The 71536-nt window shown below is 41.4% G+C and overlaps 2 protein-coding genes across 3 annotated transcripts; one reads left to right on the plus strand and one right to left on the minus strand.

Annotated features, from left to right (window-relative positions):
- The first annotated feature begins 6578 nt into the window (after positions 1-6578).
- RAB2A (RAB2A, member RAS oncogene family) lies at positions 6579-48700 on the plus strand. Of its 2 annotated transcripts, none has more exons than XM_062489219.1 (8): positions 6579-6894; positions 19112-19183; positions 22487-22554; positions 32089-32171; positions 33473-33565; positions 37100-37211; positions 44808-44876; positions 47077-48700. In XM_062489219.1, exons 1-8 carry the CDS (start codon positions 6849-6851, stop codon positions 47170-47172), a joined length of 639 nt encoding a protein of 212 aa, XP_062345203.1. In that variant the 5' UTR covers positions 6579-6848; the 3' UTR covers positions 47173-48700. The 2 variants fall into 2 exon arrangements, with proteins under 2 accessions (XP_062345203.1, XP_062345211.1); XM_062489227.1 differs by lacking the exon at positions 6579-6894 and adding an exon at positions 17074-17125.
- A 6073-nt stretch (positions 48701-54773) lies between these two features.
- On the minus strand, positions 54774-55871 carry LOC134057332 (basic proline-rich protein-like). The gene is made up of 2 exons (XM_062514358.1): positions 55440-55871; positions 54774-55346 (listed from the first exon to the last, which is right to left on the minus strand). Exons 1-2 carry the CDS (start codon positions 55869-55871, stop codon positions 54774-54776), a joined length of 1005 nt encoding a protein of 334 aa, XP_062370342.1.
- Between the last annotated feature and the right edge of the window lie 15665 nt (positions 55872-71536).

Raw genomic sequence — 71536 nt, forward strand, 5'->3', positions numbered from 1 at the left:
TTATATCTCATGACCACAGCAACAAGGTGTTCTCAATAAACATGTAGGAATTAACACCTACACCCAGTTAACAATTGAAATTAATGGAAGGTGATGGCTGGGGGATGGTGGGGTATGCTCCATTGTAATTCATTCTCTTGGGGTTTTTTCCATTCTAGGAGGTACTATTTACTTTTCTCAAACAGTGTATTAATGGATAGAGGCATCTGAATTTAGAGAAAAAAAAACTAATACTTGCTCACCTTCTGATCTGTGGATTTAAAGACTCTCTAGCCTATGACGGAAGGCTACAATGATTTAGCTCATGTGGGCAATAACAGCTTTGGTGTGACCTTCACAGCCTGAAGATAAGTGAGGGACATTGTGCTGAAATAACCTTAAGATGGCTGGAGTTTTAAAATGCACTCAATCAAATGAAGGAAAATACATGCAGAAGCACATGCTGCCCTCTACATCAACAATGGCTGAATATCAAAGGAGCTTACACATGTATTTTTAAAGTAAAACATCTTCTGATTAAAAATATTTATGATGAAGCTTATTCAGTGGAATGTACAATGAAGAAGTACTTAAAAGAAAAATAAACCTCCAGTTTCATGCTACTTTGTTTTGTTATGACCAAGCTTGCCTACTCCTACTCCTTTTCAAACAAACTAGTTTCCTTAAGGCTGTCTCACTTCCTGCTGTGAGTAGACAGGAAGTCTTCACACTTATTTTCACTTCTGTGAGCCTGTGTGGTAACTTTAGCTTCCACTTTCTCTTTCTGAAAGTATTGCAAAAACAACTTTTAAAAGACATTTAGGAAAAAATAAGAAAAAAACATGTCTCTAAAGTAAAAAAAAAAAAAATTACCTTGATGTCAGTTTAAGTAGGCTTCTGCATGGATCACTGACATTGTTTAGCACTACTATTTCATGCTTTTGTAAATCTTGTTACACAGGCACATATTTTCAAATGCTCCTGAGAATATTTTTTTTTAAAAAATCAACATATTCTCAGTTAGTTTTATAGGCATTTCAAGGATTTTTCAAGCATCTTATTGTTTTCCCTGTTTTTTATGGGAGAACTGTATTAAAATTTATCACATGCTGTCTTAACAAAGTGTTTATTATTACATCAAGGCAGTGAAAAACAAGGTTATGTGCAAGGAAAAACAGGTGAAATGATAACAGTGGCAAAGGCCATTAGTAAATAAACAGGGATAAAGCAGAAATCATGCAAATATTTTCAGAGGAGCAAGAACCTAAAATATGAATACAGCTGGAAACTCTAGAACTATACTTTTTGTTGCACTGCCTTAAAAACATAGTCTGAAGATTATATTTTGAAAACAAAAAAAAATGCTATTAGAACTTAATTTTTCACTTCTATAAATTACTTATCAATGTAATTGTACTGTAATAAAACATTCTATAATTACAGTGATTGGAGAAATGTGGTGTTTTATTTTTAATGTTTAGTCGAGAGCATTTAATTTAAGCTATTAGTTAAATGATGCTCTATTGCAAATTAATTTTTTTTAAAAGAAACTAATTCCCAAACTTCTTTTTTCAGCAGATCAAAAGTAATGATGTAAACTGTACACACATACCCAGCTGTTAGCTGAAATCTCAGCCAAAGCTCCCTGATCTAGGAAGTACAAAGCCCAAGCCACACATCACTCATAGACATGGATTTCTACCTGTTTGACTCAAAAGTTGTCTCCAGTTCACCTTTATAGACTTAACATGTGTTTCGAAATTCTCTTCACAAAGGCAGATCTTCATTGAGATTTAGATATATTTGACGGTCTTCTTGCAGGATCTGCTCTCTATATTTATTTCCATGTGAAATGAGGTCTCATTCTCAACATTTATAATAAATAAAAAGTATTAGCTGTATATTGCTTTGTTTCTTTAGTATAATACAAATCTGATGTTAAAATTCACAAATAAGAAAAATTATAGCATACACTTAATGTTCCTAGCAGAAGCATGTGCAGATGAATTAAATGACAGACACCAGAAAATAACATTTCCTACTCAGCATCTGTATAGAAAATTTAACCGTACAACTGATTTAAAAATTTTAAACTAGACTGAAGTGTGGGTAGAGATTTACTTCCAACAGTTAAATGATACTACTGTGCAAAATATAATTAAAGTGGTTGTATTCAAAATGTCATGCCAGAGTTCTGCTTTTGTGTTTTTGAAAAAAAACAGTCTAATGCTTTGCTCCGGAGAGTATGTCAAGCTTTGGATGACTCCAAGCCTCTTCCCAAAATAGTATTTTTAGTGGTAAGGATCCTGCAAAGCCTAAGGCTTTTCTATAAACCCCAAGTGAGTTTGCTAAGTGGAAAATTCACGAAAAAACTAAGTGACACAGAAAAAACAGCAAGTTATAGTTTTCCAAAGTGTATCCAGAAACTTTCACAAATTTGCCAAAATATAATCCAAACACAGTCATCATAGTGAAATATTTCATCATGCGATGTAAAATCAGTAACAGATGAGTAGTCACAATAACATAAACAAAAAAAAAAAAAAAAAAATAATCCTCTGCAATTCTTCAATACTGAATTACCAATGCTTCTTTTATATCAACTGGTTGATTTTTATTTTTTTTAATAAGTGAGTCTGACTACATGATAGCCTTCTGTCACAGTATTAATGCTTATCAAAATATATTAATTTCTCTGGAAAAGGCAAATTTAGCAGGTGAGAATTAAAAATGAAAAGGATTACAGTAGCTATTTGCATGCCTCTTATTAGTACTTAACATGCTATATGGTACAGATAACTCGGAGGAAAATCAATTTTGCATTAATGTCTAGCTGGAGGCATCTCAGATTTGTAGAACAGCTGATAACATTCAATAAGTTAGGAACAGTCTCTTATCCAGCAGAAAATTAGCTTGTACTTACCATGGGTTAGCATAAACAACAAGTTCTTGCATATTATGTTTGCAAGCTTCTACCAAACACTGATTCAATAACTATCCCTAACCAATATAAATGACTGAAATGACACAAATGACTCTGTTCCACAGAGCAGCCTGGCTGCCTGGCTAACCAGCGGAGGCCTGGTTATCTGTGCATGGTGGAGCTGTTGGCCCAAGCTGAGCACCCACTGAAGTCAGCGGGGCACTGCCCTGCCATGTGAGTCACCTGTGAGCTGGTTACCTGCCTGGCTCATCAGGCTGCCAAAGCACAAACAGGTAGGGTTGCATTCCCTCTGAACTGTCAGACCCACCTGCCAGCTGTCAGACAGCTCAGCTGTGATGTTAAAGGCACCTTCCATTTCACTGGGGATCCTGCACTGTCTGTAATTTCTCCCCATCAGCAAATCTCACTTCTACAAAACAGAATTCTCTTTTCTTACCAGATTTCATTCAGTCACATAAGGCCAACTTGGCTTGTCTGGAAGTTTTAAAGATCACATAATTTTGGAACTAAGAGATCAAATCCTATCAGTGATGTAAACAGAATCATAGAATCATGCAGGCATCTGATCATAAAATACTTTGAGTTGGAAAGATTTAAAGGCCATTGAGTTCAAACCCCCTGCAACAAGCAGGGACATCTTCAACTTGATTGGGTTGCTCCGAGCCCTGTCCAACCTGATGTTCAATGTTTCCAGGGATGGGACATCTACCACCTCTCTGGGCAACTTTTTTCAGTGCTTCACCAATCTCACACTAAAAAAACTCTTCCACATATCTAGTTTAAATCTCCTTTCTTTTAGTTTAAAACCATTAACCCTTATCCTATAGTTACAGTCCCTATTAGATATCTGTCACCATCAAACACAATTGAAACTTATCACCCTGAGATAGTAGATTGTCAAGACTTGACCAACCCTCAGAGTAATACCCTTCATGGCTCAATCATGTAGGAATCCCTAACAGTACTAACAGAGACTTGGAGCATGTAATGAACAACAGGGCTCTGGAGGAAAGGTGGACAAGAAAGCCCCTACAGCTCTCCTTCATCCTGCCAGTCAAAGGAGAAGCAGCTAAAGGAAAGACCTCATGCTGAATTGTTATCTGTCTGCATGGCAGAACACATAGAGCAGGGTTTAGCCTTCAAAGCCACAGGACCCTTTGGGAGCAGTGAGGATGGCTGGACAGAGGTAAGATCCAACTGATGAGCTTATTTAATTTGTTGGTGTGCCTGTGGGACCCAGGACAATTTTGCCTGAAAATTAATATCAAAAAATGAAAGCTTAGCCACTTCTGTTCAGCAGATGACTCTGACAGTGCCAGAACAAGGGAGGGTCCACAAGCAGATTAGGAGAAGCAGAGCTGCTCCATCCCTAGCCCAGCAACCTTTACTTATACTGGATGAGATCTTATCTGCTTACAGCCTGATCTCCTACAGCTTTGTCTCCAGTGGTTGAGGTCACACAAACCCATGCCAACAGCATGAATGCCAGCTGAAGGGCTTAGCTGCTGAGGAGCACTTGAGAAGACTTGTTTTAGTGTGAATTCTTGATTGGGTTTGACAGCTGACCCCAACTGCAGCCATTCCTTCAGCTGAGGTACCCTGCTCCATCCAGATGCCAGATTTCATGATCATTATTGGGGCAGGAGACAGAGACACGCGGGGATGTGTGAAAACAGAAGATTAACTTTCATAGGAAGCATGGCAAAAGCCTGCTCCTCTGAGAAAGCTCATTCTGGCTAGGAATTGTTTATTAACAAAAATGTATATCAAAACTACTTGCAAATAAAATAATAGAGAAATGGCTCTTTTCAGTATGGAAAGGGTTTTTAAACAACAAGAAAATTTCACGTGCCACTTTTCAATGTTCTGTCCTGTCCATGCAAGACTTATTCAATACTGTCATGAACAGTCTGGGTAACAAAATGGCAGAGATATGAAAAGAGAAAAAATCAAATATTTTTGCTAAACTGAGGGACCATGATCAAAATTATTGAAATTTAGCAAGGGGAACAACAGTGCTAATAAGGAGACACCAAATGTATAGATACATTTGAATAGTAACTGTCTAGAATAGGGATCTAGTATCAAAAATTAAATTCAGATGGTGTTGATTTAGAAAAAACCATGTTCAGAGAGGGGCAAGACTAGAGATACTCATTTGCTAGGTTTGAGGTGATGAGGCTGGTTAGAGACACGTGAGGACTGCTGTTTTGGGCTCTATACTTAATAGTGTTGAGAAATTAGAAGTACAGAGGAAAAAAGAAAAAAGGAGGCAAACATCTGACAAATGGTCATTGAAAATGTGAATTTTTCATGTGGAAAAGGTAGATATGCTTATAATATATAAAGGAGCTCCTTCCAATTTATGGTGTTGTTGGGAGGGTTTTTTTTGCACATCCACAGTAGACCGGATTTTTTTTTTTTTTAAAGCTACATTTTGGGTTTCAGGTCATGAAATATGACAACAGGATTTGGCACAATCAGCTTTATTGAAGGTTTTTACAAGTAAGTTGGATGTACATCTGTTAGAAGCCTTGTAGGTCAATGTTGTCCAAGCTGTTGACCACAAATAAAAACCTCTATAAAGTTAAAAAACAGACACCTTTTACTCCCATTCTACCAGACAGGCAGAATGGGAGTAAAATGTGAGTTTATATGAAGAATGTGCCGATGGTTCTTGAACAGTCTCCCACAGCCCACAATCAACAAACAGCTGAGCTGAAGGGAATCCCAAAGCATCATCAGGATGATCTGACTGGAGTGTCACATTTACCGTTGCCAGGCATCTGATGTAGCCTCAGTGTGGATGTGATATGTGAGCCGTCTGCCTTTGACTGCTCCATGCCCAAAGGTCAGAGTACACCGGCCTCATGAAGCAGCTTGTACTGTGTGGAAGACCTTGAAGCCTCTTCCAGCTCACCACTCCCATGTGAACTCCAAGTAAAAGTCCTAAACACCAGCTGTGAATTTAGGTTACTCTCCCGGCTCACTGCTTTCAGTTCAGTGATTAAAGACAGAAACAGAAAGGGAAAAAACCCTTCCAGGCCAGAACTCATGTGATAAACTTGTACCAAACAGCTCATTGCTGGCTATTCTCAGAGGGTTTATGCTTTCGGCCCCTCAATTTAGGAAGGACATTGAGGTGCTGGTGCTGGCCCAAGAAAGGGCATGAGTCGGGAGTACCAACCCGGTGAGGAGCGGCTGAGGGAGCCGGGGTTTAGCCTGGACAAAGAGAGGCGAGAGACGGGAGATTTAGGCTGGAGAATACAAAAAACGCTTTCCTATTAAGGGGGCTTAGACGTGAGGATGGGCTGCCAAGGGAGGCGGTGGAGCCACCGTTCCCAGTAAGGAAAGGTTGGACGTGGCACTCAGTGCCCCGGTCCAGTTGACATGGTGGTGTTTGGCCATAGGTGGGACTCGACGACCCCAGAGATCTTTCCCAGCTTGATCGACTGTGGATTAAGGGACGGCAGCTCCCGGAAACCCCTGAGCACCCACCGCCGCCCTCAGTCCCGCGGGGCGGGGGCCGAGGCTCCGCCCGCGCGCGGCGGGAGGCGGCCTCTCGCCTCAGCATTTCCGGGTCGGAGGCGGGGCGGCGTGAGGGGGCGGGCGCTGACGTCGCCGGAGGCTCCGGGGGTCCGCTCGGCGCCTGTTTATTGTTCTCGCCGCTGCCGCCGAGTTCTGCGTTTCCCGGCGCCTGCGGAGCCGCGGCGGGAAGGAGGGCGGACAGCAAGGCCGACCGACCAGAGCCCCTCCGCCAGCGGCGGCGCGGGGGCGGAGGTAGGAGGGAGCGAGCGGGCGGAGGCGCCGCCCGGGGGCCGTTAACCCGTTTCCGCCTCTCCGCAGCGCGAGCCCGGGTGGCGAGCGCGCGCGTCACGCCGGAGCGAAAGCGGGACAGCCCGGGAGCGGCAGCCCGGGAGCGGCCATGGCCTACGCGTACCTCTTCAAGTACATCATCATCGGAGACACAGGTGGGTGAGCCCGGCCCGGGCCGGAGCGGGGCGGGAGGCGGAGAGGAAGGCCCGGCGCCCCGCGCCCATTTCCGCAGTGTTGGCAGTGCCGCCGACGTGGTGGCTCCGCGCGAGGAAGAGGCGGTGTCTCCCCCCCGCCTCTGCGCCGGGCCCCGCCCGCGGCCTCGGCCTTGTCTCCCGACGGCCTTGGGCCCCTGGCTGCCGCCTCCGGGCCTGGCTGGCGGGCCGTGGGGCAGCTCGGGCTGGCTCGTAGCTCTGGCTGCGGTGGCTCAGTGGAGAGGGAGAAGGCGCTGTCACAACGAAACTTATACATGGGTAGTGCCCGTGGTTTGCAGCCTTGTGGCAGCGAGGCTACACTCCACCCCGCAGTTTTGTAATGAGTTTCTGTCTCGTTCCTGTGAGGTACCTTCGGCTCAGGCCGTAAAGATGCTCTTTTCAGTCTCGGCTGGAGCTGCTGTAGCAAACTGTGTAGAGACACGCTGTCAAAAGAAAATTAAAAGCCCTGGCTCTTCCAGTCTAATTTAAAGGGACCTCTTTTTATGAGTATGTATGTGCATGCACCACTGCTTTTCCAGATGTTTCTTGTCACTTTTTAAAACCATATTGAATTATAGAATGTCAAGGGGTTGGCCTGAGGCTTAAAGACGATCTAGTCACAACCCCCCCTCCCCGCCCCCAGCTATGGGCAGAGACACTTCCCACTAGACCACATTGCTCAAGGCCCCATCCAACCTAGCCTTGAACATTTCTTAAAGACTTACTCTAATTTTTAACTGAGGAATAGTAATGCTTGCATACAGTTGTTGGCTTAGCTGTATGCTGATAGGAATTGCTGCTTGAAACGCCTTTGCCAATACATTTTGTCCTTTCTCAGCCTACTATGGATGGGAGTAGCATACTTTGGTCAAACTGTTGTCAGGACAAGGGAGCTAACTTAGTTAACCATTGTGCCTGTGTATTGTGCATTTTCCTTGTTTTCCTCATACCTGTCTAAATGCCTTTAATAAGTTTGATGACACTATTATTTTAGATGCTGTTCTGAGGGTACCTTCATAATTGTTACTTCATGCCTATGAACCAAATTATCTGTTGGTGGGTTGTAATTATACATTACAGTTGCATTACACATGGGGTTGTTAAATATACTGGATGCAAAAGTCACTGGTGTGACTTTTATCTGCTTTTTAAACATACATTTAAACTCTGAAACCTCTTCTAGGCTTCTGCAGTAGCAGCTGTAGTGCAAGTGAATCTTTAGAAATATGTCACAGTTATAACGACAGTGTTGGAAGCATTAGGCTGTAGATGATAACTGAAAATTCTGATTTTTGTTGAGTGTTTGCTTGAGTGACATCAGCCAGGACAGGAGGATAGGAATTACCTGTGCAAATTCAGGAGAAGTAAGAAGAGGTTTGTCAAGCTGGGGTGATGCAAGATGGTAGCGTACGGTTCAGAATGACAGTGCGTCAGAACAGGTGGCCAATTCTTGTGCGTTTCTAAAAACTGTAGTCATTAAAGTGGTAGACAGCAGCTTACAGTTGCTTTGGTACATTGATTGTATACTGATAAAATTTTTACAAAGAAATATGCTCAGTGTAATGGTCTGTGCTGCACTCCTGCATTTGAGTTGCTTGAAATGTGAAATACAGAGTGTGGAAATGTGTCTTTTCTGAAGTTGTTGCAGCTTCTTAAGAGCCAAATATCAGAAGAGTAAGAGAAAGGAAACACAGAGAGGAAAACGGATCACAAATTTGCTGTTGGCTTTTTGATTAGTTTTTTTAATTCTTGTGACTTGTGTTCTTGAGTTGCTACAGGAAGCTAATTAAAGCTACTGCAGTGATTATTCTTGAAGTAAATTGAATATGTCAATAGTGGTAAGTTGGTTTTGCTTTTATTTAGATCTTCTGTGAGCCTTTTAAGTATTCTAATAGAGGTAGTACGAGTCATAGTACTGAAGAGCCAGTTTAAGTTGTGCACAGTTGCCAAGATGATGATGATAGTCTAGGTATTGCTATTTTTCCTCAGATGAAGGCAATTGAACTCAAAGTTCTGATGGTGGAAATTAAGAGTGGATGGTGACTGTCCTCTTCGGTTCCCATGGTGGTTTCCCACAGGGTTCTAGCCAGTGAAGATATGCCACTGGCCTCACAGACCATATAGATTTCATAAGGATCATGAAATTCGTTCCTGGTATTTGATTTAGTCTTTGGAAATGCCTCAGCTGCCTGGTGACTCAGCAATTAGTTGTAAACAAACTGTAGGACAGAAGTAAGAGACTCAGCTGAGGACAGATGTTAACATTTAGCTCCTCTTTCAGCACTGAAAAACAAAGTCGGTTGTGTGATCCATAAGCAAACCAATGAAAACCCCCTGGAATTATACAAGACACCTGTATGTGCCTTCTCTGAATTGTGATTCCACATGCTTTCATCTGCTTAAACACAGGAATTCAGGATGATCTCAGTCTGTTAAAATGACTGCCACAGAGGCTGACTATGCAAGACTGCCTTGTGCTCAACAGTTCTTGTGCCTTTGCATTCCCTGTTTTATTGGTCATTGGCATTCACTGACTTTTTTTCTTTTTCTGGTACTTCAGGCATGGTTGCTTTATGAACATGGGATTGCTTCTAATCTGGTTCTTAACTGTGTTTTTTAATATATAAAAGTAGTTTTCTGTATAATTGGAACTGGTTTAGGATCTAGTTAATTTTCTGTTATGGGAGAGACCTGAAATGGCATGGCTGTATTTCAGGTACTCGGACAACATTGCCGTAAATCTGTGTGTTTTTTACATTGTAGCAGTGAGACAGTAGCTATGAGAGTTTTAAAATACAAGTGCTGTGGAATAGTGACTACTGTGAGAGTTTACCAGGAAAAGTCCTTTGATCTTGCTATTTCCAAAACATTATTGGAGTTTGCAGATGCATTTAGAAGCATGTGTGGTGCATGCTGCATAGGGCTGTACCTGTGAGACTTTTGCCTTTATAGTTGGTGATGTCTTTGATTTTAGTTGCCAGTAGGAGTTAGTGTCTTCATCCACTCTTCCCTCTGCATCTGTCTTTGGCCATGAGTTGAAGTTGAGATGGACTTTGAGCTGAGCTAGGCTGAATATTCTTGGCATAAGAGAATTATCTGTGCAGTTGGTGACTGAAAGTCTGTCATTTTTTTCTTTTAGGTCTTTTTCTGTATGATAGTAAAAATCTTCTTTACTTAAATGCTTGTTACTGGCGATGTACCATGTGGAAATAAACTGGGGATGATAGAAGATTTCAGTGAAGATGAGAGCTGGAATGTTTTTATCAAAATAATACACATTAACCAGAATTTTCTTATATTAGAGTATGTTGCCTAGATTCCACCAGAGAATGCTCCTGAACTTCAGGATGCCTCAAGTACCAGTTTTGCTATGGTCAGATTTCTTGCCACCAACATAACTTGTATCAGCTGTAGCCTATCTCAGTGTCTTTTTAGGATTAGTGTTGCTGCATTTTCCATGAGCAGGTTCACCTGCTTTTCTTAAGTGTTACTGCAGCAACTCTCTGAGCTTTTTGCATAATGGACTTTTACTTGTCTTTCAATTTCAGCAGATAGTTGCTGCTCCTAGACTAAGAGTATCTCTAAGTTACTCTTATTAGAAGGTGATGATGAAAGAAAATATAGTTGCTTGGTGATCTAGTTCTCACTCTCTAGAGTAAAGTAAGCTGTCTAGTCAGCCATTTCATTTGTCTAGGAGACTTACAAATGTAGAAATTAAGCAATTAAATTTACTTTTTTTCAGTTCTCTTTGTGAAATTTCTAGTGTCTTTGCACTTTGCTCTGGAACAGCAGCTGTTATTAACTAGTAATGTTTATGACCAGAGTCTTTTGCCCATATTTTCTCTAAGTTTGTAATAGTATTTCTTGGCTAAACTGGTTTTCAGCTCACCAGAGCTGGTGTTAATACCCTGTGATAGTTTGAGAACTTGTTCGTGCTGAAAACCAGAGTACTGGTGTGAACTACTTACATCTTGCTTTGAGACACTTTCAATGATGCTTTAATCCCAAAAGAGCAGATATTAGGTGTCATATAAAAACAGCCTCTTAGAAGTTGTTAACTGGAATTAACAAACTGTATGCCCATAGATGAGACTTCATGAAACTGTTAATGTGCACACTTGTACTAATTCAGTTCTAACACTTTGTTTAAAAGAAACCCCAAACACCTTGCCACTCAAAAGAAATCTTACCCAACCCCATGCCTAGTTTCATCTAAAACCATGTTATTGTGAATGGCTGGCAGTTTCTAAGTTGTTTGTGACCCTGCAGGACCTGAAGTTTTTTTACAGGCTCAAATGTAGCTTTATTTTATTTGGAACTAATTTTTACTTACTTAAACCTACAGTGAGCAGTGGAGCAGTGCCATACAAACTGAACAGCTGAAAAAAAGCTAAACAGCTCCTTTAACTTTATAGGCCTATGCTAATTGTTATGTAGAAAGGAAAATTTTACATCATTGGCTGCAAATATGCTGTTGAAAATGTTGAAGCGTTGAAGCTTAATCAGCTTTAAAAGAGCCATTTTTATTATTTTTCCCAAAATTACATAGGCATCCTGAAGGATTTTGGAGGTTGTTTTTCTTCTGTTCTTGTTCATGCCTATGTTTGTGTGTGAACTCCCTTTGCTCTGTTTGTGACAATTTGGAATTTTTTAGTTTGTCCTTCCTATAAATTTAAGTAAAGCTTTCCTATTTGATGGTAGTTCTAAGACATAACTCACTGAGAAGAGGTTAAAAAAAATCTTTGCTTTAGGTTCATGTCTTGGTACATGCTTAGGCCTGTGAAAAGGTAATACTGCACTTTCCAGAGTTGCATAAAGCTGCTGTGTTTGGAAAGGGAGGAGAGAGGGAGTGAACTGCAGCCTGTGATAAGAAAAGGGCTTATGAAGCATCTGGAATCTCTGCAGACTACTGGAAAGAACTAAAAGTATCTCATAAACCAGGTTAGAGGTATATATCTTGTGACATTACTAATGTGTTAACCTGGTTAAAATCAAAGTTAGTTTTAAAATCTGGGTTCTTATATGTATTATCTAGATAATAATCTATTTTAATATAACTATAATATGTATATATACAATAATCATATCTATAATCTTGCCCATTATTTGAAACTGTTACCCTAATTATAAGATTTATTTTTGTTTGTTTTTCTAAAGGAAGGTGAGAAAGCAGGAAGCTTTTTTCAGCTCACTTGGTATTGTGGCACTGGTTTCAAGGACATCCAAGCTGACATAGTTGGTTACATGTGAAAGGAGTTCTTGCTCCCTGTTCCTTGTGGTGACTTTGATAGTCTGCCATGATCTGGATCCACTCACTTATGCAGTAGAAAAGTACCTTCTTTTTAGGTTAACTTTTTACTTAGTGGCTGAATCAGGTGATTTGGCCTTGTGGCTATGCATTCCATAGTCTAGAGTACTTTCAAGGAAGGAAGCTGGATCTAGGAAGATTAGTGAGAGCAAAATACCAAAGGGAAGTAGGTCTTCATCTCTGTGTGTGGTGGACTGATTGATCACCATCAAGTACAAAAAAAAAAAGTAGTTCTGTGAGACTGTTGAATTAATCCAGGGTTTTTCTGCTGCCAAAACGAGTAGACCTTGTTACCACTTCTTGTCTCAATTGCGAGCTCCGCTGCTTCTTGGCTGTCGGCATCATTGCTTGTGTGATCCTTCAGAGAGCCAGCTCAGCTCACAAAGATGATTTGAAGAAAACTAAACAAATAGTAGGTATGCCTAGAAGAGTGCGAGAGTCCTTTTGAGTAAGCAAATGGAGCTCTGTGGGAAGGAGTGAGTCTACTCACCAGAGACAGCAGGCAAAATAACAGGAGATTTTTCTTTAGCATTCAGGTTTTATTCTGTTTGGAAAGACCACTGCTATAGTTCTTTTCCCCGGCATCTTTCCTGGGCTATACTTAGGTGAGCAAGTAAGGAAATTCTTAATCTCCCCCTACCCTCTTTTTTGACCCATGTTTAGTTTTGAGCCAGGTCAGCTTTTCAAGGCAAACATCAGTGGAAGGAACACTGAGTTTTTTCTAGAGGTAATAGAAGCCTGGAAGTTTTCCTCATATTCAGTAGTACACACCTGACTTTACAGCCATTAACTGAACTTTCCTTGCTCTATTCAAGGGAGTCAAGAATGGGAGAAGGAAGCAAGTCAGCTCTCTTAGCCAATGACTGGCTCAGCTATGCAGTTGTGTCATCACCTATGCTGTGGTTCCAGAGCTGCTTGTTTTCTTGTTGTTGTTGTTTTTTTTTTTTTTAAGTGCTACGAGTGCAGGCTGTTACTGAAAAGAATAACCATTTCCTTTGCTATGTCTTCCACAGCCCTAGTCTCATGCACGTACTGATGTTTTGTATGAGTTTAGTGCTGGATTTGTTCCTTGGTGTAGCTTGTTGCATATGAGGGACAAGGGTAGCTTTACTGTTGAGCCCTGAAATAAACACAAGTATATGAGGAAGGGCCATGTTGAAGCTGGGCCAAAGTGGGCAACAGCAAAGTTCTGGCAATGCTTTGTATAAGGAAACTGACTGCAGAATTGCACCCAGAGTTAGAGGAAGCTGTTAAGGGAGGCAGAGGAATTTTGGAGAATCAACTCAGTCCGCTGGTTTGGAATTTAGCGCTGGAAAGTAAAATTACTATAGCACAACTTCTACTTCCCATCATTGTCGGAGTACTAAGAAGTGATGAAGGAATCCTAAAACAGGCATTTGCAAAGAAGCAAGCTGCCTTCCCTGTGAACACATAATGCATTGTTTTCATTTGTTCTTAAGCAAGAGCTTTTGTTTACTGTGGTTGAAGTGTATCCAAGCTCTCTCATATGAAAATACTAGAATGTTTTTTTTTTTTTCTGGGGTGGTTTATCTGAAGCTATGTTAAAATAATTGTGGCAGTAAAATGAGAATGAGGTAATAAATAACTGAATCTCTCCCTTTTGCATTCTGCAATTGACTGTTGTCAAGATTTGCTTAACTGCTTTTCACAGTGTCTGCCTCATTTCAGGGGTAAGATTTACATTGCTATGTGAACAAGATACCTGGTAAGCTGCTGCTCTGTTCTTAGAGTTAACTGGTGTAGTTACTTTAAACCACCTGCATGCCATAGAATTAGCTGCCTGCAGTTGTTAACTGATCTTTGCAGTAACTGTTGGTTGCAAGGCGGTAAATTGCTCAGGCATTCATATACAGCTCCTGACTGTGATACATGTTCCTGTTTATGATAAGGGAGTTTGCTCAAGCCCTGGAAGTGATTTGGGCTACAAACTATTTCGTTAAGAACTTCTGTGATACAAATATGTAATATCTTAAAACTATAAAATTGAAACCTCTGTTTCAGTCAACAGCAGTACAAAACTTAGGGACTTTTGAGATGGTGTTTGTTTGTTGGGAGGCTCTGAGGTAGCAGGAATGGCACTAAAGAGAAACTAGGTGGTACTTCTGTTTCTCTGCGGGAACCCATCAGTCTGCTCCTAAAAGGCCTGCTATGGAGGAGTGGCTAGAGGTGCCGTCATCTTGTGCCAGTCTGAGACAGGGCTTGCATCAAAGGGGCTATGCTTGTCTGTCATCTTCACTCTGCTGAGGGTGGTGTTTGTATATTGAATTCAACCTGCTTGGTCACCAGTCTTACAAGGAAAAGAAATATCAGATTGCCACTTGAGAACTAGTGCTGGAATACCTAATAAAATGTAATTTTGTTGATTAGGTTTTGAAATACTGTTCCAACATTTGTAAGATTTGTGCAGGAATATTGGACTGGTTTAAGGTTTTGATTTATCCATTGATACTGAAATCACTTTGCAAGGTTAATGGCAAAAGCTATTTCTGGTGTGACTTAGAGATTTTTTGCAAGTGAGGTGGTGATTGTTATCTGATGGGGCAGTTTTATTTCGTTGGTGATATAAAACTTACCTGTGTGTATTAACACTGCTCACAGAATCACAGAATGAACTAAGTTGGAAAAGGCCTTTGAGATCATCAAGTCCAGCCTATGGCCTAACCTAACACCTCATCAACTAAACCATGGCACTGAGTGCCACGTCCAGCCTTTTTTTTTAAACATCCAGGGATGGTGACTCCACCTCCCCGGGACAGACAATTCCATTGCCCAATCACCCAGTGAAGAATTTTTTTCAGACATCTAACCTAAACTTCCCCTGATACAACTTAAGACTGTGTCCTCTCATTCTGTCAGTGGTTTCCTGGGAGAAGAGATACCCTCCACCTTTCAGGGAGTTTTAGAGAGTGATAAGGTCACCCCTGAGTCTCCTTTTCTCCAGGCTGAACAACCCCAGCTCCCTCAGCTGTTCCTCATAGGGTTTATGTTCCAAGCCCCTCACCAGCCTTGTTCCCCTCTTCTGGACATGCTCAAGAGTCTCAATGTCCTTCCTAAACTGAGGGGCCAGAACTGGACACAGCACTCAAGGTGTGACCTCAGGGGAAGTACAGGGGAAGAATGACCTCCCTGCTCCTGCTGGCCACACCATTCCTGATAGAGCCCATGGTGCTGTTGGCCCTCTTGGCCACCAGGGCACACTGCTGGCTCACGTTCAGTCAGCTGTGGAGCAGCACCCCCAGGTCCCTTCCTGCCTGGGCACTGTCCAGCCACTCTGTCCCCAGCCTGTAGCAGTGCAGGGGGTTGTTGTGGCCCAAGTGTAGGACTCAGCACTTTGACTTGTTAAATTTCATCTTACTAGACTTGGCCCATGTATCCAGCCTGTCCAGGTCTCTTTGTAGAGCCCTCCTACCCTCCAGCAGATTGACACATGCTCCCATCTTTGTGTTGTCTAGAAATTTACTGATGGTGGACTCACCCCCTCATCCAGATGGTCAATGAAGATATTAAACAGGACTGGCTCCAGCACTGATCTCTGGGGGACACCACTTAAGACTAGACACAGCACTGTTCACCACCACTCTGTAGGCCCAGCCATCCAGCCAGTGGTTAACCCAGTGAAAAGAGCACCTGACAAAGCTGTTGTCTACCAGCTTTTCCAGGAGTGTGCTGTGGGAGACAGTGTCAAAGGCCTTGCTGAAGTCCAGTTAGACAGCATCCACAGCCTTTCCCACATCCACCGGGCCGGTGACGTGGTCATAAAAGGAGATCAGGTTGGTCAAGCATGACCTGCCCCTCCTAAGCTCGTGCTGGCTGGGTCAGTTGGCCATCTTGTAGGTGCTGTGTGTCATTCAGGATGATCTGTTCCATAATCTTGCTGGGCACTGAGGTCAAGCTGACTCGTCTGTAGTTTCCTAAATATTCTTTCTGACCCTTCCTGTGGATGGGTGTCACAATGGCCAGCTTCCAGTCATCTGGGACCTCCCAGCTGAGCCAGGACTGATGGTAAATGATGGTGAACAGCATTGCAAGCTCACCTGCCAGCTCCCTCATCACCCTAGGATGGATCCCATCTGGTCCCACTGATTTGTGGGCATCTTAGTGGCTCAGCAGATCTTTGACTGCCTCCTCTTGGATAACAGGGGGACCATTCTGCTCCCTGACACCATCTGCTGGCCCAGGAGGACAGCAAAAAAGTCTGTCTTGAGAACAGCCTGTCTATCTGTTGAAAACTGAGTTAAGTACCTCTGCCCTTTCCCCATCTTTAGTTACTCAATTCCCTCTTGTATCTAATAGAGAATGGAGGTTGTCTTTGCCCTTCATTTTGCCATTAATGTATTTATAAAAGTATTTTTTATTGTCCTTTACAGAAGTGGCCAGATTGTGTTCTCATTGGGCTTTTGCCTCTCAATTTTTTCCTACATGACCAAGCAGTTCCCTTAAATATTTCTGGAGATATCTGATGCTCCTTCCAAAGGTGTTGCACCCACTTTTTATTTCCTTAATTTTTTTTAAGATCTCCTTGCTCATCCAGGCTGATCATGTTCCTTGTTGGCTCATTTTTCGGCACATAGGGACAGTCTGTTCCTGTGCCTTCAGGATCTCTGTTTTGAAGCAGGCCCATCCTTCCTGGACTCTTTTGTTTTACAGGTATGCTTCCCAAGGAACTCTTCAAATAAGTCTCTTGAACAGGCCAAAGTCTGCCCTCTGGAAGTCCAGTGTGGAAGTTTTATTGGTACTCCTCTTTCACCAGATATTGGCAATTCTATAGTTTTATGATCACTGTGCCCCAGACAGCATCCAGCCACCACATCTCCCGCCAGCCCATCTCTGTTTGCAAACAGCGGGTCCAGCGTAGTTCCTCCTCTGGTAGGCTCACTCACCAGCTGTGATAAGAGCTGTTCTCAGAGTAGAATAATTATTATTTTAAAATTCCGTGAAGTTTTGTGGTCTTTTCCGTCTTTTCCGTCTTTTCCGTCTTTTCCGTCTTTTCCGTCTTTTCCGTCTTTTCCGTCTTTTCCGTCTTTTCCGTCTTTTCCGTCTTTTCCGTCTTTTCCGTCTTTTCCGTCTTTTCCGTCTTTTCCGTCTTTTCCGTCTTTTCCGTCGCTAATTGTTTAGGAACATAATCTGTACCTGCTTCCAAGCTGTTTGTGTTCTGCCAGCCTGCCATCATAAGCCAGACAGCTAAAGAAAAGAGATCTCGTAAGGCATATGCTGCAAATTTTCCCTTGGACTACAGTTCCATGCCACACTCTTATTGATCTGCTGGCTGCTGTATTTCTTTTCCCCTCATCTCAACTAACTCTTATACTTGTCTGACCCTGCATTAAGCCATTTCTGTTTGCTTTGTCAGTCTTCTTGTCAGATTAACATGCGAACTCGGCAGACAGCTGAAACTGCTTCAGAACTCATCTAAGCTGTGTGGAGAAATGAACAGGAGCATACTGTAGGGAAGAGAGTAGAGACAGTAGCAGTAGCAACTGGCTTAGGCTGTTGGAATTGCTGCATTGTTTGGGATATTAATCTGAGTGTAATTAGTTGGCCACAACTCATTTTGTGACAAAACTAAATGTATGTTTCCTATTTCTGTTAGATTTGGCTGAAACTGGCTACTGGTCTTAGAATTAAAGTCCAAAATAAGGTGAAAGTGATAAAAGTGATGGGTGATGAAAGTCCAAAATAAAATAGGGTATATTTCTGTAGGCTTTGTTTCCTCATTAAACCATACTAAAAAAACTTTGCTGAATTTGGTATCAGCAAGACCAGTGTCACTATGTGCAAGCCTCTGGTGTGCATATCTTTTGTCGATAGTGTGGCTCTTTTCCTTATCTCCTTGTTGGCTATCTTTTATTACTAGATATGTCTCTTAGGATGAGCTCTTGCTGACCTCTAGTATGTGGCTCAAATAGCTTTATCTTTCTGGACAGATAAAGTACAGCAGGAACTTGGGTGGTACAGCGTAGCATGTTTTGTGATAATAACTCAGTTTAAACCAAATATATCGCCATCAAATTTTTAAGCCTGAGAAGATGAAGTTTCACTGCACAGAGCAGGAAGAATAACCCCTCCAAGTTAAAGAAGGAGGAAAAATTAACTAAAAATAGTATGTTTAAAAAGCTAAGTAGTTTGAATACTCCTGCTAACTGCATTAACTTCTACTTTTCTGTGCTTTCACATACAGAAGAAATTACCCATTTGCTGACCAGTGTCCATGTAATGGAAAGTAGCCACACTGATTTTGGACATGAGTTGGTTATCTAAGGGGGACAATGTTTGTGTTACCTGTCTGACTAATATAAACTCAGCTGCTGCCAGTTCTTCTTAGACTGCTTTTTGGCCTGTGAGGGACCAGTGGGCAGCAGCATATAGTGTTTGTAAGCAACCACAGACCTGCTGTGGTTGCCTCAGGGGATAAATAAGGAGATAGATGGGAAACTGTTGATATTGAGGATCTAGTTAGCTTGAAAGAAAGCTGAACATACTGAAAGATAAGCAGATAAAGGGTTGTGAGGAGTGGCAAACGCTGTAGTTAGTATGGAGAGAGGCTGTAAAATGGCACTTTGAAGGTCTGTTAGAAAACTTTGCTCCCACTTCATTTTAAAGGCAGAACTACTTTTTCAAAAGAATAATTCATTTTTGTTCATTTTTTGAAAATAACTGCTTTGATTATAACGTTTCTAGAACTTCAAAAGCTGTAATTAAAAAGTTTCATGCACTTCTAAGTATTTGATATCTAATACCTTCAGTTCTAGTAATGAATTTTAAGCAAACTATAATGTTTCCTTAAATTAATTTCTCTTGGTCCTTTACAGACTTTTTTGAAAATTTAACACTTATTTATTTTATTTCTTTCAGGTGTTGGGAAATCATGTTTATTGTTACAGTTCACAGACAAGCGGTTTCAACCAGTCCACGATCTCACTATTGGTAGGTCTTTTTTGTGCTGCCTGCTGTTGGTAGCTAAGTGGTTAGGGTATCTCAGCATGCATTTATGAGTGTGTCATGTTGGAGAAGTAGTCAGGATTTGTGCAGTATTAAGGTGACACTGAATCTCTAGCTAATGAATATTTGTTAGCTCATAAAGTCAGTTGGGGGTCTTTTATTGGGAGGGTACAATCTGAAACAATAAAAAAAAGTTCATAGCTACAGTATCTAAACTGTTTCTTCAGAAAAGCTGAAAACTGGGTGCAGAAGAAGAATTGTCCAAGCTTGAAATGCACTGATGGTGATGAAAGTGGCATTTTTTTTCCCTAGGGAACACAATATTAGCTGAGCCATAAAACCTTGAAGACAAGTCACAGATAAACTATAGCAAATTTTAAAGATGAATAAAAAAAATATATTTGAGGAGACTAACTTTTGAATAGAGGACTGAAGTGTGAATGCATTTGCTTTTGGAAGGGACAGGGATTTTCTTTCCCAACTCTTCAACTGGATGTTGGACCATTTGTGTTAGGTATGATTTGATACTGGGGGAATGAATGCATGTTGACACACTGCCTCTGATCTAACTGTAGTAAATAATGCAAACTTTTATTTATCTTTCCACACAAAATAAGAAGAGTGTGGTACTGAAGTCTTCTGAGGGCAGGTCTGTGGATCAGTTTTACTGTTAAGCATAACAGATGCTAGTCTCAGAGGAAGTTGCAGAACCTTTCAAGGAACCTATCAGCTTTAATCATGACCCTTGTGCAAAGTGTATCCTAGTCTCTATTTTTAGTTTGTGCCCTCTAGTAGGTAGGCTTTCTATGTTTGGGAGTACTGAAATAGCTGCTTGAAATATAAACAGATTTTCTTCATGTAACAGAATGTATCAGGTGGTTTGATTATGAGTTCCCTTTTTCTTGACGGTCCTTCCACATTTTATGTGCCTGTCATATAGTTCAAATTCTTTGGCTAACATCAGTTTTCAGATATTTTTGAGGTCTTGGCAGCAGATAGGCTGGCTGAATAAAGAGCATGAGTACTTTAGGGAAGCATGAGTTATCATCTTTTCTCCTTTAGGCCTGCCAAATATGTGGCACCTTATATATCTCACATACATTTGGCAGCCCTGTCACCTCAGATTGATAGGTTTTGGGAAGCAGGGTGGTTGTAGTGCCAATTCTTTGTTTGGCATACAGCTAGCTGAAATCTGGGAGCAGAGCAGAAATTGAAGCTAGTAATATGAGGAGATGAACCTAGAAGCAACATAATGAGGGATATAGTAATGGAGCCTGGGAAACTGCTTGAAAAGGAGGGAAGAATGATTTTAGCTTTTATATTTTTAATATATTTATAATCCTGCAATTCTTTAGTGTAGAACTCTGAACTCAATATAGTGTTAGTACTGTTTTCCCATTTTGATCCAACAAAACAGTTCCACTCTAGATCTGGGAATCAAGGATACCTTATTGTCTCAGCTCCCAAAAAATCTAAACAGAAGTGATTTGGTGGGGGAGGGAGGTAGCACGAACTTGGGGTAAATTATTTCATTACCTGAAGCTGTAATTTGCAGTTTAACCCCCAATATGCAAATGGCCCATACTTAGGGAAGTGTGAAAACCTGTGACCCATCATCCATTTTTGGGTGTAGCCCCTGAGCGGAACTTCATCTGCCTGAAATGTACCTGAAGGCCTTTCAATAAATATAACTATGTTTTATTCCCCTTGATTTTGTATGGCTGCTGTTTTTAGCTAGTCCCTAAAGGTATCAGAAGAGGCTGGAAATGCCTCCTTAACCATGAGGGCATGTATGTGTTTTGGTCGGGTTCTCCCAATTACCCAAATAGATTTGGAAAGACAGATAAATAAAGAACATGGTGAATGCCGCTGTGGGGTGAGAATGGGGTGGGTTGAAATTTAACTAATAAATGCCTTGATGGTTGTATTAAAAATCCAGAAAACGTATAGATTAAATAAACCATTGTAAACATTCTAGCTGTTTTGCCTACTGCCCATAGGGCATGTCCTTATTGTAAACCTGATCAGCTTCTATTCCTTCTTTGAGAACAAGCTTGTTATCAAATTGTGTTTTTTCAAATTCAGTATTTTTTTCTGGGATGTATTTTGATGGAATAGGACAAATGCCCTTTTAATTTTTTATGGGGTTGTGTGCAGAAACTAAACATTTAAGGTGATTGTTGGATTTAAATTAGCAGCTCTATAGCCACATTTCGAGGTAAGGTAAAACCTTCAGTGTTTACATGTGTAGTACTCCAAGGGCCTTCCCCTGGCTTTGCAGTCAACTTCAGGAAGAGCAGTGTCATTCACCTGCTTCCTCCTTGCTGCATTCCCGCCTCCATTCTTTCAATTTCTTTGCATACAGTTGACAGTTGCTGCAAATTATTTGGATGCTAGGGAGCACAGTGGTCTGTGTCCAGCAGCTTTTATTTGGCTCCAATATCCTGTTAGGGAACTTTCCCCACAAGTCATTCCAGAGGAAGCAGCACTGCACCCTCAAATATTCTAAGCAAGCTTTTGGAGAGACATTTGGAATATTTCAACTCAGGTTATAATTGAAAGCCTTAAGTCCATGTCTAGACAATGACCAATTTTAGCAAAACTTCAGCTAGCAGGTGAGTATTTTTTTTTAAATAATGATCTCTAGCCATTTGTTTGACCTTAACTAATGCAGTAATAGCCTCAATTTGTACTTGATTTGCTGTTAATGGTCTCAAAATTGCTTTTAAAATGGTATAAAAGGCTGAATTTTTCCACTGAAGAAGTTACTTTTGCTTATTTGGAGCACACATTTTTGCCCCCTCAGTTTCAGAACTTGATCTTTAGCTAGAATTTTGTAAGTAGTTTTTTTCCATAAAGACAGGTGGATTTTAATACAGTAATAATTTTTTTCGTGTTGAAGGTGACTCTTTGCATGCTCACTTAATAGATTATTTTATTGATTGTAGGTTTAATTTCTTCTAAACTGGCCCCAGCAATCTGTCATTGGTAGAGTGTTAAAATAACTGTGACTCTTTTAATTTCCTGCTTACATTTGAAGGGGTGTGTTTCTCCCTCTAATCTAGAGCTACTGAGTGTTTTGGAAAACTTTGTTGGGAATAGTAACAGTTACCTTTCTTCTAGAAAGCTCTTTCAAGCAGCAGGAAAATTGGCTAAAAGCAGGTTGTGAAAGAGATTATTTTCCTGCAGCATTGACTGAATTTAAGCTTATGTTCTTGCTTTCACAGTGCTTGACATTGTTCTTTCTGATATGTGTTAATAATATAATCTTCTGTGAAATCTGTTCAGGTGTAGAATTTGGGGCCCGAATGATAACTATTGATGGAAAACAGATAAAGCTTCAGATCTGGGATACGGTAAGTAATGAATCATATTGTTTGAACATATTGCTCCACTAGCTTTTCCTTTATGCTGGCTAAGCTCTCTATCATCAACATCCAGCATACATAGTGTATGTTGTCTTGCAGCTTTCTTTGGTTTCTGTGAAGTTAAAAATTTGCTAATGTTTCCTTTTTTTGGTGTGATGTATTCTTTGGCATTTGCGCTGTAACTTCCTCAGCACTTAGTCAGATTTATAAGACTGGAATTCCTGCTGCCTCACTGTTTGGTGAAAGTCTTCTTTATTACCAAAGACTTAGGTTTTTTTAAATAATCTTTCTTTGAGTGTTCATGCAAGTTTTGGTGGATACAGAATTCTGTGGTGAAATTGTGATGTCTGCTGCCTTTCATCAGGAGTTCTCTAGATGAAATGTTTGCATTTCCAAGGTAGAAGAAAACACATGGCTTACTTTCCATAGAAGACCTAAGAAAACAAGTTCAAGACAGTAAATATTTCAATCAAGAGGTACTGGTAAATGCTTTAAGTTTCAAAATGCCTTACAAAATTCAGACTTTGACTTTTGAGGGAGCTCAGGTTAAGAACATATATTGGCTATTCTTGTGTTATCTGTCATTTTACTATAAAGCAGTCAGCGTTGCTGTCTACACTTCTGATAAAGCAGGTTTAATGTGTTCATACTGGTAGCTATATCTTTTAAATGTGTTTGACCATTCCCCAAGTCAGAGTTGCCTCTTTCCTTTTCTAAAAGCATTTTCAGATACCTTTAGAAACTGACAGGTACGTGATCCCTAGCCTCATGTGTCTGCTCTTTTTGGTACAGCAAATCAGTGAAGGGACATATATTCATATATGCATGCCTACATATGGGCATGTGTATAAAAAAATGTAAGTAAGTACAATAATTTAGTGAACTTCATTGGTAAGACCTTATCTATTTTACAAGTTCTTACTTGACATGGCACCTAACACTTGAGCCTCCTTGGAAGTTCTAAGAAAACAGCACAGAACAATATGGTCAGCTTACTTTATGGTTTTTCTGCCCTGGGCATTTTTACTGTTATAATCGTGGATTGCAGACTACCAAAATTACTGAGAATTTTTAAGTTCAGTAAACAAGCAAATCTCTGCATGAAAAGTAGCTTTGCAATCAATCCCTTAGTACATAGTGTGACTGTGTGACTACATACCAATATTGGTCCTTGTTTTCTAAAGTTGGGGCAGAATGTCTGCAGGCAAAAGTACTAATTTTACTACTGTCTTTCACTGGCTTTGGAACTGATTCTTTTAATCTCCTTAGCTACGAATGAACTTAAGCTGTGTTTCTGTAGATCATGGTTTTCCTGGTGCCTCTGACTCAGTGGCTCTTTGCAGTCTGGTTGTCTTGAATGCATGCAACTTGTCCAGTCAAAATGGCAACCCAAGTGCTTTTGGCTATAATTTATAAACTATTCAAGCAGAGTTTTTTTGTTCTGGCTAGCTTATTAAGTATATCATACATAAATTAAAAATATTAATTGAACACTTTTGTACACTGAGTAGATTGTATGCTGGTGTTGTACTTAATAATTTATAAATTGTATGCAGCGAATGACTGTATACTGGCCATAGTTAAAGGTTTAACTGTATGTACTCTGATTTTTAAACACAGGATATTTCTGTTCTAATCCGGTCTTGGCTTGTCAGCATGTGTGAATTCCACTGTATAATTTCTGATCTTGGGTACAAAGGTGTTGAAGGTATAGCAAAAAATAAGAAACATGATGAGGTAATTCTCAAGAGTTATTATACTTATGAGTGTTAAGGTACACAAATGTCCATAGTGACCTAGGTTACTGTGTTCTGTCTACATTGAGCATTTTTTTGTTTTCTGTTACCCAAAAGCAGTAGCTGTTATTTGTGCTATCTCTATGTTTATTAAGCTGTAACAACTTCTGTTTGATGAGAGAAGGTTCATTTTACACCTGTTACTAAGGAAACACATGAACTATTTATGTTTTCGGTTGGTGCTTACTGAGTCACGGCACTAGCCCTTCTCTTATTTGGTGCTAGCCTTATACACCTGCTTTTAATCTGTCACTGAACAGGATGCATCCTGAGCAGAGGCATAAGAAGTGGAGAACTTGATAAAATTTGTTTGGATCGCTGAACAGTGAATTAGCTTGCTTAAGAGAATCAAACATGTAAAGTCAGGTTTTTCTGGCCAGATACTTCTGTGCAGCAGTGCTCATTTTGTGTTGTCTTCAGCAGATCACTGTAGCCCCGAGGAAAGGCATGTCATAGTAATGGGAACATATGGAAGCTGCAGCATACCTCACTGCAGGAGTGTGTTGCACCTTACAGGGACAGCTGAAGCTAACATTGTTGCATGTCTGTGAGATCTATTTGTGTGTCCTCCTTGTATAATAATTCAAAAATACTTTATTTTTTGTTATCATCATAGTTTGGATTAGGAGCGCATTACAGAATTTAATTCTGTTTACTGTAGCCTGTTTTCCATGTGGGAGTACACAGACTGAATTCCTTTTCAATGAGGCCAAACTGGAAGATGTGCTTAAAGAATGCATGTATGCCCTATGAGAAATTGTAGTCCAGTATTTGGTCCTGTGAGCTGGCAGTCTAGTAAAACTAGTCTGATGCTAAAACACACCAGCCCCCTGCCCCCAAAAAACCCCACAAACAAAAATCTACATTCCATGAAAGATACTGTGTGGCCTTTGCATTCTTAATGTTATGTATTGCAGTCTCAGCTCTGCTGCTGTTCATGTCTGCACAAGCAGTGTCCTGTTGTTCTCTCCCATCTGCAGGCTGTTCTGGATCTCCCCACTGCTGGGCTCTGCAAGCTTGCTGCTGTGTGTGCTGTGGCACGCCCAGGTGTTTAGCTCTGTGGGTCTTTGGGTTTCACTGTTACTTTTTGGTGGTTTTTAGGTCTGTAAAGAGGAGGTATTGGACCAAATTGTTTGTGTGTCTTTAGTATCTAGATTATTTCTTTTCTTGCATCTTTAGTAATGGCTTCCAATAGTTGGATGGACTGAGAAATACTTTATCCAAACAGCTCAGTTGGTAATTGCTTATTATGATAAGTTAAGCAGCTCTTTTGTAGAACTGTGGTATTTGAACTAGTGTCAGCTGCACACATAACTTTTAGGGAACTAGAAATGGTTTTACAGCAGCTAGTAAGGATTAAAATGACTGTTCTGGAAGCTGTTAAGCTTTCTGGGTTTAAATAAACTGTGTAGATAAGGTTGGATCTCTCGTGGCAGCAGTGTAACAGTAAGAATATTAAAATTGCTTCTACTCAGAAAAAGTTCATTGTTGTCGAGAGATAACTGGGCTTGTTACCAGGCTGAGTCAGTGGCCTTGGTTTTGTTGTCAAGGGGAATGTTCTGTATTGCATTGACTGTTACTAACAAGTCATTGTTGATGAGAAAAAATAAGCAGTAATTGAAAAAGGATATTTCTGTCAGACATTGCAGTAGGAGAGATCTGTGATGACACTAAGTAATGCTGATCTCTAAATTGCTATGATAATGAACTTTTCCTGTGTACTTGAAACACTATATTTTTAGTATCTGTTTCAGCTTTATTTTATGCAAATCCATGATTTAAAAATGTTCATTCATTATTATGTTTATATAGAGCACCTTCGTCTTGCTCAGGCAGACTAAATCTCCGAAATAATTGTTTTTTATAAACTAGTTTCAAGTAATTTCTTGGTTTCCATACAAGTGTATTTTCTAATTGAATTGATAATGTTTTCTAGTAGCTGAGAGCTTGTATGAAAAAGCATGTTTATGGAAGATTGGAAGCATAATTGTTAAAGGCATATTTCACTTTCAGATATTTTGGATATACTGATTCTTCTTGGAAATTAAGATATTTTTGTTTTCAATTGGTTTGATCTATTAGAACCAAAAAGTTCTCTTCTTTCAATAAATGAATATTCATCTCAGTGACTTTGACAATTGCTAAGATGTAGGGTTCACCCCGAAGAGCTGTTTATTGATTATTTTGTGATGTTTTCTGCTTGCTTTGGTAGTCAGAGCATACTCATATGTTTGTGGGCAGTTGGCATATTCTTTTACTGCGTTTTTTACTGATTTGACTCTTTAACCATGGTACATGCATGTGTACCTGCGTGCGTATTGCTGCATTTCATGGTCCTCTGTTACACTGCTGTGAAGTTACAGAACTTACAGAGGAGCTACTTTAGTTTCTGAAACTAGTCTGATCATCAGTCACAGACTGTGTTTGCTGCCACGTGGGAGGATTAACTTATTTCTGGATCCATGGATTGAAGGGTGAGGCAGGGAGATTTGTCTGTTTAATAGTTACTCCTGTTGCTGTTTGTTTAATACGACCATCATCTGAACTTCAGTGCCAGTAGCTTAAGTTATTGTTCACACCCATGATGTCACTTTAGGAAGCTAAGGCAACTTGATATAGCTTCTAGCTTAATGTTCATAAACCTTTGTCATGCTTAAATGTATTTGGTTATTGAAATACTATAGTTTGGCATGTTCTTTTCTGAATTGTTTTTTGATTTCATGGTGGTTTATCCATGCTTTCCAAGATTTCTGCAAGAGCAAGCTCTTGCTTAGGATAAGGCCTTAAATGGGACGAGTATGAATCATGTTTTTGCACAGTAGAACTCCTATTTTAGTGGGGGTTGCTACTTAAAACCTAAAGGTTTTTCAGTACAGTTTTTTTTCGAGTTGCAAATATAAGTGAATTTCTGATATAGGCAGGCTAAAGCTTTGTTTCTGTGATGTGTTGGGAATTGCTTTGGATATCTAAGTGGTATTTATTCAACACTAGCAGAAGAAAAGGCAAATGTACAAATTATCTGTATTTAGACATATGTACAGTTTCATCCTTGAGGATCTTTAGTCCTCTTGAAATAACAGTTCTTACTGCATGCTAACAGGGTTATTTTCAAACAATATGTAACTTGGCTAAATCCATCATAAATTTTGACACTTTCATGTATTGTGATAGATTCTTCTTCATAAGCATTTTTAGTTCTATTTTTGTTTCAGGATGTCTTTGCTGGAAACAGCAGGGGCGTTTTTTGTTTGCTTCTGTGCCTGTTTGTCCTACATGTTAGTAAACCACCCTAAAATTCTTTTTTTTTTTTTTTTTTTTTTTTTTTTTTTTGTCCTGGATTGGAGACATGATTGCAAGATTAATGCGTTTGTATAAACAAGTTGACATGTGATTAAGAGACTGTTAATGTATTTATAACTTTCAAAACTATATATAAAGGTATGTATTGCTCCTCTTTCTTTCTGGAACATTTTATTCCAGGGATCAACTTCGTGGAGTAGTTCCCAGCTGACAGCTGTCACAGGTGGTGTGACACTTGCAAGTTGGTTATTTCTTAGATCTCTTTTTAGTCTTCTTTGTAACTTACGAAAGTGTAAACAGGTAAATAATAATTCCCAATATGAATGAGATGTTCTGATGCCAGTTTTGAACATACCACACATGTATGCCTCTTTTCAGGGAATTGTACAGGCTATCTAGAGCTACTAACTAGGTGTATTGGAGTTCTCATATTGCATGTAGATGTGTGCTATAACATTCCCTTCTAATAAAAAATATTGGTCAGCTTGTATGCTGAGGGCCCACTGGGATAGTCTCAGTTAACCTGGTCCTTAAAGAAATTCTATGAAGCCTTCAGCATTGAGCATAGAGAATTCAGCAGAATTAATTGTTTTCTAGGGAGATGCACTGTTATGAGTGCTGTTTAACTACTTTCTTGTCCTGCATTATGGCTATTTTCATGTTTTCCCTTATTTTATAGATTCAAAAACATGCAGTTAAGGGACTTGCAAGTATCTCTTTGTAAACAAGGACTTGCCTGTGTATTTTGCATCTGATGCAACTACACCACATACTTGGAAACGACATCAAGATTTCCTGTGGGAGTAGCAACACTTGGAGTATTTTTTAAAATATGCCAGAGATTCTGTGTCCATGATAAGTTGCATAGCTTAAATGTTCCTGAAAACTCTAGTGCATGTCCTAAATCTCCATGTATCTTAGTGCCCTGTGTCTAGTGAGGTGATTGATAATGCTTTCTGTTTTGCTTACATTGTTATTTTCAAATTCTGTTTTGGTTTCTGTACTGAAGTGTGCTTTGAAAAATACATGGGGATATATGTCTGTGCAGTTGAAGCAGTAATGAAGGTTTTTGTACTTTGTTGAAGGCCTGTGACTTCTAGAACTGTCTATATAGACAAGTCTCTCCTATCAGAAAGTTTGTTTGTTTCTGTGAACCATAATAGTGTGAATTGCAAAAGCTTACAGAGTAGAAAACAGCCAAAAAAGAATGTTACTTAGCACTTAAAACATTGCTTGTTTAACAGAGGCTCACATATTTCTTGATTAGTGAACTACTCATGTCGGACCTAGCACCTGTTTTTCTGCAGAGAGAGGAGGCATGTTCAGGCCTGTTCACTGTGCAGTTACAGGTTCCTGCATGCAGCCATGTCTGAGCTGGAGTTCATGTGTGAAGTAGCTGTCAGGTCTGGCTGTTACCAGAAATATCCTCCATCTTCCATTTCCACTGCAGTGTAACTGTGACAGTGGGTATAACTTGGGATTGTCTTGGAGCAAAAGCTCGCATCACCTGTACTGGATGTAATATGGCCTTGGCAAACACCCTGTTTAACATTTGTCTCCTGACTATTGCCCCTACTATTCCTGATACCACAGCCCCCTACCTCCTGCACCATCTGGATGTGGAGCTCAGCAATCTGCTTTGGATGGCCCTGCTCGAGCCAGGGAGGTTGGAACAGGGGACTTCCAGGGGTCCCTTTCCCACCTCAACTGTTCTGTGGAAAAAAGGTTTTTAATATGAAAGAGCAATAACCAAGTAAGTGCCAGATTTTGCAGCAACATGAAAGGGATGGTAATAACAAAATTATACTAAGGGTCTTTCTCTGGTATTGAAGCTGGTTTTATTTTGTACTGCACTTCTATACTGCTGCTTTTACCTGTTGCTCCTTGTAGCAAGCAGCTGAACTTGGGTAGGTCTTATTTTGTAAGATGGATAAAGTACAATTGTAGCACACACTATTTATGGGTTTTTTAAGTCAGTTTTGGCTAATAGCCTACACTTTCTTTCAGTTTTGACTTCTTTTGACTTTTGAAATAGCTTGTCCCCCTTGAAAAAGAGGGAAGTGGGAAGAGAGAAAATTGTCAGGTGAAGTAAAGCTTTAAAAAAAAAAAGCTGTGGAACATATTCTACAGGCCTAACCTATGTTTGACCTTCTGTAGTGACCCTATATTGACCTTCTAGACCTCATTCAGAATGATACTGTTAAAGTAGCCAGTAATATTTATATATAAGGTGTTTCTATTATATAATACATTTTTATGTTATAGACAGAATAAACATTAGTATCATGGAGCTTCTTTACAGAAACTCAGTTTTCTTTTGCTTAGAATGAAAGGGAATAGAGTTTGTGTTGTCCATTGGTATATGTAAGCATAAATTAATTATTGCTATATGGAAAATGTGATCCCTTCACCAAAGAAGGTACTGTTTTACTCCCTTTCCTTAAGGAAGCAATGATATTTAAATTTTACCATTGTCAAGTGAGACACAATTATTACAGTACTTTCAGGATTTATATATGGAACTTTTTGTAAGTAAGTAATTCTTTAAAGAGGTTGCAATTCATACATTTTAGTAAGATCTGCTAGAACCTCTGACAGTGTTGCTTGACCATGACTAATTTATTAAGGGAGATGAACAATTTCACATGTCAGGGAGGAATTTATGAAGGTGTAACAGGCAATCTTAATGTGTTAGGTGAAGTCCAGGTCATGTATGATTTTAGTCAATGTGTGGACTCTCCTGGTGACAATAAGTTGTCTGTTTAGCAGGAAAATGTTTCATTTATCTACCATCCACTTGAGCTAGTCACCACACCAAGAAAAAGTGGTAAAGCTTACTTGAATTTCTATGTAGGAAACTAGGTATTACACTAAAAAAACTGTTGGGTATTTGTTTTTCTTATTTGTCGGTGTATTCTCTGAGTTGTCTGTATTTTATTACAAAAGTTTACATGGAGATGTACCTGAACTCTTGACCAAGAGCATATGTGAGTGTATTCTAATAGTGTTGAAGCTATTAAGTGTGTTGTACTGTATTTTATAACTGTTTCCACTGGAAATCGAATGACTAAGATAAAATATTTTCTTAAATAGAAGTTACTGTTTATTCTGGAAGATAAGGATACTTGCTGATGACTGAACACATCTGAACTTGTCGTGCCACTGTTTTTGTTGAGTGACAGTACCTAGATCAAGTTCTCTTTGAGTTCAAGATGATCTTGTATTGAGTACAATAACTGTGAGAATAAAAAGTTGTCCGTATACTAATTTTGTAGGCATGGCTGAAGGGCTCCTTGTATTTGATAAATATTTTATTCTTGTGTTTAATGTTTTTAAATCAGGGCAATTTCCTACAGTTCTACAGATTTACTGTGCATAGGGGTTTTTTTCAGCATTAGCATTTCTTAAACATGTTCTGTGTTATCTTTGAATTATGCTAAAGCATCTGTTACTGCTAAATATTAGAAGTAAATATTTCTTCTAGCGAGTGTCAAGTGCTAGATAGCTCTTCTGAAAAACATGAGCACGAGGAGCTCAGGATCTGCAACCATGAATATTTATTTTTCAAGACTATTCTTTTGAGCATTTGAGTTCTTCAGGCGCTGAGATTTTTACAGAACACTTTTCTGTGAGAACTATCTAATTTATGTAGACTCTCTGAAGTTCTTCACGGTATATATGAAGATGACTCTTGCATCCTGTAGCTGCTTTGACAAGTATTATTTATCAAGTACAGAGGAAATTGATTAACTGTGGAGAAGAATTGTGTAAAATTGAATTCACAACCATTTTCTGTTTTTTCTTAATAAAATCATTACTGAAAGAATTCCATCTGAAGACTGTTGAAAGCTGGCTGCAGTTTATGATATAACGGATAAAATCTGCATCCTTGGCCTTCCAACAACCTTTACACCAGCAGATGGTGGGCGTAAAGATGTCATTCATCATTTATTTACAATGGACTTTATTTATTCTAGTGTCAACAGCTGCCCCAGGGAGCGGGTTATTGAATTCAAATGTGAAGCTCTGGGTTATTTGCTTCCTTTCAAATTTGTCTTCAGAGCTTAGTTGCTAGGAATCCATTCTGTGCTCTAATAATGATTCATGTATTGTGAAGCCATTCAGTAAATTGGGTTGTCAGGGTTTGCCAAAAAAGGTTTAGAGGTCTTGTTCCGATTTTTTTTTTTTTTTTTTTTCTTTCCCTAACAGTACTGTGCTATAGTTGGTGTCTTCTCCCTATGTGCCTTCTCTTGCTACTGTTGGAGACTTTGTCCCCAGTTGTCCCCTTTCTGATTTCCCATCCATACTCTTCCATCTCTCCATCTCTCAAAAGTAGAATTCTGTGATCCTGTTATTCTAAATTCATGGTTTTCAGGAACAAAAAATAAGTATTCGATATGAAGTAATGAAACTTTGTGTTCTACAGGCAGGGCAGGAGTCCTTCCGTTCCATCACAAGATCATACTACAGAGGAGCCGCAGGGGCTTTGCTAGTGTATGACATTACAAGGTGAGAATACCAACTGGATTACAATGATATGTCTTTGTAGAATTGTGCTAAGTGTCTCATCTAGTTTGACTTTTTGTATAGAAACTGGTAATCTAACATTGTGTCAACTTTAAGTGCTCTAAGTCAAGATATAGCATATGTTGCCTGTCTGCTTCCAGTTTTTTCTGCATAGTAGTTGAGAAAGCATGCATAAAAATCTCAGGAAGAATGAATTAAATATTTTCATAAATTATTGACAATCAACCTCTGGGTTACCTTTGAGAAATACCTGAAAATATTTCATTAATTCCTTTCTAGTGTTTTATTATCATGAGGGATATTTTTTTTCTTTAATTATAACAGATTTACTTTTACTGAAATACTGTTCTGCAAAGGAGTGAAATAGTAAAACATGGAAGTCTGGTTACATAAAGAATACTGGGAAACTTCTGCCATTGCTGTGTTTATGAGGTTTGAAAAATACAGGTCTTAATCTGATGCTTTTTAGTAGCTGTTCAGAAGTTACTAAAGTTTCCCTTCTATCTAAAGTGTCTGTATACTGTTTATCTGTAAAACTGTGGGTAACTCTGGCTGGTTTAGGAAAGTGTTCAGGCTCCAAAGTCCTATTAAGTTGTGTGCCACCTTTTGTGTGTCTTGGTTCTTGATGTTGCATTTAGCAACCACTTGTGCTAGAGATTTCTTAGATGTTTTCCTTTTGTTCCCTTTTCCTGTTGAAATATCAGGAAGTAACTGATTTCCAGTAAATGAATCTTTGATTCATAAATGAAATACGATATTGTAAAACCATTCTACAAGCATGGGATTTATTAGTTTACATCTGCTGTAAAAACATTGATGTGTCACATTCATGTACCTCACTTTGAAAGATTTTTACTGCTAAATTTATAACTCAGCTTACAAACTCACATAAAAAATTATCAGCCATTTTCTGCTTTCAGTAAAACAAAAGTTACTATATTTGAGTATGTGTTTATTTGTACTGTTGTTTAGCTTGGTTGAAGCTGATGGGTACTTTAAAATTCTGTTTGGTTTTTATATGTATATAAAATTGCAGATTTTTACAGCTCTAAGAATCCTCTTTACTCTTTGTAGCAAATGTGTTTTCAATTAGTTTTTAGTCAGAGTTCATTAACACTCCTTGTTTGCTAAATTTTTGTTCTCTCTCACAGAGGGATTACTAGCTTTTATCCCTAGAGCATGTGCACTAATAAATGAGTTGGTTATTCAAGTAGAGAAGTGGACTAACAGGGGAAAGATTTCTTAAAATACTGCTTTTAATGTTCTTTCTCTTTTATGCTTAGGAGGGACACTTTCAACCACTTGACAACTTGGTTAGAAGATGCTCGTCAGCATTCCAATTCCAACATGGTTATAATGCTTATTGGAAACAAAAGGTAAATTTTTATTAGCTGTTATTTTGTAAGAGGGAAAGATTTAACTTCTCTGTATTTCAGCTTTTGTTTTTTTATATTTGTAGGCAATATGTTAACTTTAAATTCCCTTCTGTTACTGTGCATAGTTCTGTGGTGAGCCTAAAACCTTTCCTATTCCGCTTACACTAATACAGTGTGCAGCACATGGATCCAACTGCATTACGTTCTGAATATCTGTTTTAGAAGTAATTTTGTTCTGAAGGATTGATTGCAAATGTGTGAAGCAATGGATTATATGAGTTATTTTCTCCTTATGTTTTTTCTGTTTCTGGAATCGCCAATTAGAAATACCTTGATGTCTCCCTTATAAAGAGAATAGGATTTCTAATTTGAGGTGTTTTATCGTGTTTTAGTTTTTGGTTAAGTATCACATCAGAGAAAATGTCTTAAAGAAAAAGCCCATAGTACAGGACACACATCAAAAACTTCTCTCAAATGTAAGAAGTGCATACCTCAATGATTGAGACATTTCTGATTTATAAGCCTCTTCCATATTCTGTACCTTTTAGCTGGGATTGGGGTCAGAGAATGCTCTTTCACCATTTCCTGGTAAATTCAGTGGGAGATGAAAATATTTCTAAAAGTGGAAGTATTACCCAATTTGTAATCAATTCCTTACTTGTTCTTCTCATCAGCTACACTGTCTAAAATGATGAAATTACTCCCTGTTGATGCTGAGACTTTGTAGTGAAAGTCTTAATAAAAACACATCAGTGAATATGTTACCTGTAATTCTTATAGTTCTTGATCCAGTGAATTATAGTGTCATAGCTAGACTTTTCTTGCTGGATGTGGAATTTTTTCAAAATATCAAAAACATCACCTCAGAATTTAATAACCCATTAATTATGGGCCTTTGTGTAATTGACTTGAACTTGTCTCCATGCCTCAGCAATTCCTGAAGGTAAAGATGCCAGTTGAAGTAATGGTGTGTATGCATGCCCCTGAAAATTTCATGAGCAGCTGGATCATTTCTTAGATGCTACTGAGAAGCAGCTCTATGATAGTGAATCTGGGTTTGCTATTCGGGTCTGTTGGTCTCTTTATTTTCTTCTTCTTCTTCCCACTCTTCTCCCTTTTATTTTCCCCCACTGCCCCACCACCCTCTCCCTCCTCCTGAAAACCCTGGTTACATATTAAGTCATTGTAAAGTGTGTCAGCTTTTTTTTTTTTAATATTATCTGATAAATGACTAACAACTTTCTTTTCAACTGAGGAATGTGTCAAGCATAATCTTGACAAATAAATATACCAAAATGTACACTTGCTATGTTATATGAAGCTTTGGTAAACCTGTGATGGCCCTGACCAACTGTTTGTATACTTATGTGAGTAAAAATAAGGCACTGAGAGAGCAGTAAAGTGTACTGTTTATTTGAGATCAATGTGCATGCTTAATTGACATCTGTAATTCTTTCTGATTATTCTTAGCTGTTAAACTAAATTTTCATGTCTTGCAGTCTGCTAATGCAGACTGATTTGCTACTTGCAGCTAGCCCAGTAATTCCCAGTTAACAGCTAGGTTTTATTCAGACAATAAATATACTTAAAATGTGCACAGTAAATTGTTACACATTAAAGTGCCACATGAACTAAAAGTCTTAAAAGTTTTAAGCTTTTTAAAAGATATTTTCAAGGAGGGCAGGAAGAAAACTCCTTCAATTTTATTGTATTATCCTGAAACAGTTCTTATGATAGGGTATACTACTAGAAGTTGGTGGAAGGAGGGAAGGGCATGTATGCTCACATAGTACTTTTGAAGGAATAAATACTGCTCTTATGACTCCCAAAAGTGCACTTGACATAAGTTTGTAGTACTGACTTATTGCTGGATTTGAAGAGTGTTGAGAATTTAATTTGAAATATAATGGCTGTTTGTTGAAAACATTACAAATACTAGTGTTAAAACATTACAAATACTGTACTTAATCTTCTTTCCAGAACAAAGCATAGCTATATTGATCTAGTAAGACCAAATGCTTCGAATTATTGGAATGGAGAGAGGAAGACAACTGTGGTTAGTAGAAGCAGTTAAAGATCTTTAAGAATATGTTTAGGTATTAGTATTGAGTTATGATTGGGCTGTCATTGAAGGTTTTGATACAACTGCATTCTTTCTAGTAAAAAGTTATTTGTTTGTTTTGTCATGGAGATAACACTGAAGTGAATCAAGGTTTTAAATAAAGTATTTCTGAGAGTAGCATGGTAGTAGCAAATAAAGACATTGCTCAGGTTGAAAAAGATAATGTCAGCTAATACTGGGAGTAATTAAATATAATGAACATCAACTTCAGAATTGTTTTGAGAAGATATTTCTTGTATCCTTATCTTCAATTTTTAAAAAAAGTATTTAATGTACTGAATTTTATTGACTCTAACTCATCTAAGCTAGCATTTAGTTAAAAATTACAAAAACCTGCTTTGCTGCAAAGTAGATGCCACAGTGAGTATTATGTTTTTTTTTATATGTGCATGATTGCCAAGTTGGCAAGCACTGAAGTCTAGTATGATAGTTTGTATAATGACTGCAAATCAAATATATATATTTGTATGCTGTTTAGTTAAAAAATTGTATCTAAGAAAATATTTATACATATACAGCTTTGATGAAAATTCATTGAAATGCATATTTTACACTTACACATCAATAATAAATGCATTGTTTTTATTGTTCAAGATGTGATGTACTTACAAAGAAGGATAAACTGTGAATTCCTTGTTCTTAAAGAACCTTTTAAAAGTAAGGGTAGAATACTTGTGTCTGTATGACTTAGGGAAATAGATTTGTCTCTAGTTGTCCAGTCCAAGAGGGTTTTTCTCTGCTTTTTTGGGTAATATGTAACTTTGAAATAAATTGCTTGGAAACCAGGAAGCAAGAACTTGTGTAACAGTTACTTCAATTTCTTTTGCTGCTGGAGGGTCAGGAGTTTCACAACCTAAATGCTAACTTACTGGGAGAGAACGCCTAATGTAGTTCAAAAGAACTTACTTCTGCTTTTAAGGGGTTTTTTTATCAGAAAATAAATTGACTATATGAAGTTTTGCTACTGAATAGAAAAAAATATTCTATTTTTAATTGTTAATAAATCATTTCTAAAGCTGCTTTTTCAGCTCAGCTTTATAGTATTGAAGTGGTAGATAATATTATAATAGAAGTGTTATATGTACTGAAAATACAATGTCTAAAGTATTCAAGGAATACATAGATAAATGCACACTCATCCTGTAGCAAGCTATTTCATGAAATCTTTGATAAGATTTAAGTCAGCTAGGATGTATAGCTCAAGTAAATGTGATTGATGCCTGTGACTATTCCATATACTGTAAGTGCAGGGCTTACAATAGTTCTGCTTTACTTAACGGCTTGACAACCAAGTTCTGATGGGTGCTCTTGGCTTCTTAGGCTTACAAGCATAGCATGTGAAGAATAATCTTTCTTTGTATGAACATGTTAGACCATGTAATTTAACTTTCGGTTTTTTTCTTCTATCTTAGTGACTTAGAATCTAGACGAGAAGTTAAGAAAGAGGAGGGTGAAGCATTTGCACGAGAGCACGGACTTATCTTTATGGAGACATCTGCCAAAACTGCTTCCAACGTAGAGGAGGTAACTTTGCTCAACACTAGCTTTTTACTAAAACAGTTGACTGAAGTTACATTTGTTTGTGTAGATACTGTTCCTCTAGATTTTGGGTTCCTTAACTTGAATTAACTACTCTTTATATTATGAGAAAGACAATGTCTATGTTGTAATTAGTTACACAGCACTAATTATATTGTTGAGACTTCCTAATTAATGTATTTATGGGCTTTTTTGAAGTATTTTATCAGAGAAATGGCTAACTTCTGTGTGCCATGAAATCTAAGAAGTAAGGCTAGAATAGATTTGCTTAGTATGAAGCAAGCCAAGCTATTGGTATTCTTGGCAGATATCACTGTAACCTGTTCTAAAGGCTCCTGGTATATCACGAGCTCTTCAGACCAGTCTCTTGTAGTGCTTTGATATTTGTACTGTCATCATCTTTCCTTTCTACTACCTAGTAGGAATCTTCAGTTTGCAAACAGCTTCTCTTTTTGGTCTTCTGCAGAGCTGATGAAGAGGTCATTGTCTTGGTTACTGTAGTCTGCTATATATCTGAATAAGTTTTTCTGGTTTTGCTGCTTTAAAGAACTTAGTTTTTTGAAGTTTGGCTTATAGTTCACATTTCAGGACATGAGAGTTCTTGAATCTCTCACCTTGGTTTACTGCTTTCCTTTCTTGAAGGGTAGTCATGGTGGGCTGAGCTCTGCTGCAAGTCAATACTCACCAAGTTTCTCACTCAGTCTCTGTCCAGCAGTATGGGGGAAAGAACCAGAAGAACCAAAGGCCCTTTATCAGGGCCTGAGATGGAGTTTTAAAAGTGAAGGAAAGAAACAGGTGAAGAGTGATAGAAAGGCAGTCACTCACAACTTCCTACAAACAAATTGAATCTCAGCCAGTCTCTGAGAAACAGTGACTTTGATTACCCTTTGGTTTTTATTCTTGAGTGTTATATTATATATTATGAAGTACCTCTCAAGCCAGTTCTGGTCAGCTGTCATGGCTGGTTTGTGTCCCCCATGATTTTGCCTACCCTAAGCCTAATCACTGTCAAGAGAAGGCAGTGTAAGAAACAGAAAACCTTGACACTCAGCAGTAGCTAAAACATTGGTTTGTTATCAACATTATTTTAGTTGTAAATCCAAAACACAGTACCATGTAGACTGCTGTAGAATCTTACTAACTTTGAGAATCTTGGTTATCATATTTGCCCTACTGTGTTGAATTGTGGATGGTTAATGTGCATGCTGATACACTGTTTGCAGACTTCAGTACTGCTTATTTACTTTTTCTAAGAAAACACCATGATGTCCATTGGGAGGCTTTTCACTTGTACACACATAAGGCTGGGGTCTGAACCCCAGGCAGGTTTGCACTTGTTTTAATCATAACATCCATTATTTTCATTAAACTAACATGTAATACATAATAATTTTTTGTCTTGTTTGCAAGAGATGTTAGCAATTTTACCACATTAGTCTTTTCATTGATAGTTCAGCAGTAGTATATGACCATTAATTGTGCTGTCACCTGCAACCTGCAGTTCAGAGTTTGCTAAGAGCTTACTGCTTGGGCAGAGGCAAAGTAGAATCACCAGCATGACCTCAGGATGACCATGTAGTCCTCTATAGCACATGGTGCTTATTAACTCCTTGTCCCTGCCTTATCAGTGTTTGAATCCATTTATGCACACTGACTCTCAAGAAGTAAGGATACCTAGTTGTATTTGGGAAGCTACAGTAACTTCATGCATTACTACTTCATTCTGGACTGTTACTTTTAATAATGATTTATGATGTGACCAATCCTAAGCCAGAAAGTTTTCTGGATGCTGGTCAAAGCAGTGCTAGACAACATCACTGTTCAGAAGCTGACCTCACTTGAGTTACCAATGTACCAATGTTACCACTTGAGATACGAGCCTATCACTGACACTTAGAGTGGGAGATGTTGTTAGTAAGTTGTTTCACACACAGAAGGGTGCCTATGCCAAACTTAAGAGCATTGTTTGTGTTTTTCCAAGTTGTCTGCACATAAATAGAATGCAATAATGAATTCATTATTTAGGATTAAATCTGAGTAGACTCGTGGTTTTAACTGAGCAATGGAGCACTTCCTGCTACATGGAGTTTGATGGTCAGTCAATGGTTCAGTCTCAGTTGTAACTTAATTTTCTCCTCAGGCAGCTTCTTTCATACTTCTGCTTAAATGGATAATGAATATTCAAGGCTCCTGTAGCTTCAACAGTGGCACAGTTAAGAGAAAGGAAATGGCCTTTTGTAATATTCTGAAGGGTAAAAGTGAAAATCTCATGGGAAGATTAGATTCTTAGAGGCATCTGAAGTTGAACTGATTTTTAGAGTGTGCTTTATTTCCCTTCCATCCCTTCCTGAAAACAACTAATAGCTGGGAAATAAACAGTTATTTGATATGGTAATACAGCAAGCAGGGATTTAGTTAATAAAGCTTGAAAGTCATAGGATGTTAATAGTTTTCCTAGCAAGGTAAAGTGACACACAAGAGGTAATGTAACTAGCAGGATTTCTGTGTCATGAGTCTTTTAAAAAGCCCAAGAAACACCCACCCAAAAGTTAGGTTGATCTTAATTTGTATCAAAACCAGTGTTCCTTCCAGATCCTAGAAATCAAAGTTCTGTGACCTTTCAGCTGTGCAAAGCTGAAATTTTTTGCCAGTTTCTCCCATATGAAAATGGGATTGAAGCTCATGTCAGGTCAACTGAGGAAGGCAGAAGGGACAGGACACCTGGCTGTAATGAGGATATACAGCTTTTAGCTGCTTGTGGCAGATCCTTGGATTGTGCCCCAACTTCACAGTAAGGAGTGCTGGCTCTGCCGTGGTTCTGAGCATCTCAGAGTATGATGAGAATAAAAGGTCTCTGTTAACTGTGTGTTTCAAGCTTTATAGAAGAGCATGAAATATATGATACTGCCTGCCTGACCTGTAGATTCTTGAAGAAATGGACTCCTAGTTCTGGGGGGGTGTTTCTCTCTTCTTCCTCAAGTATTGTGTCCTATGTAACTGTTCAACAGTTAGAGGACTTTTTAAGTCAGTTTGAGCGGTAGGTAATGTGCAGTGGCTCAATAAGTTTGTCGTAAAGATTGTGCCTCAACAGGGACAGAAAGAAGTTGCTGTCAAGTTCTGGTTTGTGTCTGCACCTATACTTCAAATATAAGGTTACAAATGCATTGGGGTGCTTTTTGGGGTGTGGGTTCCTTATATAGCACCTTGCTACTGTTTGTAATTAACCCCTCTGCATCCTTTTAGTGTACTAGGCTTCTTCCTGAAAGATCATTTAGCTGTAAAAAGCATTGCCTTACTGTAGGTGCATGAAAGAGCTGCTCAGAGCTTTGGAATCTAACTTTATTAAGTGGCCATCCAGCACCACTTACACACTGGGATGGTGAATGCTTTAGGTATAAATCCATTTGTTGTCTGTGTTGTTGCTGTTTCCAAATGCATTCTTAAATAGTAGAGTAATCTAACTATATCATATCTTACTGCTGAAAGATAAGATAGGAAGTTGGAGAGGAGGAAGAAATTCTAGGTGTTGGTGGGTCATGCTTTAGAATTTGTGATATATTTAACCTTTAAGCATTCCTCACGTAATTAATTGTAAGAAAGAATGCAGGAAATAAGGATTGCCCAATTTTTATTTCCACGCATTCAATTTAATTTTAACATTGCCACCAGAGGGCAGCATGTTCCACGAGCTGGCCGTGCTGAACGTGAACTCGTACCTGATTTTAGGCAAAGATGAACTTGTAAAGTCTTGAATTTTGAAAAGTACCAGTGATTCATTTACAAGTTTTTCCTGTCATGCTCAGCTTATAGCAAAGTCCTCAGATCCTTGTCCTGCCTTTAGCTTTCTTAGAAAGACAAGTGACATGTTATCTATAAGTGAAAACTGAATGTAGCTGTTCTACTGCTCAAGTTCTGGTGCCCCTAGCTTATTATTACTCTTGCATAGCTTCCGTGAGACAGAGGTATCAGGAACTTACTCCCTTACATGTTTCTTGCATTGTTTTTATCAGTTACAGAACTCATTCTTCCTGGATTTGTCTCAAAGGTAGCAAAACTGTGCTTCTTGTTTATTTGTGTAATTACATGAATGTTGAAGTTTATTTAATTCTACATTCAGTGTCTGTAGGATTAATTTACCTTTAAATGCAGTATCTGTAATGTTTGTTAGTTGCAGTGTTGGGTTGTTTGGGGGATTTTTTTGGGGCAAGTATTGATTCTCATGTTGCAATATGATCTGGGAAACTCCTTATACAAATAACCTATAGTGATATTATACTCATATATTGTGATTTAAAAGCCTCTTTTGTTGGCTTTGCAGTAGGTGCAGGCATGACACAACAGGCAGATTGTATCTTGCAAGACTCACTTTCCCACTTGTACAGTAATGCACTTTTCCTCAAAGGGATATTGCTGTTATTTGGGAACCTAGTTATAATGAGCACACAATTAAAAAACACTTTACATTAAAACAAATCACTGAATAACTTCTATACAACCTTTTTTAATGCTGTGATACTGTTATATTCAGCAGTCTCATGCATAAAAGCATCAGTAAGTTGTGATTTAGAAAATGACCAAGAGCTAAACATTAAATGTAGATATTTTCCTGAAGGTACATTGTTATCTTGAATTTTCCCAAAATGTAGTCAAGGATTTTTGTATTTGGAAGTCTAGTGTACTGATTTTGCCAAAGTCTCTCACTTCCTTTTATGAGTCATAGCGGTGCTGTGTACCAGGGCATTGCCATCTTTCAGGTGGTTATGTACAAATGCAGGATGAGTCTGGTACTGCCTCCCCTGGAGTGGTGAAAATGAAGCTGGCCTGATTTGGGATGGGAAGGCATGAGTATCTTTGTCCAGTGTTTTAGTAGCAGCAGTATTATGGCAATGTAAAGTGTGACTGCAGTAGGCTTGGTAGGCAGCCAGCTGAACCCTTGTGGGCTTGCTGGTGAAGTCTTGTGTGGAAATGGCTAAACTGCACCTGGATCCAAGTTTGGCATGTGAGGTGCTACAGCTGTGTACTTGCAGTCCCCTGCATGTGGTCTAATAAATCTAAACTGGATTTGAAGGGAAATCACTCTCTGCATTTATGGTTCAGTTAATCTGAAAATAGGATAAACTGCCTATAAATAATTAAGAGTTTATAGTATACTGCATGTTCCAAATAAGAGTTAGAACATGCAGTATTAAGAGGTTTTTGGAAGATGTCAATTCTACCAAGTTCACCTTCTTGTCCTTGCTAATGGGAACACTAGCATGCAATGCCAAATCTGATCTGATACTCTTGAAGTAGGTAGACTGCTGTTTTAGTGATGCTCTCAGGTGATTGAGTCTGCTTACACTTGGAACCATAAGTTAGCTTAAAATACATGGATATGAGAAACAAATGGAAATGTCAAGGAATTCGGGTCTCTTAATGGCTGATTAGTAGCAGTTTTTTAGGATACTTACAAAGAAGAGAAAATGTGAGGTAGACTTAAATGCTAAATTCTTATTTGTTTTCAAATAGGAATTACTTCTGTGGCCCAGTGCAACCTGGTATTTTGCTATGAAGAGTAATAGTATGTGCTGTTTTAACACTAAATATGTCATGGACCAGAATGACTGATGGGAGTGTGGTAGTCAGACTTCAAGAGAACTGTGAAATGATAGAACTGAGATTAATGGAATATTTGGATTTTTCAAATCAACAGTTTCTTGGCCAACATGTTCAATATTAAAATATACTGTACTGAACTCGGTGTGCTCTTTTGCTTTATGCAGTACATTTGTAGTAACAGAAGGAATTTTGTGTTTGTGCAGTGCTGTTTTCCAGTGCATTTTACTGTTTTTTGTAAGGATAGATGCATTGCTATAATGACTGCTCCTGAGTAGAGTATCCAGAAGTTAATTTATTCTCAGTTGTATTAGTTTGGAGTCTGTTAAAATTCTAGCTTGTTGCTCTAAAGTAATTTCTATAGATTTAATGTAATTCTCATTAAATTAATTCTAAGAGTCTTGGTGTACTTAAGCCAGGATCTTCTAGAACTGTTAGAAGTGCCAGTTGTTAAGTGCTTGTTTACATGAAGTTATCGTAACGCGTTTTTAAGACTTCAAGTTCTGTTTAATGTCCCACTGAAGTAGAAGCAAGTATCCTCACAGAATCCAGCTGTGTGAATTTTGAAGTTGACTTACACCCTGGGCATGTATGAGGCCATTACAATAATTAGTATGTTATCAGGAACAAAGATAAGTTTGAATATTTTCCTACATGGAAAACTTCAGATTCTGAGGAATTTGAATCAATTTGTAGTTGGCTGAAAGCCAATTTTCCTTCTCAACTCTAACACGTGTTTGAAAAACGAACTCACTTCCTAAGTGCCTTGTGAATCTGCAATGATTAATTCTTCTCATTATTTTGCTGCAAATTCTCATGACCCTCTGTGATGATTCGATCACCCACTTAGAGTTTATGCATATTCATATCTCTGTGCTCCTGCTGCAGTCGTTCAAGTCTCCTTCACTGGCTGTGGTGTGTGCTTGGTGCAGTAATTGAGCTGCAGTAGATTGATTACTCTGGGGAGCTGTAAGGCCTTTAAAGGTGAAAACATATCAGTCCTGTTAATTAGGAAACAAAGCTCTGGTGGCAAGTTCAGCAGTCAAATGCTTCCAGTGTAGAAATGAGGAAAGGTATGATTTGTTCCTCTCCATGAACCCTGTTTACTTTTTTATATTTGAATTAGATCTGTATTTGCTGTAATAGGGTTGTGCAAAAGGTAGCATGTCTTGTATGATTGCGTGGTGTTGGTATTTTAAAACAAAAAGAACTGTATGTTTATTGTAATTACTAGCTGCTGTTAATCACCTCCTAAATTATACATTATTTTAGGCATTACTTGACCTATAAAGCTAAATGAGAGATGAAGAGTGGAATCATTGGTTGCAGACTTTAACCAAAAACATTTATATCACTCACTTTTTCAGACCTGGGAGTCAAAGTATCTTCTCTGAATTTAAACAATAGATTTTTAGAAGTAGTTATAAAACCTGGGGCCTCTCCTTTCTGCTGTTAAGATGTCTGTTGCCCATTGTATGCAAGATTAATTAAAGAGAATCCGTTCTTAAAATTAGGTGACTATTAAATGATAGCGTAAGGTTTCATCCAGCAGACAGCATCCTTACATCATCATTGTAAGTACCCTGTGGTTTTATGTTGCTAAGCACTCTAATCTAGAGTGGCCTATTACAAAGATATTAAGGGTAGGGGAAACCATCTGCCACACAATCTATCCATAAGGGTCAGAAATAAATAATTTAAAAGTAATTTATATATCTTAAAACCCACTTTTTCTCTGTAATTACTGGATCACAAATTGTAGTGTACAGATGTTATGAAAATGCCACTGCTTTTGTAAACAGCGTGTGATCCATTGCCACTTCAGGGTGGGTTATAGGATGCTGTTGTCATACCTGTTTCTGCAGAGGTCAGGAAGGAAAGTCTCACTGAAGCAACTGCACATGAGATTGAATTCCAATTAGTGCATCTTACACCAAAGGGTATCACGTTCATTGTGTCTGTGGTCTTTTTTTTCCTCTGTTTTAGGCATTTATTAACACTGCAAAGGAGATCTACGAGAAGATCCAGGAAGGCGTTTTTGACATTAATAATGAGGTAAGTTTTAGTACTCTGTGCACTCTCTGCTTTTTAAAAGTACAAAATTCACCTTCCCTGGAAGGCTGGACGGTAAAAGATTTGTCTGTGTTCAATTTGGATGTAGAATTGTCTGCCATTGTGATAAAAATGGATTAAAATAAGTGACCCTATCCATCCATGAAGCATCACAAAATAATATAAATCCCCAAAAGAGAAGAAAATCCACTTTCATCCACTTCTCCATATGGTGTCATCTGTTTTCAAAGATAATTTTCCACTATGTAAATGGGGGACCATGTTGATATGCCAGATGCACTCCATGAGCTGTCCAGTGTAGGGGAGGGATTGCTTTGAGAGTTACATAAAAGACTTCTGAAATGTTCCTGGTTTAGGTGGCTGGATACTGTGGGGAATAAAAGATAAGTCATTTTGCTTATGCATATTACTGAAATTAGATTATTCTTACCTGTGCCTTTCTTTGCTTGTTTGGTATGAGGGTGGAGAGCTGGAGAAGGGGGAACAAGAGCTAGAAAGGAAAAAAGAAAAGAGCTAGAAAAAAAGAAAATAGCTAGATGTATAATGTCTCTGGAATTTTGAAATTACTGTGCTGCACTTCATAACATTAGTATTGTGTAGAAATGTTAAGATTGTATAAGCTCTCTGTTAAGTCCCATAGAAAATTTGACAATGTGAGGTGATCAGTCTTTTCTGAAGATCGGGTTGGGTTTTTTTTATCCTGTGTGTCCCTGAATATTGTTGCTGAGGTGCTTACTGAAACCATATGTGAAAATCTGCACCACCACTCTGTTCTGTTTCTGCTCTGTGGAGAGGTGTGCCCAGACTGGCAGTGTGATGCTTCTCTTAAACATTACTGTCCTTGCAGTATTGTTCAGAGTAAGAAGGGAATTGGCAGGACTCAAATTAAGTAGCTTCATGTCTTTCTGCTCAGTATATTTCAACATGAGAAAATTGGGACTATTGAAAATATTACTCGTGACTTCAGAGAGGAAAAAAATTAGGAACTTCAGTAGTGTGCAGAGTAGTGCATCAGGAAACCTGTATCTAAGTAAGACTTGAATAGTAATCCTCTAAACTAATTCTGACTGGAAAGTGTGTGTGCCTTCTGGTGAAACACTTCTTAAATTCAGTTCACTGATGAAAAAATTGAAAATCATCTTTCACATCTTTCCTGAAGAAAATGCAGTTGGTAGCGCAATATAAATTGGAGAGCATTCAGAGTGACTGAAAAAGCATGCTCGTTGTATCTGTCGAGTTTCATATAGTAGCTGACTGCTTTACTGTGCCTTACGGAGCTTTGATTGCAATATGCTGTCAAGAGCCAACAGTCCGTGCTACTTATTTGGCTTTATGCCAAGTCTGGCTCCTTGATTCCTCAAGAAGTTGCTATCAGCCCAGAGGAGGCAAAACCAATGAGCCATAGGGCATGCTCTTTATTAAAGAGGAGTCAAAGAGCGAAAAGAAACCACATCAGCTGCTGTCAATACTGAGCGAGTGCCAGAAACCCGAAGGCTACCACTGCTGCAGAACAACTGCCAAGCACCATAAATCTGAGATTTGCTGTGACGCAAAGTTTCCTTAAGAGCTTAATTTCTGAAGCTACTGTATTACTTTTCTCAAAGTGCTGTATTTTTAGGTAAAATCCACTTGAGGGAGCGAGGGTTAAGATATAAGTGTGATTTTGATGAATGAAAGAGCTGCGCTGTGTGTGGGTTCTTGGCAAGTAGCCATGTCTTTTGGGATCACAGAAATTATTGATGACACAGAACACTCGTATGCCCTTAGCCTCTACAGCTGATTCAACACAGAAAGAAATGCTGTCTAGAGAGGAAAAGTTTTATATTAAACTATTAAACTAGTGGAGATTTTTGGCAAGAGGGGAGAGGTTATACATTCTTAGGAAATGCTATGTATTTTTAAGCCATATGCTAAGTAGTATTTAAATACAATTCTTGCTCTGTTTTTTTTTTCTAAGGAGTTTAAGCTACAGAGTGTAACATGGAGATAAAATTTAAATGAGAAGGAAGTAATCTTACTTTAAATAATATTTAATCACTAGGAACATTCTGGGGAACAATTACAAACTTTGCTATATTTATTGCATACATTTAGGGAACTTGTTATATGATCTTCTAAGTAGAAAAAGTAGCTTTTCAAGTATATTCTGAAATATTTATGCTGTGTATTAACTTCATTTCAGGCAAATGGCATAAAAATTGGCCCTCAACATGCTGCCACCAATGCAACACTTGCAGGCAATCAGGGAGGACAACAAGCTGGAGGAGGCTGCTGTTGAGCCTGTTTTTACTTTCTAGCTGCCTGGATAGGGCCTACTTACTTGTTTGTTCACCCTTCCCTCCCCCTGCCCCGCTCGCCTCCACTTCAATTCAACTGAGACATGAAACTTGTAAGTTGGTTTCCTGTTGCAGAAGACTTTATCCTTCAGATTCTTGTATAACTTTGAATAAATGGTTAATGTTCACTTAAAGACAGATTTTGGAGATTGTATTCATATCTATTTACATTTGATTTCTAGGTCAATTGATGTGATTATTTTTGTTAAATGTTGTCTTGTGCCCTTGACTACGAACTGAATTGTATTAAACACTACAAAGTCATCTGAGTATTTTAATCAGTTTGTGTAGTTAGGTTTCCCAGCTCCTGAGGTTACCTAATGTTTAATATTGTAGAACTGTCCTCAAGTTTTTTGTCAATTTTCAAGGCTATGAAGAGAAGCGGAAGGACTCTTTTAATTCTGTATTTATCACTTTCTGTATATATAGTTTAATAACCTGCTTGGGTGTACTTGCCAAGCTAGAATTCTTTAATGCATTTGCATAAAATCTATACTACTTAGAGCTTGAAAACTACAGAAGCATTATTAGGAATTGCTTGGATGCTAAATTTTAAGCCTTTTTGACATTGTTAGCATGTTCATGCTCCCCTGTCATTATCCTGAAGTCCAAGAGAGATGCTTAATGTATATTACTAGAGGCTACATACGTGCTATCTATTTTAATGCCAAATGTTTGCTGTTTATCCACAATTTCCACAACACCTCTTCAGAAATGGATTAGCTGTTTGCCTTAACAAATACAATAGGTGAAAACAGAGTATGAATAAAAAGCAGAGGAGGAGTTGATAAATTTAAAATGGCACATTTTAAAAACGTTAATCTTCTCAGTGGGTTTTTTCTTGTTTACCACTTGATTTCTAGGTATATTTTTCATGCAAGGACAGTTTTTCAACCTATATGTATAGTGGTTGTGTAAAGTTTTCTTTTAGTGACAACGTGTAATCCTAAATATATGGTAAGCATCTTGTCTATTGTGAAGAGGGTGTGAAAATAAAATCTGCCAGTTTGGAAATCTTGATGAAAATCAAAACTACAAATGTTTTGTTACTTATTATGGTGATGGCTGGGGTGGGGCATATTTTTCCTCAACGAGAAGGGTTGCAACACTGCAAAACAAAATCCTGTATTTAAGTGTTTATTTGTTAAAATACAGAACGTTCATGTCACCTTTCATACGAATGTGCAAACAACTGAGTTTCCATCTCATCCTATTTAAATAATTGCAGAAAAAAGGGTGACACTAATGCTAGGCCTTGCTTCATGTATTGGGGGAAATAAAGGGGTTGGGGGCAGGCAATGACTGTAAAACTTCTGTCTTACTGGACCAATATGGACTGCAACACAACACTGCGGGCAAGGGATCTTCATGTCACCCATTCTGGTTGTCAGAACTTAAACATCCAGAGTGAATAAACTTCAGCCTGACGGGTGTAACATAGCAGTGGTTCTGAGATAAAATAAAATTTGAAAAAATGGTGTGGAACCTTTTGTTGGTATCTTGAAGAAGGGGGAACCAGTATAGATTTATGTTAGTTGCTGACTTCAGTTCTTTTTTTACACATTTAGGAGTATTTTCAGCAAGGTAATATAATTGTTTTCAGCAGGTTACTCTATTTACATACTTTCAACTGTTATCTGTTTATTATACAAAGTTTGCATTTATAGCACACACTTGTTGTTTCAGTTTAAGTTTGAAAATTGCATGACAGTAAAACCATAGGGCTGAACTGCATGGATGACAAGGGAAAATTGGCGTGTCCTAACTAGCTCTTTACAAGAAGGAGTAAACGAACAAGACTATTAGCCTGAATTAACTACATGAAGGTTTTTTTTAACTTGGCAAGGTTGTAGAATTCAGTTGTTTGAGATGAGAGAAAAGTGTGCTCTTATATAGCAACCTGAGCTTCATTACAAAGGGTAATAAACTTCGCCATAAAAATTGTCCATTAAGGGAGTGGGGGGGCAGATTTGTACACCACTGTGAGAAGAACAAAAATTCATGCTGTTTCAAGTGGTGTTGATTTGAAAAAAACTGAAAGCTTCTGACAGTCTCATTTTCTGAAAACACTGAAAAGGTGTAGAATTGCCCAGGAATCCAGAGCTGCTATAATAAAGAGCCACCTGTGCTGCTTTTTGGGGGGTGAGAGGGGCAGGGGGAATATGCTGTGACTTAAAGTCATGTATGCAATCAATTGCTGATCCTGCTGGTTTGGCCCTGGCTCACATGCTAGTCTTAGACTGTACATTATGTTAAGACTGTGGTACTTTCAAAGAGTAGCTAGAACAAAACTGAAATTTCCGCACATTGTGGCTGGCTTTTTGTCACAAACTTTATGCACACGAAAACCTTTTGTTGCTACAGGAATCTCTGTATTTTTGTAGGGGTTCTTTTTGAGAAGCCCTGTTGCTGTTTTTTCCAATTAGAATTTTAAAATTTTACAGCATGGGACTTAGCAGGAGGGTTTACTTCCAAAGCATATGCTTTAACAAGATGATTCTTTCACAGGTTTCAGTTTTAGTTGTACCTGAGTGGCAACTTGCTGAGATTTCATGTTGAATTCCAGTTTGCTTTTGTTGGTTGCATTTTTACAACCAAAGAACAAAAGCATGTAATTGTTTTCCAGGAACTTGTACAGGTGTTACATATAATGTGAAACCACTGCCACTTTAAAATTATTCCAAGGTGCAAGTTTTCCCTTAGTCCCAGTTTAGAATATGGTATAAAGTGTAGTTAAAAAAAAAAAATAAAAAAGATTGGGGTGATAAGCTCTCTAAGCATGACTAAAAACTTGTCTCTTCCATTTCTGCTAAAAATTAAATGCTCCTGGAATTTTGGCAGTCAGTGAAGAACAATTAGGAACTCCCCCTCAGTCTTAGACCTGTGTGTCTCTTTTGGCATCAGTCATTCTGATTTATTCTTGTCCAGATCAGACTCAGCAGTGAGCTTAAGGTAAAAGGACTGCCAAAACACTTGCTGATAAGCCGAAGTAACAAGTGTTTGAAGCCCCTAGCAAGCAGTGAGAGCTCCATCCCCTGCCACATCATTGTACCCTTTCTGCTGTGTTAACACTTTTTGTGGCGCTTAGTTTCTTGTGGCCATTGAAGAGCCCGTAGCTGCAACATTTATATGTTGTTCAGGTTAGAAGGGTGCACTAATGGCATACATTTAAACTGGGAAAATTATTTCTACCTTAAGAGATAACCTATGACTGTTGGAGGACTAAATCTGTTCTTGGGAAGCAATTGAAGCCTTTTCAGGCTCAGAAATACAGATAAACTGAATCTGAATGAAAAAAACAAAGCATATTAAACAAACTTAGAAGTAATAGAAGACAATTTTGAGCGTTGCATGATTTTTTTTTTTAAGTGGTCTTAAAGAGGGCACCCCCCATGTGTCTATGTTTGTCTCTTAGTTGATACCAGTAGGGTATTGCTTTTGTAAATGTTGAGGCCTGAGGCAGTGATTCCTCTCAACAGACTATTCTTTTGATAATGCTGAGTGTCCTACAAATTTCTTCTTAGGTTTTTTTAGTTGATTTGTCTTGTCTTTTGGGGTTTTTTGCTTGTTTTTGCTTTTTTCTTTTGTTATTGTTCTAAATCAAGTTTCTCCTGTGTATTATCTCCTTTTTGTCTTTTCTTTTTTCATATTGTTTCGTTCAAACTAAATCCTGTGAGCAGAATGCTGTCTTTACTTGCTCCATATCCGTAACTCCCAAGCTTACAGGAATTTGTCCAGTATGGGGCATTTGTTTTATGAGTGGAAGGGTGGGACAGAGGGCGAGGGGGATATGTGTGCTATCTGGCTGCATGATATAAAATCTTGAAGGAAGTATTGCACGGGCTCTGCTACTTGTTACACCTACTGTGTGTACTGGTTTGCATGTGTGGGGGGATATAATTTGCCTAGTTCTCTTCCACTGTTGCTGGGAGGAGATAGGGAAGACAGAGGAAGACTAACAGGTTTTATTTGGATATCTTAATAAATTTGTTTGCTGAGATCATTTGTATGATTTGTGTATACTTAATGTTCATCCCCCTAGAATCTCTGGGTTCTGTTCTGCCACATTGCTACAATGTAACTTGAACAGTATGCAGTGGTGATTTATTGTAATACTCTACTGAAATCTCCATTTGTAAATAATCTAGGCTGCTGCTGTATAAGTAGCTGATGAAATGTCTTTACTGGGTCTGCCACGTATGAAAGAAACCACAACATTAGGCAATAAAAACTACTAACAGAATGTTACAAAACCAAGACCATGACAAAAAAAAAAAAAACACAGCATGTTGTGGATCTATCATTTTTATTCTTGGGACAGATTTTATTATTTTTGGAACTATTACAAGACTTATGTTAAATATTGTGGATGATAAGAGGAAACAGACTCTTGGCAAACATGGAAAACCAATTACAGCATATTACCCTATTCCCCTTCCAATAAAGGAGGGGCAAAGCTAAAAGTTTATTCTTTGCTTAGCAGCTGGAGGGGGATTGGGGGAGGAAGTGTTGCTACTTTAGCACTGGCTTGAGGAAAGAAATTGTTGCTGTAGTAATTTTACCACAGGCAACCCAAGCTGGAGAAGGCAAACCCAATATGCTCCACAGTCAGTTATACCCCAGCCTAAAAAAGCACACTGTTGTGAGAGCGCTGAGTAAAGAAATGGCTATTCTGTACCATCAGATACACTGTTCACTTAAAAATAAATGTTAAAAATTTATGTTTGGTTGCTAATCTGTGTTGTGGTGATAGGCATTTGTCTCGATATATAAACTGGAACACATACCTGATACTTAGATGTGGGATTTAACCACAACATCCCAGAGCTCTGTGAGACAGGGGTGAAATAAGGTACAGAAAAACCTACTTCACCATTTATTTAGAAGTCCGTACATCCATTTGTATTCCTCTCCCACATTACAGTTCTTGTAAAATTGTCTGTGGCAGTATGTTTGCTGGAGTTCCCCCCCACACCTCCAGCACAGTTACGATTTTTAGAATTTTTTCATTAAAGAATCAGATATATAAATGTTTATATTAGACAGTCTTGTTGATGATTGGGTCTATGGTACATTTGCTGTAACAGCAGGATCTGATTAGCCTTTCTTAAGTGAAGCTCAGTTCCATTACTTTTTCTAGATTTAGACATAAAATACTGGGAGGGTGGAAAACCCTAAAGTGTGAGGACAGTTCAAAAGAGACCAAGGTAACTATGTTAACAGTTGTCAGTTTAACATTGTCTGGGTTAAAGCAGTCATGTAAACACTGCATGTTCTGATTATGGCATGGGAAAACATTTTCAGACACAGGAAATGTCTGAAAGAATGTGCCTTAAAAAACAATTAAACAGCAAGGATACTTGGGAAGACAGAAATCCATGGGGTTGCTTGCCGTGTCCCAAGATGAGGCAGGGAGAGGCTGTCAGTTTGAGGCATTGCCCAGCACCTGAGCGCTGACAGCTACACCTGGGCCAGTGTTGCTACTTGAGGATTGGACCAGCTGTGAGGAAAGAACTTTTAAATTTGGACATTATTGGCAGGTGCACATTTGACAGCACTAAGACTGGAGCTGAGGCAGTGTCCAGAATTTGTAGGACACTTGTGAATGAATGGTTTTTAGGAGGAGGAACAGGTACAGAGACAGCAGCAGGGGAAATGGGCAAATTTATTTGTCAGCTGTTGGCTCAAAAAAACCCTGAATCAATGCACAACACCCGTCTGTGAGTGTTGTATACAGATGCAGAAGAGCTTTGTCTTGAATGTAGTCAGGATCAGAATTTTCTTCTGGGTTTTTTTTTAATCTCATTTTAATTTATGAGGATGACTGGACCTTGGGTTGCTGGTTAGTGTCATGTCTAATGTGCTTAAGATGGAGAATATCAGAATGCAAAAGGATTTCTGTGTCTGGTGCCCCAAGAGTCAATCCAGCCACTTCTAAGCAAAACGTGACTGACTGACCTAAGTCAACTGGTCACTGATGAAGGTCTGTCAGCAATCAGTGGTGCACAAAAATCCAGTGGATGGGCTCTGCTGCTCCTCCATGACTAATGTTGTCCAGCTTTCATTTCAGAAGTATTCCTGCACAGTAACAAAAGCACTTGTGGCATCTCCCAGAGTTACTGCTGTGAAGCAGAAATTAAGTTTGTGAACTCATGTGCAGTATTGTAATTCTGTCTGAGAAGTTTTCTGAAAAGTCACGTAACTCCAGAGACAAAGGTGTCCTCGTGCACGACTGACCACTGTGCATCATAAATTAAGTGCTTTGGCTTTTGTTCGGGTTCCTATCCAAGACAAATTCTATTTTCTTTCTGGTTTATTTCTCTTCCTTTTTGTAACTTCTCCTACCTTCTTCTTTCCTTCTTGGAGTTTGGGTGTCTGTTTAAGGGAAATTATTCAAGAAAGAGTAGCATATTTACAGTTCCCCATTCTTCTTGAAGACCTGTATTAACTATCACTGTTTAAAAAAAAATTATCAACTTTGGATGAAGTGATGATTGCTTTTAATAATGTCACTATGTAAATTTAGAGACACAGTCGGTCACAGACCCACCTGTTTAACTGCAAAAATCCCGACTCCTGGATCATCCACCAGCAGAAGGCTTCAGAAGGAACACAGAAGAAAAAATGCACTTGCCTATTAGTTGTATTTTTGGCCAAGCACCATCTGAATGGTGGGGTTTTGTTTGGTTTGAGCTTTATTTTGAAGGTGTGTGTAACTTCATTTCGTCCTGGCTTTCCAGTTTAATTCAATCGCTATGCAAGATGAAAAGCAGCTTTCCTTCAATGAGCTCTGAAATTCTGAAGTTGTGGGGTTGTTGCTCAACCAACCTAAAAGACGATCCATTAGAGAAGAAGCCTCTACTGAACCTGCTGCTTTGTGAGCCAAGATATCGGCTTGCTTGCTGCAGGAAGGAGAGAGCTCATTATCTGGGTGCGGGGAGCCAGTGTGTTGGAGTCTCCTCTTCCTGCTCCACAAGGACTGAGGCGTCTCTGAGGTAAGCAAAGCAGCAATGCGATACTCCCATGGCTTATCAGCCACTATCAGCTGGATCTCCTGTTTGCTCCAGACTCCACCTTTACTTGGAAGGTGCTTGCAATTCCATGAGGTAATTCCTCCTCGCAGCACTGTGGCTTGTTACCACGACCATGTGCTCCTAGCGTGAGCCAGGACAGAAAATGAGAAAAGCCTACCCTGACATCCCTGTGCCGTAACTTCCTCTTTCTCCATCCTGCCGGGAACGGCTGTTGAGCTTCGTGTGCTTTGGCTCCGACCATCGCGGCAGCGGTCGGTCCGGCCGGGAAGGAAGAGAGGGAGGGAGGACAGAGCCATCGCCCAGCCAGCTGCCCCGGGCGCCGGAGGCTTTCGCTCCCCAGCCGCCCCACCGCCGGCTTAGCCACAGGTGCGAAGTAACACCTGCTCGGTTGGCACCGGGGCCGGTATAAATGTGCGTTATTTTGATTAAACTCGGATTGATTAGGAACAGGTCCGGGCTAACTTACCATAAACACCTATTAAACCGAAATAAATACGTCTACAGGGGGCTCAGCTTAAACGGGTGCAGCTTTGCCTGCACAGGGGGCGGGGAGATGGCGGGGGGCACCGCACACTGCGGTCCCCACGGGACTGGGCACACGGCCCCGGTGCGGGTGCCCGGGCGGTGACCGATGGAGGCGGGCGGGCGCCGCCGGGGCAGGAAAGCCCGTCCGGGCTGACGTCGCTGAGCGGGGGCGGCCGCGCTGCGGCGGCGGGAGGGGGCGGGACGGAACGGAACGGGGTTCCCCATGGGAGGCGGGTGAGGACCGTGCCGTGCCGGTGGCCCCCGCGGAGCCCTGTCCCGGGGGATGGTGTTGATCCGTCGCCACGGCAACGCCCGGCCCGCTGGGGGAGGGGGCGCAGGTAGCGGGCGGCGGTGGCGGGGTCGGTCCCGCCATCCCTGCGGGGCTCCCCCCGTCGCCCCGGGAAGCGCCCGGCAGCAGCTGCTCGTTTTCTCCGCTGCCTTGCGAGCGGGGCGTCCCCGGTCCCCTCCCCATCCCGGCCGCGGTCCTGAGGCGGTGTCCCGGGGCTCCTGCGAGTCCCTGGGGACGCGAAACGGCGGCGGGAGGGGCGGGGTGGGACCTGGTGTGAGCGGAGCCGGGAGGGAGGGAGGGAGGGGGCACGGAGCTCCTGCCCTGCTGTGGCCCGGGGGTCAGAGCCGCAAAGCAGAGGGACCTTCCCAATGAGCGAAGCCCTCCCGGAGCGGGAGCGCGCAAAGGCGCGGGGAGCCCGCCCCGCCCGGCGGACAGGGATGCGGGATACGCGGCGTCCCGTTCCCGGAAAGAACAATGGCCGTGCGGAAGCCAGGCGGCTTCTCCAGCCCAGCCGGGGCTTCCCTCCGGGATGCGCTGGCCTGCTCGACCTCCGCCCTTGCAGGCGGCCGCGTCCTCCCCTCGCTGCCCGCGTGTGGAGCCGCACCATTGTGGGGCTGTGCGGAGGCGTGGGAGGGGTGACTGCATGAGGAAAATCGTTCCCTGCGACCGGGAAATCGGTTTCTGTGTCGCTCCAAGGGCAGCCCGGCTTGTCGCCCCTCCCTGACCCTGTAGAATCCGCCTGGAGCCCGTCCCCGATTTCCTCCTCTGACCCGGCTCCAGCTGGAGCGTTCATGACTTGTGTGTTGTGTTACTGAACCGGGTCTGACTGAGCCTGGCTAATAACAGTAAGCACAGCACATAACTGTTCTGCTTAGAAAAATAATAGGAAAACTGATGGGTTTAACTTCTTTCACTGCATATTATTATTTATAGTGCTATCCAAAATAATTTCAACTTTTATGTTAAGAAGTTACTGAAGTGGAAGAAGAACAAATTCTTTCACTTAGTTTCCATACTGGGCAAAATGAAGGTGAGAAAAGAAGCAATGAAGGTAAATATTTTGATCTTTACGTGCTTAGACAATACAATTTTTATGTCTGTAAATTTTTTTCACAACATGAGCAACAATTCAAATATTTTTACTGTCACCTGTTTTACTTGCAAATGCAGCGCAAATCTGTCTGGATTGTGTACCCCTGTGCATTCCTTCTGTGCAGGCACTGGTTTTCATTTTAGTGTAAGTTAGATTTCATGTAGAAGTAAGGCTTCATGTAGAGAAAATGGAAATTCCTTATAAATTCAACTTTTCCTTAGCTGAAATCTTCTGTGGATGATTCAGTACTGAATTCAGTACTTTATTTTGTAAAGGCAAAATAATGTGAGTTTTTTTCCTCTAAATCTTACAGATCAACAAAATTCTTAAAAGTTGACAGGGGGCATAGCTGGTATTTACCTGATGGAGTATTTTGGCAAAAATTTGCTTTTTGGACAGGTAGAGTACACTACAGATGTGCCTGGACATTTGGCCCTTCTGAGCAGTTTGTCATTGAGGAGGCAGATAATGAAACTGTAAATGCCAAGATAACAATTCCAACTCTAGCAGATGAACACCTCTTCCTTTTTGTCCTCCTGACATCCCTAGTTGTGTGGGTTTAAATAAATGGAGAAACTTATTGCATGCATTGCATGCTTTTATGTACATACTAATAGAAAGGATACATTGAAATACTATTTAATAGAAAGACAAGCAGCATCTGAAAAGCACATAAGCCTAATTGATTCCAGACACAACTGGCCTGGATTTTGTTTCCTCTTATTCCAACTTTCTGACCTTGTAAAAATTATCTTGATTGTGTTATACTAAAACAAGGCCACGATCTTGCAAAAGCTACCATGTGTACTGGAGCTGAGAAGTGCCCAGCAAAGCTCTGTGTATGCAACGAGCGCTGACAGCATCAGGCCCCAGAGCTGCCTGGTTTGTTTTCCCTTGCTTATATCTAATCATGGTGAAGCAATAGTCTCACTTCTGCTGAAAGCTGGATCTGGGTTTTCATTTTTAAAGGGGGTAAAAAATGTGTAGTGAAACTTATGATTTGTGGTGAACAATAAGTTTAAAATTCTCAGAGCAGTTTAAACTACTGGGATTTTATGACATTTATACCAGGGGAAAGAACAGGGAGGGTTTAAAACATGTATTGCCTGGAATTTTTTCAGTTGTTTGTGTGTGGTGGTATCTCTGTTTTTCAGAAGATTGTTTCTAGGGATTGGTGGGAGGGTTGAAGGACTTACTGGCTTTGATGATAACCCTTACAATACCGTTGTGCCTTTGAATAAACATGCACGAAAGACCCAGGACAGCAGAGTGTTCTATGTGCTGCTGTCTTTGGCGCTGGAGAACTTCTAACAATATTTTCTGCTTGAAAAAATCCAAGGCCCTGGGTACACTGATCCTTTTATTACAATAACTGCTGTTGCTCCTCCTATTTGGTAATCTGTGTCTTGCTAGCCTTAAATCTCTTTGGAGAGTAGTGACAAGAAAAAAAAAAGGTCTTTCCAGCATACTGAACTGATGATCCCTATTTCTCTGAAGACTCTCATTTTGTGTTTTTTTTCCTGGGTCAAGAATAAACTGTGTATTTGGGCCTTTGTCAGCAGGGTTCCCATGGGGCAATCCTTGTAAGCACTGGGATTGCCTGTTTAGTAGCAGGGAGGCTTATAAAAAGCAACTCCATGTGGAAGTGGGCCTTTTCCTGCTCCTCCCTTCATCCTGCTGCAATTCCCTTTCATCCAAGCCCTGAGAACTGCCTGCCATTCAGACTAAGGTTCAAAACTAAGGGAGTTGTACTCCCTTGACTGAGATATCAGAGAGTCTGCCTTCTCTTACGTTGATTTGTTAAGGTTCTGGGAAGTTTTGTTGTATATAGTGTACTGTGTCAAGTTCTGGTGGTTGTACAACAGCAAATATAACTCAAAAAGCTAAGCCTAGCTCTGAAGAAAGCAAGCAGCTTTTATGCATCATGAAACTTGGTTTGTAAGAAGTTGGCATCAATATGACTGCCATCACATTTGGGATTTTTTAACTACCATGTCAACGTTTCTTACTTCCCAACAGATTGCAAGGTGGACATGGTGTGTACTATGTTACTTATTAAATAAAAAAGCCTGGGAGCATGTGCAGTGTTCTGACTCAAAAGTCATGTTAGTAACCTGCTATACCAAAGATGAATGTTCGTGCCAGCACTGCATCTGTTATCTTTATCTTTTAGCAACTACTTTACAGCTTTTCTGTTAAGTTATAGACAAGCTCCAGGTAAAAACCTGCTGCCTTGGAAGCCGTGATACAATCTGTGCGCTCAGTGTGAAAAATTCGGCGTGTTCTGGCTTGTGTTTTTTAAGAGAGAAAACAATTGGTCCGTTGCTGCTGAGCTGTGCTGTTCTGTGCAGCGCTGCCAAAGTGGGCAGCCTTTGGAGTGTGATCTGTGGCATTACAGATGTGCCACACGTCCCCTCCCTTCTCAGCCACCACTGGATGAAGACACGAGATCTTCCCTCCTTAACTGAAACAAGCAGGTTCTGTTCATCTGCCCAGAGTGGACCAGCAAATACAATGATTGTGTAAGTTGCTTGTCATATCTAAGTATAAATAAACTTTTGCACAGGAGAGGTGAGTTTCTGCCAAGCTTTCAGGGGAGTTCCCTCAGTGCCGCAGAGCCTGCAGGGAGGAACTGAGAGGAACAAGATGTTCCTCTTAAAGGATAAAATAAATTTTAGATACGCAAAACAGAAACAAAAAATGTGTGGAATGGTGGGACATAAATTGAGGTGTTGTCTGGTGGTGGTGGTGCTTTTAACACTGCCCTGTGGCTCCAGCTTTATTTCTTCTCTGCTTTGCAATCATGTCAGCACGAGTGACAAGTATGCAGCACCTCATGGAACTCATGGAATCAGATCTTACATGTCTCCTATGAAGTGTAAGCATGAAGTGAGGTATTCCTTTATTTGTGAGCTGGTACTGCCAGGGTACGTTTTGTTCTAAGGTTCAGTTAATGGCGTATTCTAATAAATACATAGCTGATTAGAAGCTTGGTTTTGTTTTCTTACAGTGAAAGTGGCACAGGTTACTGGCACAGGTTACCCAGAGGTGGTCAATATTCCATCCCTGAAAACATTCAAGATCAGGTTGGACTGGACTCTGAGCAACCTGATTGAGTTGAAGATGTCCCTAGACATTGCAGGGTGGTTTGAGTAGATGGCTCTTAGAGGTCCCTTCTGACCCAAACTATTCACTGGCTCTGTGATCAAACTCTGTCTAGCCAATCAGTTGTTTCTTTTCTTGCAGTGAGGTGCTCCACAAAGGATACATGTGAGGAACTGTGAAGATTGTACAAGTTTAAGTCCTTACACACTTGTTGAATATATCTCACACTTTTTAAATGTCTCTGTACCCACAATAATTAATAATAAGTGTGAGTATATTCCCCTTTTCCTCCAAATTGTGCTGTTTCCATAACTAGGTATTGATTAATATTTAAAATTTCAGCCCTTAAAGTGTTTTGTGTCAGTGGAATGCAGACCACAGCTGGCACCTTCACTACTCTGTAACAGAAAAACATTTCCATAAGCTTTAAACTTAACTGTATACGAGACTGTTTTCTCAACTTCACAGTGTTTGAGACTGATCTCTCAGAGACGGGTCTCAGAAGCAGTGGAAGGGACAATTTATTATACTTTTTTCTCTATATAAACATACAGTGACTTTATTTATATCCCTCTATCCTTCTGAAACCACATTTTCCATGCATGCCATTCTGGAGAGAGAAAGGACAAGACAGAGAAGGAAAGAGACAGAAGAGATGTCACAAACTACTTGGCTGTAAGGCATCAGGATAGTACCATGATACAGTGAAAAAGACAAAGAATAAACTAGACTGGAGTAATGCAGACTATGTTTATGAAATGTCTCAATTGCACCAAGTGAGGAGGACAGTGACACTGTAGATGATCAGTACAGAAATCAAAATGAACCTCATATAGAAAAAAATCATCAGTTTCACAGAGAAGTCAAGGTAGATGGTTGTAGAGAGTTTGTAGAGTATCACTAACAAAATTGCAGTGGACAATGCACTGCTCCTGCAAAATGCTCTCTTAGGATTTATCAATAGGTGGCATATGTAAGTCATCAAGAACAATGTGAAGATGATTCCACTGAGTGCCTGTAAGTTCCCAACTGCCGCATTGTCCTTGGTTTCATGGTCTGTGCTGAAAAATAAAGTACAGAACAGGGAGAGAAATAAAGAGATTGTAATACAAAAAAGAGATGTAGAATACAAAAGGAAGTGGTGAAGCAAGGAAGGAAGGATACTGAATCTTAAAAATAATTTTTAGAGGGAATCTGTTACGTTTTCCAATGTGTAAAAGGTCAGAAGAAGTTTGATCAATTGTTTTTGACTGCTGGTCAAATACCACAACAAGCTACCTGGGAAGTTTGGGTCTCTACTTTGTGGAAGGTTTCTAAGAACAGGATAGACAAACATCTGTTGGGGATTGTCTGGGGCTACTTTATCCTATCTTTGTGCAGCCTGGGGGGACCAGATGGCCTCTTCAGATCCCTCTCAGCCCCCTTCCTACAAGTTTACCAAGTGGGGAGGGGAGTGGGCCTGAGTTTAATGAGAAAACAGTATCATCCTATTAGTTGATCCTCTTTCACAATAGAAGAAGAAACAGAAAGAAGTTGCATCTAACTTAACTGCATAAGTAAATTGATTTTTTAATTGTTGTAGACTTGCAGTTCTATGAATCATTTAAAAAAACAAATACATGGTTACAGAAAAAAGTTACAAAAAGTTATAAAAAAGTTTTAAAACTAAATAATTTAAAATGCATCTTTTTCTCAATGAACCTAAGTAGGAAAAATAGTTTATTAGTATTTTTCCAGGATAGTTTGCAAATGTTTTTCAAGAATATTATAAGCATGTGTTTGGCCATAGGTTTTACATTGCTTCCCATTTCAAAACAAGTAATATCAGTAGTTACATCTGAGAATGTCACACCTAGGTGCTCCTTGCATATGCAAACCCAGGAAATAATTGTGAGAAATCACTCTTGCTCCCCAGTCCACAGAAGGAACAAGTAATTCAGTACTTGCTCTGAAAAATCTGTCTGGAAGGACAGACAAATGGAAATGTGAAAGTCAATGCCTCGCCTCCTCAGCAGGTGAACTCTGTGACTGCGACGGGATTCCCTCCTTCCTCCTCCCTCCCTGCCTGTGTGTTGGGAAGTTCCAGTGAAATATTGCTGCTGTGGAAAGTCCTGCTCACAGCGAGGAGACGTGACCTCTCAGCGAGTCACATCCAATTTTACAGGCGGCTCTGAGGCAGGGTGGAGCCCGTGCACTGAACTTTGTATTTTAGAAGGAAGTGATGTTGGTGGCAGCCCGTGTTGCTAAGCAGATGAGTTGCCGTACTTTTACTTCAGCTGATACTTTCGGCGGGGGTGTGACTTCGTTCTTAGATGTGATGCCTTCCATTTATTAAGGGCAAAGGTCAGAAATTGCCAGTGCTGTGAGGGCTGTGCCTCTCCATATAAGAAGAGGCACATTCTGCTGAGCCGTCAAAGATGGAAATGGGAGTCCTTAATGCTTCTCCTTCATGATGAAAACAAAACCGACCGTGAAGCTGTCACTTCATGTCACAGTCAAAGAGCAAATGTCCTCACCAGCAGGGATGACGTGGAGTAGGACAGTTCTGTGGCATTGCTCCATTTCTATAAGAACTCACTACTGTTCCTGATTCAAGAAGTGGCCTGGTCTTGTCTCCAGCAGTAGTGGGAACCAGGAGCCAGAGGTGAGCAGTCAGGCCTGTTAAATCAGAGTTTAGATGGAAAGCAAAATGATCCTGCCTCATACACCAGCAAACTAAGAGGTGAGTCTATTTGGGAGGGACAGAGAGTTGTTTGTCACCTCTATGCCGCTGGCACTTGGGTGGGTGCTGCCTTCCAGCTCTACAGATCGTCACAGGCAGCATTCTGGAGAGATTGAGTGGGACAGTGCAGACAGGTTGGGGACAGCTGCTCACAGCTGTGTGTGCACCCAAGCCACCCACAGTGACAGGTCACGGTGTGCAGTGTCAGACAGCATTTTCACCTATTCCCCCTGCAAGTCTTTGGTTACGTCCTTAAGTTAGCCTTGAGAGAGCTTTATGTTGCTATGTGAGAGATACTGCTGCTATCAGAACACTTCCACATTAAAGAATAAATGTTGGGAGTAGTATTTCCCTCTTGTTGCTGGATTCCCAAGGATGAGACATCAGGGAATGCTGATGTCCCTCAGAGAGCTTTGTCCCCGAGAGGCCTGACAGGTGAGCAGCATGTGGGCTGCTGGAGCTCGCTGCCCCTCTGCTTTTCTGGTTCAGTTCCTCAGCTAAGGAGTTCCCTATCACAGAAGTGGATATTCCAGGTTTTGTCACTGTGGCTGGCTTGAGTTTCAAAAAAAAAAAAAAAAGCAACAAAAAAACCTGACCAACCCACATAAGTGTCTACCCTGGCTTGCCCTCTGTTCCCTTAGCTTGCTGGTGCCACAGGGTGGCTCCTTGTAGCACTTATATTTCCAGCACTTTGAGCTCTTCAGGTGAAGTTGTTAAAGTTGTTCTTTCTGATACGAGTCTGTTGCTTCCTGGTACTTACCAAAATCCACGTGCTCTTGGCATTTCAGCATGCTTTGGGTTAGTGAATGATTTCTTCTGAAAAAAGAATATTGTTTTCTTTCAGCTTGTGACATATTCTCACCTGTGCTGTGTTGGCCACTACACACTCTCAGTCTCATGTGCTTCCATTGCTCTGTAAATTTTGAGAAACTTTGAGTAAAACTTTCACTTGTGAAAGAAAAGGAAACCATTTGACTTTTCCACTACATTTGACTGAAACAGTGTTCAGAGGTTAATAAAATGTGAGTGTGTGTCAGAGTTGTGTGACTTTGGAGCCACTTCCCAGGAACCATGGGACAAAACCTGATGCCTTTGCTAGTCTGAGGCTCTGAAATGGCATCCTGACTGCTGAGCCTGACGTGCTCAGAAGGCAGTTACTCCCAGCACAAGCTTGGGCTCACTGTATGGTTTCACATCTCTCCTTGCATGAACAAAAGTAAAAGCAAGCCTGTGAGAGAGAAGCTGTTGAGTTTTGGGCACATCTGCACAGAATTTCCTCGGGAGCTGAAACTTCCTTCACCAAAGCAAAAAACGCTTTTTAGAAGAAGCCACCTGGAGGGCATGGCAGCAGCACAAGTACTTTCTGTCGGAACTGATGCATGGTTTGGACCTTCACAGCGCTGAGCAGGTGAGGAACCAGATGTGCTTAACAGAGCTGCTCTCCAGCAGGGTGGGCTGCTCTGAGCTCTCTGCACAGCTCTCAGCAGCTCTCAAACAAGCTCAATACCTGGACTGCACTGTCAGGAACGAGGCACAGACAGCCTGGCCCTTGTAGCCTGAAGGCCTCCCTGTGCACAACTTGTTTGGGGACTCATGGCTTGTGAGGTGTCATCTGCCGCCTGCAGAAGTGACAATGTCTGGATCTTAAGATCACATTTTGCTGTACCTGGCTGTTAAAACAGATGCTGGTTCTTCAAAGTCTAATGAATAAGTAACGTGGCTTTGTATTTTCATGTGATGCTAAATCATTTGCATTTTGTAATTCTGATATTTTAAAACAGGTTTAAATGCTGCCCAGTAATGTCAGTGTTGTACTTCTTACAGAGTACATTAACTTATCTCTGCACAGCTATGCCTGTCATACACAGTGACTTGCTCAGCTTGGTACAAATTATCCCCACCTCAGGACTTTACCTGGTTAGGTAAAGTGTAGCAATTCACTGGGGTTTTGTCAGTACACATACCCTTGCTCTGCAAGTGCTGTTGAAATTCTCAGCCATTAATGCAAATTCTTTCTAATCTGTGAGCCAAATGGCTGCCTACATCAGATGGATTACTTCTTCCCAACAGCACACAAAGGGTTGGGTGGCTGGATACAAGTGAATTTTCATCCCTGTCATCTCTTGGGTATTTTAATAAGCTGTTACCAATAAGGTTAATCATGAAGATGCCATGTTGCTGTTTCCTCACTCTCCTGTGAACCTGCTTTGTTGGTAGCTCATGGAGTTACAGCTTTCTCTTTGGGGACTGGCTGAAGCACAAGTTAAGGTTTCAAAAAATCTTTCCTCCGTAGCAGCTGCACAGTGATGCATTTTGTCCATGTCTGGTACTACCACTGAGTGTGCATGTGTGTGAACTTGTGCCACACCTTGACGGTGTCCCACCCTGGAGTGGTGAAACCACTGCAGCACTTTTCCTTACTCTCTATTTCCTGTTATTGAGGAGCTAGAGAATGGCTGTAATTCTCCCCCTTCTGTGAAAGTGCTATTTGCAGATTCTGTTTCTTCTGATGTTGGAAAGCGCTGGGAGATTCCCTGCACATTTTTATGACCCGAGTAGTAAGCCAGCTGATTCCACAGGCCACGGCCTGACGATGATTTATGGGACCTGAGGAGCTGGTTCTGTGTCTTCTACCAGACGTGTGCAGTAGAGGCTGGGGCATTTTTTTCCCCCATGGAACAAACACTTAAATGAGTACCTATTCATGCCCCCCCCCAGTGCTTTCTACCATGCTAATATATTTATCTTTTTAAAGAAGTGCTTCATTTCTTTGGTTGGCTCACCCTGTCACCACAATGTGCTTTGAACACTTTTCATGCTCGGCAGCTTTGCGTTCTGATTTCTGCTCAACAAGAAACTGAAACAAGTTCTAGAGGGAGCACTGAGGCTGCTGGCAGTTAGTCTCAGAATGAGTTTCTTGTGCCCCTAAATCTTGGAGAACTTAAATCTTTGAAAGCAAGGGGAGTTCCAGGCAGGCTTGCGCTACACCAGGGTGCTTGGCTGTCATGGGGCACACTTAAATGGTACATGCAGAAAAACAGACTTGGGGTAGGTGTTTCTAGGCTGTTTTCTCCCTGGCCTGTCATCCTATTGCAAGAGAAAACAACTTTATTACATCTGTGTAGTTTTGTTGTTTTGTTGTTTATTTTTTAAAAAAGTAAAGAAATGCAAATAAAAATAGAGCTATGGCAAACTGAGAAAATTTAGTGAAGGTGTACTTGGGGCAAGTGCTGCTTCCAAGTGTTTTGTTTTTAAATACTATTTCCACTTGCTATTTTTAACTTCATAGAAGACCTTGGCGAAGAACAGGGAGTGTGTTCTACTGCACCATCATGTGCTGTCAGCTTTTCACTGCATTTTTCAGCTGAAAACCTGGGACAGCAACATCACCCCAGCTGCTGGCCCCTTTCCGGGCAATTGCATGGGCTCAGCTGCATGGAAGATGGTGATGCCTCTCAAACTGCTAGCCTTCCCTTCTCCCAAAAGGTGCTTTCCCCTAAACCCAAGAGAGACTGAGTAGGCCAGACACGAATGACACAATGTGGAAGAGTGCTGTACTTCCTCTAGAGAAGCCTGAAATATTTTTGCAGCTGTAGTGGCCCTCATGGCTGCAGAATCAACATGGACACCTGGACTGAGGAAGCCAACAACCCAAGAAGAGAGAGAAGCTTTTGACATTCACGTTGTCTGGATCCAGCTCCCAGCTTACTAACTGTGTGTTAAAGGAGCACAGAGGAAAAGCTGCGTGCGATCCTACGAGCACAGGACGCCTTCTCTCTTTCCCACGGAAAACACAGGAGTGTGGGTGCAGCAAACAGCCCCCTGAAAGGAGCGGCAGGGGCTGGAGGGGGAGGGTGTCCCTGCTCGGGAGCACATGACTTTGTTTTTCCTTCTCCAACCTGCCACAAATAATGATGGTAAAAAGTTATCTCGTCAGATGACTCGCTGAAAATTCCTGTAATGCCGAGTATCTTTGCACTGGGTTTACGCTTTAATCTCTTTATACTTTTAAGACGCTTATTTAGTTTCCAGAGCGGCGCGGGGAGGACCGCTAAGCGCGCTACTGGTAATCACTTTTGGGTGGGATTTGTCTAATTTACTTACGGAATGAGTTTGTTTCGGTTTGGTACCGCGAATTCGAATGCACGGCTTACAAACGGGGCAGAGCCGGTGCCGGTGCGGAGCCGGGGGAGCGCGGCCCCGCCGGGACGGGGGCGCTGCCGCGGGCGAACGGGCGGGCAGCGCTTAATGGCCGCTTCCCTTTGAAAGCCCGACCCGCTCGGGACAAAGTCCACCCTAAACCGTGGTCTCGGGCGATCCTACCCACGCCCCGCCCCACCCCGCCTCGGTGGCCGGGATGAGAGAGGCGGGCGGGGTTGCGGTGCCCGCTGCCGGTCCGGGGGCAGAGGCCGGGGCCGGGGCGGGCGGCGGGGGGTGGGGGGGGCTGGGCAATCTCCCTGGACGCCTCTCGGTTTCGTTTCGCCGCCGCGGTTGGGAAGTTTGAAGAGCGGCAGTGACACAGTGACACCTCACGTACAACACACCCCCCGGGCTTCACCGGGAGTTTCCCGGGACGGGACGGGACGCGCCAGGGCGGGCGGGCGCGGCGCTGACCCCGAGGTGCGGAGCAGCGCCCCTCGGCCCGGTCAGTGCGGCGGGGCGGAGCGGAGCGGAGCGGAGCGGAGCGGCGGGGGAGCGCACGGAAGACGCCGTGCCCCGCCGTGCCCCGCGGCAGCGCTCCCTGGGCCGGCGGGCGGCCGGAGCCCCGGCGGGGCGCTGGCGGGCTGCGCGCAGGCAGGTTAGTGACCTCCGCCCGGGGCGGGGGGGTTTCCTATATTTTTCTTTTTTCCTCCTCTCTTTTTTTTTTTTTTTTTTTTTTTTCTTTTTCCCCTTCTCTCCTCGTTGCATAAATTATGCCGGGCGGGGCGGTGACGTCGCGGGGGCGGGGCGCGCGGCGGCGCTCGCCCCCGGGGAGGGGGCGGTGTCGGGGGCGCGCCTTGTGGCGGCGGAGGGAGGGAGGAAGGAGGGAAGGAGGGAGGCGGCGGGGGCGGGCGGGCGCAGGGGGCGGCAGCCGCCTGGCTGGCTGGTGTCGCGCTCGGCTCGGCTCCGGCGGGCGCGCTCGCTCGCTCGGGAACTATCGGATTAAACTTGAATCGAGTGAAATTACACAAAGGAGCGAAGCGGAGCCGGCGGAGACCCCGAAACTACCCGAGACCCGCGCTGACCCTTCCTCTCCCTCCCCTCCCTTCCACCCCTCCTTTGCCTGCCCGCCCCGGTCAGGGATCCCCCTCCTCCCCTCTTAGCCCAGCCCCGGTGCGAGCGAGCAACTCCGTGCGTGTGTGTTGTGTGCGTGTGTGTTGTGTGCGAGACCCGCACCCCGCCTCGCCCCCCCCGGCCGACGGCACCAACTCCGGAGCGTGTCCCCTCCTCCTCCCCGGCCCTTCGGCGGAGGGCAGCGAGGGAGCGAGCGGGGGACACCGGTCCCCGACGGCCACGCACCGGCCCGGTGAGTGACCCCGCAGCTCGCTGGGCGCGGAGGGAGGGAGGGAGGCAGGGCGGGCGCCGGCTCTGGAGCAGGGGACCCGCGGCAGGTCTCCGTCCCCGGCGGAGCGCAGCGGCGCGGGGGTGCTCGCTGCCGGCGGCGGTCCGGGGGGGTGGGGGGATGCTGAGCCCTGCCGCGGCTTCGGGCGAGGCGGGGCGGGGGGGTGTGTGTGTTGAGGGGGGTGTCTCAGCGGGGCACTTCCCCGGGTGTAAATGGCTTTTTGTTGTGCTGCGGCCGGCCGGCCGGCCGCCTGCCTCGCCTCGGGGGAGGGGAGGGCACCGGGGAGCCAGAGCGCCGGCGCCCCTTCCCTTCTTCTCCCCTCTGCGCTCCTCTCCGCAAGTTTGGAGGGTGACTAAAAATCCGGGAAAAGTTGAGCGAAACTGCGCGGCGGGGGCGGCGGGGCCCAGCGCCGGCCGGGATGGCCGCGGGAGCGCTTCCCCCGCTGACCACGCTGACGGCTCCCGGCGGCCGCGGCGGCACAACAAGCGCTAACAAAGTGAGGGCGCTTCCCTGCCGTGCACGGCCCGGCCCGGCTCGGCCCGGCACCGCCCCGCTCCCCGCTCCGCGCCGGCACATGGGTCGCCGGGGCCGGGGCCGGGCCGCAGCGGGGGCACCCCCAGCGGAGGCCGGGCGGTGGGTGGCGGCGGGCGGCAGGAAGGCGGGCGGGGAGGGAGGAGAAGGAGGAGGGAGGCGGGAGCACGAGGTGCCGCTCCGGCCGCCGGTGCGCGCGGCGGGGGGATCGTCCTGCCCCGGCGGCACCGGGAGGGGGCAGGGGGCGGCCGGCGCTCCCCGGCGGCCGGAGAAGAAAGGGGAGCGGAGGAAAGAGGGAGGGGACGGGAAGGGAAGGGGCAACGCTACCCGAGGCAGCCGGAGCGGTGCCTGCGGACGCCGCATAATAGGGGCTTCACCCCGCCGGCTACCCTTCGCTCCGCCGGCGCGGAGCCGGGGCGGGCGGGAGGCGCTGCCGCCGCCGCGCACATGGGGTCGGGGCTGGGGCGCTCCCCTCGTCGCCCTCCCCCCCACCCCGTTCCGGGCCATTTTGAGGGTGAGCGGAAAAAGGTGGTTTGAGGCCGAAGCGGTCAGGGCGCGGAGCGAGGTGGGGGGGCCCGGCCGCGCTCGGTCCGCGGGGCGCGGTGGGAAGCGGAGCGGGGCCGGCGGCGGGCGCTGCGTGCGGGGCGGCGGGGAGCGGGCAGCGCCTGTGCGTGTGCGCGGGTGTGTGAGAGAGAGCGGTGGCGGGGGGAGGGGGGCAGGGTTGTTAGTGAGTCTCAGGGAGAAGGCGCTGCAGGCAATGAGCAGCCATCATTACGTTGCCTTCATTTATCCCGGTAGCGCTAAATCAGGGGACGCGCTCCCACGCCGCGGGAGCCCCTCGGGGCGCGCCCCGCGCTGCCGGGCCGGTCTTCGCGGGTGGGTGTCGGGGGGGTGGGTCGGGGTGCTGGGGAAAGGGGTGGCCGTGGGGCACGGGCTGGAAATGGAGCCGGTTTCCCCGGCTCCCCCCGACAGCCCGCTCACGCCCGGGTTTAAAGTAGTTGTTTTTTAAACAGACAATGGACAAAAGGAAAGTAGCGATGGATGCCCGGGAGCTCCCTGTCCGCTGCGGGGCCGCGCGGCGCCGCGCAACTCTCCCGCACTTAGCCACTTTCTGCCTTTGTTTTCGTTTGGGAAGGGGCCGAGCGTGCCTCCCCACTACAGAAAAGGGCGATTTTTTTCATTTGTGAGAAGCCCTTTTTTTTTAATTTTTTTTTTTTTTTATTTCCTCTGCCACTTGGGCTTCCGCGGATGTTTGGTTTGGGGAATACCAGAATAACCTCCGTGCGATAAGTTTGTTTCTGTGTCGATGTTCGTCTCGATTTTTACTCTCATCAAAGCAGATCGCGGGCAGTGTTTATCCTGGAAGATGGCTTTCGGGAGAATGTATTAGCCTTTTTTTTTTTTTTCCCCTTTTCCTTTTTTTCTTTTCTCGTGTTATACGGGACTAGTGGAGGTACAAACAAGCAAGTTGAACAAAAAATGTTTCTGTTCATTTCCTCACAGATCATCCATTCTAACGACGGCAAAAAAATCTTAATGACTATGACCTTAGCAGCATGGGTAGCTGATTTTTCCCAATTATAATTCCCGTTAGTTTGCGGTAATGTGTGAGTATCAATATATAATTCATATTAAAAAGCATGATCCGTAATTATTATTATTATTATTTTTTCTTTTTGTGAAAGTTGAAATCCATCATTTTCCAATGAGAGTGCTGCATCTGTCGCTTTGGAGTGTTTTTGTCTCGCTGTTGCACAACAGAGGCTCTCCAGTCTTTAACCTAAAATGGCAGCTTTAATTTGACTGGGGCCCATTCATTGACAATGATAATAAAAAGGCTGAAAGCTAAATGTAGCTGGATGCTTGGGGCACGTATGCAGAACGCTTTCCTCTCCATTGCTGGGTGCTACTAAGAGAGGAACTTCCAAACTCTCTAGTTTCCACCGTGAAAGTTTCCAACACTTTTATTATTAACAAAATAAAAATAATAATTAAAAAAATCACATTGCTCAACATAGACCATATTTTAGACATCCAGGTCACTTACAAACTTAACAGTGAGGTGATAGTTAGAGAGAGCTCCTTTGAAGAGGTCTGCATTTACCTGCAGCAGAAAAAAATCTAGTAATAAGTTCAAAAAGAAGATGCAGTCTGGGGGAAAATTAACCATTTCTTTCTGAGGTTTGTAACAGGTGATCAGAACAATTACATTCTGTATATTTTCATATCTCCAGCTGCTAAAAGTGGGGAGCATTGCTTGTTTCTTCTTGTTTGGTGTTGTGAATGTGCTCAGGGTTTTGCAGAGATCCTTTTGATAGTGTACTATTTTCTTCTGGGTTAAAACCACAGCTGCTTGGAAAAAGTAATTATTTTTGGTGTTAGACATAACATGAAGTTTGGAACAGTTTTACAAAACAAAATTTCCCCTGCTAACCTATTGACGAATGCCACAGATTCACACATCCTGTCCTGTCTTTCTGTTAACCTGAACTGCTTATTTTCAGTATCTTTTGAGCCATTTTTAGTAAGAAATTTATAAATATCATTATTAAAGCCATTGCACAGGCTCTTAGAGGAGTATTAAATGCTTGTGATTGCAAGTGTAACGGAATTACTGATTCACTGATACTAACTGGATAATCATATTTGACCAAATATCTTACTAAATATTTAACAACGTGATGACATTTCTGTTATTGCTTGTAAATCCTGGTTACATTATTTAAACAGAGGAAAAAGCCTCATATTTGTAACCCAAAATTATTTTATTGCCTCTTGAGTAACGAAGGAAAGTTTCTATCACAGGCAAGGATCACACAGTACTTTTAGGAAAATAAAAATTTCTAGGGATATTGCATTGTAACAATGTCAGTAAAAACAAGGTTTAGTGGAATAGTCTCTATTGCAATCAAAACTCTGTGCAGTGATGGGGGATTTCAGTTGTGACCTGTTCCTTTTGGATGTGGTTAATGCAGAAACCTGAAGAGTTGTGTCAAAGGACCACTGTAAAGGTTTCCTGTCCGTGTGGAGGGGTCAATTAACCTGAGCAGTTTTCTTTCCATGTGAGTTATTTGCTGTTTTGACCTGAAATTCTTCTGGTCAATGTTTGCAGTATTCCCTGTTAGCGCTCAAATAATATTAGGACTTTTATAAGATGCAAAACGAGTTGTTTGTGAGTCCAGGTGGATCAGGACTGAAGCTGCAGGCAGTGTACTGAAGAAAGATGTGCTGCTCAGTCTGCCCCTGGCATGGGTGGGTGGGTGCCATGGTCAGCGGGCCTGTCCTGCCCCCTCCATGCCAGGTCCATGCCCCATGGATGGAGGCTCTGTCAGCAGGAGAACCTGCAGCTTGAGGATACAACAAAACCTAAACAAAGACAAACCTGACATGATTTTCTGTAAAGCTGGAAAGGCCCTGAATAATAAGGGCTTCTCAGGTATTCCCAGAGCTGCTGAAGTGTGGCAG

Source organism: Cinclus cinclus, chromosome 1 (assembly GCF_963662255.1).
Source record: "Cinclus cinclus chromosome 1, bCinCin1.1, whole genome shotgun sequence".
In the NCBI taxonomy this organism is placed as follows: Eukaryota; Metazoa; Chordata; class Aves; order Passeriformes; family Cinclidae; genus Cinclus; species Cinclus cinclus.

Excerpts from the sequence above, each read along its gene's own strand:
- LOC134057332 (XM_062514358.1), bottom strand. The coding sequence starts at position 55,871 with ATGAACGCTCCAGCTGGAGCCGGGTCAGAGGAGGAAATCGGGGACGGG. Across the intron at positions 55,347-55,439 it reads GGGCTTCGCTCATTGGGAAG|GTCCCACCCCGCCCCTCCCG; the intron begins GTCCCTCTGCTT and ends CGCTCACACCAG.
- RAB2A (XM_062489219.1), top strand. The coding sequence starts at position 6,849 with ATGGCCTACGCGTACCTCTTCAAGTACATCATCATCGGAGACACAG. Across the intron at positions 32,172-33,472 it reads CTAGTGTATGACATTACAAG|GAGGGACACTTTCAACCACT; the intron begins GTGAGAATACCA and ends TTTTATGCTTAG. Across the intron at positions 37,212-44,807 it reads CTGCTTCCAACGTAGAGGAG|GCATTTATTAACACTGCAAA; the intron begins GTAACTTTGCTC and ends CCTCTGTTTTAG.